Here is a 65799-nt window from a genome sequence, read left to right as displayed (position 1 = left end):
TGTTTTCCAAATGAACTTCGAGTTCTAAATCCCGTTAAGGTTACTGAGAACGCCTGCACTTGGACCAATGTCTGGTGGCAAGAGCAACAACAATAATACAAATTACATAGCGCTTTTCATCAAGCATCTCAAAGCAATGCACACAACACGGACGTATCCCATGTACAAAGCAGAAGGTTACCACACGGGTCAAGTTAATTATGAACCCGATTCTAAACGTAATTAGAAATCGCACGTGTTGCTCTTTAAAAAAAAAACTCAAAAAGTGTGTGTTGATGTTGGACGGACATCCGTTACGTCACGGGGGCAGCTCGTCGCAGTCGTCGGCTGCGCGCCTCGTGGCGGACCAGCACCGCCCTGTGCCACCATTCACGCAACGGACGTTCCCCTTCGTTTGTTTGCTGTGGCCCATTGTACCACACCGCTGTTGAAGTCGCCTCTTGAGTTCAGTCCAAGGTGGAGATTCTACACGCGCCTGTCGATCTGGCGGCTTTTATGCCTTAAATTCGACAGGATTGGTCGGACAGTTTCTGGATCAACCTCCCTATACCAAGAATTACCGCCGCTTAACCAACACCTGCTATGAACACAATGCGCAGTCCAGAGGGCATTGACTGCAGACGGACGAGGCACACGACAGCGCACAGCATCGCCGATGAGTGCTCTCGAACCGCGTTCGCATGAGAGGGGCAGTCAAACCTCTGCCATGTCCACGCCACGAGTGTCAAAGTTACTCGATACAACCCACACAACAAAATACCACAGGCAAATAAATGATCCGCGTGGGAACAAACTGAGGTCTCGAGTTTTAACTTTAGACAATGGAAGCAGCAGCAGTCTCAACCTCACGAAGTTCAAGGAGGAAGCGATTTCCAGACAGCAGAAGCCGAGAAGGAGCGACCTCCTCCACTGACGATGATGATGACGATGATGATGAGGTACCTGCAGCAACGGGCTGCTACTGCTGTTGCACAGCGGACGCGGCTGTGGTTTTCCGCAGGAATGAGCACTGAGGCGTTGCTGCTCATTTCCTGTTCACAGCCCTGAGCCGGCGGGTGGATATTCCACATTTCTATGGCGGGAGCGAGTCCCATCCATAGGACAACCACCAGTCAGTTGACTTCCTCGCAAAGTGGGAGTTGTTTTTATCGACCGCACAGGGATGATGGGCCGGGTGAACCCCCGAACCAGGAATTGAACTGAGGGGATTAGAAAGGAGGCTGGTTGCAGCGGTGCACGCCTGCGCGACCGGTGAGGTGGCCGAGTCCCTCTCGACACCGCGCGACTGAAACCGCCCGCGCGCGCCAGCGTCTTCGGTTGCAGCGAAACGCGCGACCCTGCAGTTGCACGCGGCTGAGTTGCGCAACTGATCGCGCAGATGTGGACCCCGCCTATCTAGACAGAGCTCAGGTGGAGGGGGGCAGAGGGAGTGGGGTTCGAGTTACACGAGGGGAGGGGGAGGATGTGCAGGCCGCCGTCACCGCCGCTGCGATAGACACGAGGAGCGTGGTGAGTGAGAGGAGGAGTGTGGTGAGTGAGAGGAGGAGTGTGGTGAGTGAGAAGAGGAGTGTGGTGAGTGAGAGGAGTGTGGTGAGTGAGAGGAGGAGTGTGGTGAGTGAGAGGAGGAGTGTGGCGAGTGAGAGGAGTGTGGTGAGTGAGAAGAGGAGTGTGGTGAGTGAGAGGAGTGTGGTGAGTGAGAGGGGGAGTGTCGTGAGTGAGAGGAGGAGTGTGGTGAGTGAGAGGAGTGTGGTGAGTGAGAGGAGGAGTGTGGTGAGTGAGAAGAGGAGTGTGGTGAGTGAGAGCAGTGTGGTGAGTGAGAGGAGGAGTGTGGTGAGAGACAGGGAGAGGAGTGTGGTGAGAGACACGAGGAGTGTGGTGAGAGACACGGGGATTGTGGTTAGAGACACGGGGAGTGTGGTGAGAGACACGAGGAGTGTGGTGAGTGAGAGGAGGAGTGTGGTGAGAGACACGAGGAGTGTGGTGAGAGACACGAGGAGTGTGGTGAGGGAGAGGAGTGTGGTGAGTGAGAGGAGGAGTGTGGTGAGAGACAGGAAGAGGAGTGTGGTGAGAGACACGAGGAGTGTGGTGAGAGACACGGGGAGTGTGGTTAGAGACACGGGGAGTGTGGTGAGAGACACGGGGAGTGTGGTGAGAGACAGGGAGATGAGTGTGGTGAGATACACGGGGAGTGTGGTGAGAGACACGAGGAGTGTGGTGAGAGACGCGAGGAGGGTGGTGAGAGACACGAGGAGTGTGGTGAGTGAGAGGAGGAGTGTGGTGAGAGACACGAGGAGTGTGGTGAGAGACACGGGGAGTGTGGTGAGAGACACGAGGAGTGTGGTGAGATACACAGGGAGTGTGGTGAGTGAGAGGAGGAGTCTGGTCAGAGACACGAGGAGTGTGGTGAGAGACACGGGGAGTGTGGTGAGAGACAGGGAGAGGAGTGTGGTGAGAGACACGAGGAGTGTGGTGAGAGACACGAGGAGTGTGGTGGGAGAGAGGAGGAGTGTGGTGAGAGACACGAGGATTGTGGTGAGTGAGAGGAGGAGTGTGGTGAGAGCAGCAGGAGTGGTGCTGCTGCTGCTTCTGCTGCTGGTGGTGGTGCAGGTGGTGGTGGTACAGGTGGTGGTGGTGCTGGTGGTGCAGGTAGTAGTGCTGGTTGTGGTGGTGTAGGTGGTGGTGGCGGTGCAGGTGGTGCAGGTGGAGTGGGTGGGGATGCCGCTGTGGAGGCGGAGGCCCACGTGGTGGTGGCTGCTGCTGCTTCTCGCCCCGACCGCGCTGCTGCTGGGCTCGCGGCTCCGCGCCGGGACGCGCCGCGCCGAGGCGGAGACGCGCGCCCTGCGCCTGCAGCACGACGCGCTCAGCGCGCAGCTACAAGGCGAGCGGGGGGGGGCACGCGATGGGGGGGGGGGGCACGTGAGGGGGAAGGCAGGTGAGGGGGGGGGAAGGCAGGTGAGGAGGAGAGGGCAGGTGAGGGGGGAGGGCACGCGAGGGGGGGGGGGCACAGTCGGATCTTGCAGAGCAAATCGGTCGTTGAGCCTCTGGGGCACACGCGGGGGGCACGTGGGGGGCACAGCAGCGGCGCCTCGCTACCCAACAACAACAACCGCCGCCGTTCACCGATAAGCGACGTTGACGTCACCAGCGCGCTTGTGCCAGGCTAGGTGCACCCTGAGGCCGTCACGTTGGGGGTGTGGACGGCACTCTGCTGGATGTTAGAGGACAGACCCGGGATGCTCTGAGTTGGCTGGCTGAGGTCACCGGAAGATGCTCACTCCTGCTCCCCACGCGACACCCCGAGCTGTAACAGAGCTGCGGGGGAGTCTACTCCGAGCAAACTCCCCCAAGTCCCTGGGGCGTGTGGAGTCGCGACCTCTCAGCCTGGTCACAGCAGTCGGCCGTGGCGCCGCCTCGCGCGCGGTGCTGGTGTGGGCCCAGAGAGCGGGGGACGTCCTGGGCCTCACACCCCACAGGGCGCCCCGCGTTGGAGATGTCCGAGGATGTGAGGGATTGTGAGCCTCTGTGAGTGTCTGTGAGTCTCTGAGCTATGTATGTAAGTCTGTGAGTGTTTGTGAATATATGTGAGTGTCTGTGAGTCTCTGAGCTCTGTATCTGTGGATTTTCTGTATCTGTGAGATTAATTGAGCAGACAACTCCTGGTATCCATTCAAATCCCACAGCAAGAACAGCACCTGGGCTCTAACTTGGCTTTACCTGCGGTTGGTGCCGGCAGCGGTGGTGTCGCTGTTGGTGTTGCCCCCCGAGTGCGCTGCTGTGTTCGTGGTTTGTTTGGTGCGGGCGCGGCGCGGTGGCGGTGCTGCGTGTGAGGAGGTGCAGCGGACACGGGCTCGCTGTGAACTTGACTTTTCCGACCGAACGGAAACTGACCTAAGTCACACTTAAACTCACAATCAGCGTCTTGACTTAGACTGGAGGAAGAATCAGATGAGCTGCGAAGCTCTTGTTTCACAGATGTCCAGTAGGGGCGGGTCAGAAGATGACTAACAACAGGGCGCCACGGTGGCTGGGAGATGTTAACTACCTCGCCTGGTGTACAGGAGGTCGTGGGTTCGATCCCGACCCTGAACTCTGCCGCTGTATATTTGGAGTTTGTGTGTCTCTTTCCTCGTGACCGTGTGAATTTATTTCCGGTCCTTCAGTGTTTCCCTCCACATTTAGAATCAACACCCGGCGTTTCGAGGATTCTGGCTGCAATACATTTCCACGTGATAAGCCACTGCGTTGAGCTACCATTTGTGGCCAGGTCGCTTCTGAAAAAGAGCCACATAGCTCAGTGGGCCTTACCTGGTAAAATAAACAAAATAAGGTTAGTGAAACGTTTGAAGTCACGAAGTATAAATATAAAATGAATAAAGCATGTAACTACCCACGGAATAAGTTCATCAACTCCTGACGGTTTCTCCTGACATCAACCAGATAGCTCAGTGGGATTCACTCGGCTAATGAAAGTAGAAATATTTAACAAGCGACGTTTCGGGCAACGGCCCTTTTTCATAGCACATACATCTACGTGCTGTAAAACGTCGCCTATCTTTGCTGTAGATGCTGTATATGTTGTAGATGCTGTCTATGTTTTATATGCTGTATGTGCTATCTATTTTGCATATGTTGAATATGATGGATATGCTGTCTATGTTGTAGATGCTTTTTCTGCTGTATATTCTGTAGATGTGTAAGGTGCCATTGTTTTTTGGTATCTGTGTTCGTGCACCTCTGCCGATGGAGCAGCAGAAGCAGCATCGCCAAATAATTTGTTTGATCAACTCAACTTTTTTCTGCGATTTCACTCCGCTTTATTTACGTTAAAGTCTCATCCGTATTTGAGTGTTAGGCCACGGAAATGATGTAAATGTGTTGTCACCCTCCACCACCCGACATGGCCACATAATTGCGTGACTTAACCCGAATACAGGTGATGGATGAATTGGTTATGGATTAAGCGAAACTAAACTTTTACTTTAAACATGTTTTTCATTTGATCAGATATGGCCCACTGAGCTGTGTAGTTATTCTTCAGAATCGGCCTGGCTATCACAAATGATAGCTCAACGGAGTTGTGGCTTATCATCATCGTGAGGATTTTTTTTATGGCAGCCAAATTACTCTAAATGGGCGTTTCTACGATGGATGATATTGACTGTGAACCCTGACCACGCGTGTACACCTCTCATGTTCACCCCGCGTGTTCACCCCGCGTGTTCACCTCTCCCCTTCTCTCCCCCCCTCTCCCTCCCGCCACTGCAGTGGTGTACGAGCATCGGTCTCGGCTGGAGAAGTCCCTCCAGAAGGAACGCCAGAGTCACAGGCGCACCAAGGACGGTGAGGCTTGCGGCATGATACAACAGAGACAAAGATCCTCCGTGTAGCCTCACACAGACGGTTGGGGCAAGTGCTGTTAGCGAGTAGTATCTTCTAAGACCTCCACCAATACAGGTGCAATGTGTGTTGCTTTGGGACAGTAGGCAAAGTGTTAACTTCACTGGCAAATTATCTGAGTGTTCAGCCCAGCGTGTGGTGTTCCGTGTAATTAATGAGTTGGTGAGTGTGTCTGTGAGTCTGTGAGTGTGTCTGTGTGTCTGTGTGTGTCTGTGAGTGTGTCTGTGAGTGAGTTGGTGAGTGAGTCTGTGAGTGAGTCTGTGAGTGTGTGAGTGAGTCTGTGTGTGTCTGTGAGTGTGTCTGTGAGTGAGTGTGTGAGTGTGTCTGTGTGTGTGTCTGTGAGTGTGTCTGTGAGTGAGTCTGTGAGTGAGTCTGTGAGTGAGTCCGTGAGTGAGTCTGTGTGAGTGAGTCTGTGAGTGAGTCTGAGTGAGTCTGTGAGTATGTGAGTCTGTGTGTCTGTGAGTGAGTCTGTGTGTCTGTGAGTGAGTTGGTGTGTCTGTGAGTGAGTTGGTGAGTGCGTTTGTGAGTGAGTTTGTGAGTGAGCGGTAGTGTTGTGGTTCGTACGCTGCGCTACGACCCTGGCGGTCCGAGTTCGATTCCTGCTCACGGCCAACACCAGTGATGATCATCTGAACCCGTGCTGAGCCTCCCTTAGGTCGACTTAAATGAGTACCTGAAGGTGCAATGTGTAAACATCGCCACTGGGGAGACAAAGGCGACCGGGCATAGCGTTGGCCACCCTTCCCCTTGTGTGCTGTGCCGGCTTTGCGTAGGTGCTCGCTCACAGCACTTGCCCCAATAGTCTGTTCAGGCTATACAGGGGATCTTTGTCTTTGAGTGTGTGAGAGTGTGTGTGAGTGTGTGTGAGTATAATTACGGGGATTTATTAAGGAACGGCTTAGATCCACAGTTTGATATTTAATCTGGCTCCGTGTTGTAATCTCCAGTGGGGAGGGTGGGAGGCACCGCTTTTAGGAGAGGGATCTGCGTGGCCGTGACCTTTGCGTGCCAGCAGCCTCGAGCTTCGTTTAATCCTCCCCTGGCGAGAGATGAAACGAGCCCCCCCCCCCGCTGTGTGGCGGAAGCAGAGACCGTGGCCACGTTACAGTTAGACGCGGGTGAGAAACGTCGCTGCTGCTGCTGAATGAATCCAGCGACGACCACAACAAGAACCACTCTCTCAACACGTTCGGTAGTAACACTGCGGATTAAAAAAAAAAGTATAATAGACAACGTTTCAGGCAATGGCCCTTCTTCACAATGTTTTGTTTTTTGTAATTTTGCACCACTTCCAATGGCAATATAGCAAACAGTTGTGTAAATGTGAATGTGGAATGTCAGCTGGGAAGCAGCTCTTCGTCCTGCTGTAGCCCCACGGTCTCTGGCGCATCCCCTCTGCGGGCGACATCGTGCTGTGTAGGAATGGGAAAGCGTTCTGAGAAGTGTCGGTTCAAGTGTCAAGTTCCCTTTTGTTTAACCCGGCGGCGAGAACTCGAGAGCCCCCGGGATGGAAGGGTTTCATTTGCACGAGTGACCTGGGTGACACGTCTGTTGAACTTCTCTTGCACCGTATACGTAGCCAGCCGTGGTCATCGGAGATGCGGGGGATCGACCGAAAACTAAACGCAAAAATTAATTCTAAGGAAATTAGTTTTTAATCTAGATCATTTAAAAGCGCAAGGCTCCAGTGGTTTCCTAATATCGGAAGGCGGAGCGTTCCAGACGGCAGCAGAAGCGCATCCAAAAGTGCCGCGCGATGCGGTGACCGCCGTCTTTGTTTGATTGTTCGGCAAACGCCGCTGCTGCGAGGATGTCCGGAGTTCGCGTGATGGTTCATGCTGCTTGACGAGATCAGCGAGGTGTTGGTTCATCTGTGGCAAGCACTCTGTGTGTGTGTAATGAGTGCGACCTCACAATGTGTTTGTTCGGCAACCCGAAGCCAATGCAGCTCGGCGAGCACCGGACGGACATTGTGAGGTTTGCTCATTTTTAATCTGTAAAGTTGGGATCCATTTTCTCTCCCATGCAATTCCCTCAATACTTATTATCGGACACCAATGCGGATTGCTTTTAAACGTTGCTTTAACGACGACGAGCAATAAGGACAATAACTAGATCCGGAATAGTGACTCTTAACAAGTTTTGGAATGTATTAACTCTGCCTTGATTTGTTACGCATAGTGTGTCAGACATGGCCGCATCTTGCAGTACCCGTCAGAACAGGTGCCACAGAATGTTGTACACGCTGCAGCTTGCTAAGTACAGCGTTCAAGCAAATGGAATTCAGGAATAAAACCAAACAACCAACGAGAAGTCAGAACAAAATACAGGCGATTAGAAATTTGAGCTAAGGCAAACTGCATTACAGAATAAATAAATAAAGAATATGGCACAAACATAACTCAATATCAAACCGAAGACACATCCAGTGGAAAAAGTCGGTGGGCGGGCCCCATCCCGACGGCTGAGGGTGCCACGTGGTGGCTGGCATTGCCCCGTGACAGAGGGAGGCGATGCGCGGCCTCTCCCAGGGCAGGCCGACCGCCGGGAAGCCACTCGGCGACGTGGAAGCTGCCATTCAGTTGTGCGGTCGCGGTGCCCAGCACGCAGCTGCGCTCACAAGTCGTGAACGAGCGCTGGGAAGGTTGCGCGTCAAGTCGCGTGATGACCAAATGGCGGTAACACGCGATGACGTCACGGGGGGGGAGGCGACGATATGTACGCATGGCGTGTGACGTCACACCATGTGTTCTGTGCGAACCTCGATCCAGGCTGTGTTCCTGGGGTGAGCGGGCGACTTGCTGGGCCCACTCCTTGGTTGTGGAATTCCCGACCATTGGGAATTCGTTTATCTGATAGTGCGGATACTTTAAGTCTCGTCTTGAAACCACATCCTCGTAAGTCCGTTCATTCTATGTAGCTTCTCTGTCTCTTATGGCCTTCTTACAAGGCGCCTTGAGGCATTCGTGGAAGTCACCTTTTAATTTATATTGCTAGCTCCGTTGCATTTGATCGTATCCGTGACTGGGACAAGAGATCGCACCCAGGCATTTGTAAACAGAACTGGGGGCCAAAATTCGGACTATGGTCAATTAATGATTTATTTAAACTGGGTTTTATGGTCAAATGTTTTAATTATCATAGATTTTAAAAAAAAATGTAAAAAAATGGTGTTGTGCATCATTTTGCCATGCGATCTTCATTGTCCCGTTTGGGGCTAGGTCAAAAAAAAATGGGGGGGGGGGGGGGGCGACGAGGAAGAAGAATCTTTGGGGTTGACGAATCTCTGGGGATTTAATGCGAACGGAGAGCGAAAATCAGCAATGAAGCGTACACGTGAGCGGTGGAGTGACATTGATGAGTCACTGCAGCGCGTGCCGCTGGGAGATTGGTAGACAATAGAATTATGAGTAACAGCCCGTTCTACCAGCTGCACTTGTGGGCAAGGCACGGAGACACCTGGGGGATCCAGAGGGGGGCGTGGCCGAGGGCGGAGCCTGGCCACGCTGTTCAGGATATAAGGCGAGCTCCGACTCACAGTCAGGGCGGCTGCTATCTGGAGTGGAGCTCGTCGTTCCGTCGTCGTCCCGGTGATCTTAGCCCCCCCTTCAAGCTGTGGATCTGGCAGCATGTTGGCTGTCCCGAACCGGTGTGTGGTTATCCCCTAAGGCTGTGTAGGCCGGAATGAAAGAGAGAATTGGTACACTACAGAGGTAATAAAATATTGCATTTTTTTACACTGATCACATTTAGCAATTTCCCCACAGGGCGGCAGCCCACCAGGGCGTTTGCCCTGTGGCCTGTCTGGGCCTTCCGTGAGACTGTCGTGGGCCTCTGTTACACGAAGGCAGAGCAAATGTTGTGAGTGGAACCGTCACAGCTAGCTTCGGCTGGAACATTCCGCTGCAGTAGGCGTTGAGTTGTAATATATATATATTTTTCAGATGGTCATGGATTATTACGCAACTCTTTCCTGCATTTACAAATTACGTCTGCACGCGTGTCAGATGTTCGTGTGTGTTTTTTTTTTGCATGGCTTTTTAGGTTATGTAATTTCGCGATTTGCAGTAACCAAGGGACACGGTTAACATTGAAACTTAAGTCCTCTCCACAATGTTGATTTCCTCCACGGGACTGGATGGTGCCGTGGTCATTTGGTCTCGTCTGGCAATGTGGTCCCGCATCTATTCGACGCCTCCTGCGTGGGTTCCTCTGAATATTTATTTTATTGTGCAGGAGGAATCCGATGAGCAATGAAGCTATTTTTCACAGATGTTCCTGTAGGCCTCTGGCGTGCCCCCCGCGAGTCTTCTACACCCCCATCCTCCTCCGCCCCCTGCTATGCACTATAGTTGCTCTACTGCCAATTAGATCGTTCTTTTAATTGGTGACCTTTGTTGTTATAACGCTAGGACGGGAATGATATGGAGAGACCCGCGCCCCACCGCCACGTCTCGCCACACCACCACGTCTCACCACACCAGACACGCGCACCACCACCACATCTCACCACCACGTCTCACCACACCAGACACGTGCCCCACCACCACCTCTCACCACACCAGACATGCGCACCACCACACCAGACACGCGCCCCACCACCACCTCTCACCACACTAGACACGCGCCCCACCAGCACCTCTCACCACACCAGACACCCACCACCTCTCACCACACCAGACACGCGCCCCACAACCACCACGTCTCACCACCCCAGACACGCGCCCCACAACCACCACGTCTCACCACACCAGGCACGCGCCCCACCACCTATCACCACACTAGACACGCGCCCCACCACCACCTCTCACCACACTAGACACGCGCTCCACCACCACCTCTCACCACACCAGACACCCACCACCACCTCTCGCCACACTAGACACGCGCACCACCACCACCTCTCACCACACCAGACACCCACCACCTCTCACCACACCAGACACGCGCCCCACCACCACCACGTCTCACCACACCAGACACGCGCCCCACCACCACCTCTCACCACACCAGACACGCGCCCCACCACCACGTCTCACCACACCAGACACCCACCACCTCTCACCACACCAGACACGCGCCCCACCACCACCTCTCACCACACTAGACACGCGCCCCACCACCACCTCTCACCACACCAGACACCCACCACCTCTCCCCACACCAGACACGCGCCCCACCACCACCTCTCACCACACTAGACACGCGCACCACCACCACATCTCACCACACCACCACGTCTCACCACACCAGACACCCACCACCACCACCTCTCACCACACCAGACACGCGCCCCACCACCACCTCTCACCACACCAGACACGCGTGGCGCGCATGGCAGCAGAGCGTGCGCCTCAGTTTCTGTTCGCGCTAATCGCGCTTCTTACACTCGAGGGATATTTGCCACTGGAACAGTGGGAGCGAGGTGTGTTCGCGGTCCGACGTGAAGAGTGGATGTTCTCAGTGAGGCAGCTCGCGATGATGTCTCCATAGTCACAGCCTCTCACATCAACATGTCCATCATTCCTGTGTAGCCCCCCCCCCCCCCGGCTATGCACGCAATATCAGGATCTTTCAGAGTCTGAGGACATTTTTTAAAATGCGTCTTAAAACCTGGTTATATACGCTTTCACCCATTAAACTTTTAGTTAATTAAAAAAATAGATGAAAAATGTATTATATAATTAATTATATGCCGAGCGTCTGCTGCTGCTGTGTCCTGTAGAGCGCTTTGAGATCCTTAATGAAAATTGCTCTATACATGGAATTATTCAAAGTTTTTATCTTCTCCTGCGGTGCGGAATTTCAAGCGGAAAGATATTTTTTGTTTTGAATTGTTATTATTGTTGCGCGTTAAAACCAGTTTTTGTATTGCGGCAAACATTTTTCGATCTTTTCAACCAATTAGAATATTGAGCAAACGACTTGATGCTGATGCAGTTGCGGCTGCGCTGGCAGCGGTGCACGGACAACAGCATCAACACTGTGGCCTTAAACAGATCAAAATATATTAATATATAACCGGCGACGTTTCGGGCAATGGCCCTTATTCATAGCACATGTTGTTGACGAACGTGTTCATGAAATATTGACCTTCATGGTCTTGCCCCACCATATCTCGCTATTCTGTATCTGTCTATGCCGCCTTCTCGCCCTTCTCAATCTTTACTCTCTCTCTGTTCCTCTTCCTCCTTGTACTCAATCCACGCTATCGCTCTCCCTCTTCTCGCCCACCACCTTTACTGGAACAAACTTTCCCCCTCCACATTAAGCGGTCACCTTTGCTAAGTTCCCACTCCTTACTCAAAGCTCACTTATTGTTACCCCTAGCTCACCCCACGACCCCCCTTAATCTCTTCCTCATAATCACCGCCACCATGACTGTTCCCTCTTCATATTCTCATTACACGGCTGCCACTCATTCACCCCGTTCATTTAATCCATTCCTCATCATTCACTATCAACAATTTCGCTTTCACCGAATTCACGCATCACAGATTCGCCCCCATTGCTTCCTCTCGTCTATTTCATTCACCTCATATCCACCATTACATCTAAAAATAAAATAATACATTAAAATAACATATTACGACGTTTCGATTGCAACACAAGCAATCATCATCAGGCACAAAAGAAATAGCAACAAAAATCTAACCAGAAAACTATAGACAGACATACAAGCAGACAGACATCACAACGGCACACAGAGAGAGGACACAAATCGGCACAAAGAGAGGGGTCGTTTCTGTGACGGTCCCTTAAATATAGAGAGGGGGGGCGGGGACGGAGATAGGGAGGGGGCAGAGAGAATTAGCATATCAATGAGTGTACGGCAACGTACTGCTGTTGCAAGTAAGATGACAATGTGGAACGGGCACGCAAGCTTATTTGATTTTTAGACGTGACTTAACCGAAAAGAACCAAAGAATAATTCCTGCAGTCACGAAAGCTCCTAAATTAAGATTGAACCACTTCTACGGGGAAGTTTTAAGCTTATCCTTTTTCTTTCTGGCTATTTGTTCTCTCTGCCTGTGTCCTCTCTTTGGAATTTTCACACTTAAAATTCTAACTTAGCAAATTTTGAAACACGTAATCAACCAGGCTATGCGTTAATTGTGTGTTAACCGACTCTCTGTGTTGTATTACATCACATTTCGATATTTTGCTAGGTTATTTAATTTTCGTGTGCCTGTCTCCTAATTTTCAAGCTTGCGTGCCCGTTCCACATTGTCATCTTACTTGCAACAGCAGTACGTTGCCGTACACTCATTGATATGCTAATTCTCTCTGCCCCCTCCCTCTCTCCGTCCCCGCCCCCCCTCTCTATATTTAAGTGACCGTCACAGAAACGACCCCTCTCTTTGTGCCGATTTGTGTCCTCTCTCTGTGTGCCGTTGTGATGTCTGTCTGCTTGTATGTCTGTCTATAGTTTTCTGGTTAGATTTTTGTTGCTATTTCTTTTGTGCCTGATGATGATTGCTTGTGTTGCAATCGAAACGTCGTAATATGTTATTTTAATTTATTATTTTATTTTTAGACGTGACTTAACCGAAAAGAACCAAATAATAATTCCTGCAGTCACGAAAGCTCCTAAATTAAGATTCCACCATTACATTTACACACGCGTCGTTGTTGTTGTTGAACCGTTGTTGATTCCTTGTAAAACGCCGTGGTCAAGATAAGATTATGTTCACGAACTTGGGGCTACCTCTCATGATCTTGCCGGGTATCAGCATAGAGAGCTTCTTGCACGGCCGAGTAAGCGCCCTTCACTAGCCAGGTGGCCTGGGCTTGGCCTGGGCTTGGCCTGGGGGTGACTTTCCAAAGCACCCCGACCCCATTGGAACCTTCTTTGCCAGTAGCAAAATATGATAATTGTTTTTTACCCTTTTATCTGGCAACAAAACTGACACCTTTTTTTACAAGGAGTCATGTTTGCATTGACCACAATACCTGCGGTTGGAATGCAAAAAAAAACACAACTCTGATAAAGTATGCACTGTCCTTGAAATTGGCGTCATCTGGTCCAACACCATGTGAGACTAGGCTCGAATAAAAGCTGTCTCGGGTGTGGACCAATCAATTTCAAGGACAGTGCATACTTTATCAGAGTTGTGTTTTTTGTTGGCATTCCGACCGCAGGTATTATGGTCAATGCAAACATGACTCCTTGTAAAAAAGGTGTCAGTTTTGTTGCCAGATGAAAGGGTAAAAAACAATTATCGCACCCCGACCCGTTCCCATCCACACCTTGAGCTCATCACTCCCAACACCAGGAGCTGTGCTAGGCATGCGGCACTCCGCAGCGTGTCCCACTATCGTTGTGTCCCCTCTCTGACGGGCGGTTTCAACTCGTCCGGCCAACTTGCTGCACGGTGACCTTTGTACTGCTTCATATTTATCTTGAGCAACTTTGCAGTCTTTCTCTCTCTCTTTGACCAACTTCTACGATTATCATTGGGGCTGATTCCCATTGTGGCTGATTCCCGTTGGGATTTAAAATAACTCTGGGAGAAGGCAATTGTCCTGCACACTACCTTTTTGCGATGGTTATAGCAACAACAACGCACACAGCAATAACAACAACAATACACAAATCAACAACCATGCACACAACAATAACAACAACACACAAAGCAACAACCACGCACAAAGCAATAACAACAACACACACAGCAACAACAAACACACTTGAGAGCGTGATCGCGACTCGAATTAACTTCTTACCCATTATTAATGTCGGCATCTTTACATCCACTTCTGAATAACGAGCCGTGCATTTGGGCAAGTTTGTTTCTTACGCTGGTTTCGGCGTGACCCCTGAACGCGGCGTGGGCTGTGCGGAATTCGGTGCTCAAGGTGTGCGCTGTCCGTTCGTGTGCCGACAGACTACAGCGCGTTCAAGGTGGCTTCCCGAGAGCAGATGGAGGCTCAGAAGGTACCGAGCCGCGTCGAGAGTGGCCACTGGCGGCGCGGGTTCCCCGTTTGTCAAACTTCACAATCGGGGTCTGGCTGTTTTTTCCCTCTCTCCTGCTTCTGCGAACTCGCCTGTGATTGTTCACTCGAGAGACTGCTGCTCCACCACCGTAGCCATGCGGAAGGTTGGCTGAAACTGCACGGGCTCACTGGAGGGCACGGGCTCACTGGAGGGCACGGGCACACTGGAGGGCACGGGCTCACTGGAGGCACGGGCTCACTGGAGGGCACGGGCACACTGGAGGGCACGGGCTCACTGGAGGCACGGGCACACTGGAGGGCACGGGCACACTGGAGGCACGGGCACACTGGAGGGCACGGGCACACTGAAGGCACGGGCACACTGGAGGCACGGGCTCACTGGAGGGCACGGGCACACTGTAGGCACGGGCACACAGGAGGCACGGGCTCACTGGAGGGCACGGGCACAGTGGAGGCACGGGCACACTGGAGGCACGGGCACACTGGAGGGCACGGGCTCACTGGAGGCACGGGCACACTGGAGGGCACGGGCTCACTGGAGGGCACGGGCTCACTGGAGGCACGGGCTCACTGGAGGCACGGGCTCACTGGAGGCACGGGCTCACTGGAGGCACGGGCACATTGGAGGCACGGGCACATTGGAGGCACGGGCTCACTGGAGGCACGGGCTCACTGGAGGGCACGGGCTCACTGGAGGCACGGGCTCACTGGAGGCACGGGCACACTGGAGGCACGGGCTCACTGGAGGCACGGGCTCACTGGAGGGCACGGGCACACTGGAGGCACGGGCACATCGTGGCGGCTTGTGAGGGCTACGCGGGGTGTTTGTGAGCTCCAGTCAACAAGCTGCATTCCAACACAAATTGGTACAGTGGATGCCGCAGGCGTGATTGTCCCAGAGACGAGTCTGTGACAGCAGCAAGCGGCTTTTAGGCGTTGCTCAGCGATTCCGGATGCTGATGTTGCTCGGACAGGGGCTGGCGACCTTGAAAAGAAGAATGAGAGGCATTTTTTTTTGTCTTTTACCAAAATAGTTGGAGAGCCGCATCACGCGCAGAGCCACTTGTACACAAACACGGACACAGCAGCGGGCAAGGCCGTAGCCATGAAGTCAACATTGGGGGGGACCAAATCTTCCAGGGTGTCTGGGGGTCCCAACCCAGAAAAGGATCTACATTTGAATACTAATGTCCTGCCTAAAATATAAAAAAATGCACTAACACATGGGTTGGACTTTTTTTACAATAATGTCTAATAGTGTATTGTATTACATTGCTTTGTTTTTCAAGTACTTTTTTACCATTTCTTGTTTTATTGTATGTAATGGCAGAGAAGACAAGTCCAGATATTGTGGCCAAGGTTTAGCAAATTGTTTTTTTTATTTACATAGCATAGCAATAATATTTTTATAGCAATATATTATAATTACGGCCTTGGCAGCGGGGATATAGCAGATGACAACAACACACATTCTGACTTAATCAACAAAATAGATGATGGAATAAACTGCGTCTATTAAAAGTTCCACTGTTCCCCCTTAGTTATTCCTTAACAATATAGTTTGACTGTTGTACATATTGTTGCCACCAAGACATTCCCTAGTGACCCCATTCCCTGACGTGAATTAACCTGGAAGGGGGCAGCCAAAGAATCGCAATGGACAGTCGGAGAGCCGTATTCCGGCTCCAGAACTGCAGGTTGTGCTAAGCGGTGGGTCACGGGCCGAAGCAGCTGTTGCGTTACCCATGCATGCTGTTAATGCTCACAACGCCAGCCACGTGCACTTACGCTACTACTATTTACTCTTCTATGTATATTTTTCACAGCACAACATGTACGTAACGCTTCTATGTCGTGCTTACAGAAACAGGCGTCGGCGTTATTCCAAGTGGTGAAAACTGAAGTTGAGTTTTTGAAGGTGCGTCGTTGGGTGCCAAGCGTGCGTCGAGTCCAGTATCCCCCCCGCCCCTTCGGTATTTCGGAATTTGAAGAGACCGCATCGTAGTCTGCATGACGCTTCATGACTCGCGCTGATGTCTCCTTGCTCCAGGTGAGTAAGCCTGGATCTACGAATACAATTCACGCGACTCACAAAGGTTAATTTCGCGGGATCTGCAGTGATCCATCTAAACCAGTGGCTCTTAACCTGATGGTGCGAGATGCCCTTTCTGGGAGTGAGAGACATGACCAAATGTTTTAGAAAGTAAATAATTGAAAATACAAATTAAGCACGGGTACGTAAGTACAACTACTTTGTTTTATCAAACTTATGTATTTATTAACATTGCAAAAATGTATTTACGAATGAGAACCAAATGGGTGCAAGGCTACAGTAAAGGTTAAGAACCTCTAATCTAAACTAAACAATTTTTTTCTTTGCCAGGTGAGGCCCACTTTTTTCCTTCGAAGCGACCTGACCACAAATGATAGCATAACAAAGTGGCCTATGACGTGGAAATATATAGTTGGCAAATATTCTAAACGCGTGATGTAGATTCTAAATGGGGAGGGAAAACTCGGAAAACCCAGAGAAAAATCCATGGGACCACGAGGAGACGGAGAGATGCAAATTCCAAATATACAGGCGGCATCAGGGTCGGGATCGAACCCACGACCTCCTGCATACCAGGCGAGGGAGTTAACATCTCCTAGTCGCCCATCTGCGCTTACGCGTCTCATCTTGGGAAGCAAATCAGAACTGAGCCCTGGATCGCTGCTTGGATGAGCGACCACCACACATCATAAAAACCGCTGCGAGAGGCCGCGGCTGCTTGCGAAGCTTCGTGGTGGGCACCAGGGGGCAGTGCAGCTTAATACGTTTCACTGCGCTGCGTTCTGCATTACAGAGGCGCAACCATGGGGTGGGGTTCTTGTAATTGGCAGCGTTACGCGACGCATAGGGTCCCAGTCGGCCGCAAGGGGGCCCCGAATCAACATAAACACAAGTAACATGTTAACAGTTGGTTTTATTTGTTTGTTAATAAAAAATTAGCTGCGGTCTACCATGGACCAAGCCCCGACTAAGGCATCTGGCTATTGTATCAATAAAGTTGCGCGATCAGTGATCACCCCCCTTTGTGGGAATCCTAGAGCAATGGGGCCGGCATGAAAGCAAGATGCACGATTGCTCAATTGTGAGTGTTGTACCTTTAGATCTTTATATTATTAAATCACTATCACCATGAGACTGTCTTCCTTTAATCCCAATACACGCTGTAACTAAAACGACATACAGCATAATTATAGCCTACATATTATTGTATACGGTGTTAAAATCATCCGCAGCTATTTCAGTAAAAGTGAGTCGGGTGACAGGAGAGCGGGCACAGTTGCAGGGCCGGATGAAGGTTCTTGTCGGCCCTAGGCACTTCCGTTTCGTAGGCCTTCAGTGATAACTCCATTTGGTACTGCTGCTGCCCGTGTTACTACTACCCCAGTCCCTGGTGTCCACGAGGTGCCTTCTCTCGCTCCCTATCCCCCCTCCGTTTCCCCACCTCTTTGACTTATATAGACTCCTGGCATCTCTCCCACTTTAGTATAAAATTTCTTGCTGTGGTGTTCACACCTGATGATGATTGCTTGTGTTGCAATCGAAACGTCGTGATTTAATTTTATTTATTTTGATCTTTTATTTTATTTTTATTTATTATTTTCTTTACCTACGTGACTTTACCGAAAGAACCAAGAGCATGGATCCTTGCAGTCATGAAAACTTCAAATCTAGAATTAATCTCCGGTGTTAATCTCTTCTACCTCATGAGAAAAAAACCGACTGACACGACTTTTTGTATCTACACTGTGCTTATCTTTGCTATTTGAATATATCTATTCAAGAATATATCTTTGTAAACATGTTTTTATCCATGTAAAATAACATGGTCAACATTTATTTCCGTAGGCCGTTAAGCTTTCGTAGGCACTAGGCACAGTGCCTACTGTGGCCTATTGGATAATAGGGCCCTGCTCTGCTGTACTATGGTCCACTGTCTATGCTCCCCGTCATCACCAACAACATGCGAGCGTGATGGTGAGGATATTTTGGTGAATTAACTCCCATGGCCTCACACGGCATGGGGAAAGCCTTTGTCCAGCAATAGATTTTCACGTTGACCAAACATCCCGATATTGGACCACATAGCTCGAGCAAATGTTGGTAGTGCCGGTTCTGTGGTGGCCGTTCTGCTCTGAATCTCTCTCTCCCGAAAGGGGTTAAAGGAAAACGGAACAATTCTCAAGTTGCTATAATCTCTCATCTAATAATTTATGTGGGGCCCAAGTGCCTGAGCAACTCAAAAAGCCTCACCATCTCAAACATTCGAACGGCACCCCCAGGTGGCAGCTGTCCCTGTGTGGCACGCGGTGACTCGGCACTCAGCCTTTGAGCGGCCATCGGTCTGCCATCAGGGGGTGATGATTGCCGCTGCTGTTGTGCTTAATCCCAATTGAGTAATTTGATGGTATTTTTTTCCGAATTTGGCAAATTTGGACCCGAATGACACCAGGGGATCATTAGCGGCCATTGTAAAAGCAGATGGTGTGTGTAGTATGTTATGGTTAACATACCCGCGGTATTGACCAGGGTGGTCTACCGGAATTAGAACCGCGAACCCCTGCAACAACCGGCAGACGCGCTGATGCTTCTGGGCCATGTGTAGTGGGATGAACGGGGGTTGCAGTGGTTACGGTGTGTTTGGAGTGCTGTGGTCGTGGTGGCGTCCCCGGGAGAGTGCAGCGGCGGTGGTGTGCCCGTGGGGTGCAGTCGCAGGGTGGGGAGATGGAGCGGGAGATGGCGGAGCGGAGCGGCCGCTGGGAGCGTGACGGAGCGGAGAGATCGCGCGAGTTGCGTTTGCTGCGACAGCAGCTGGAGGAAGCGGAGAGGGAACGCGACACGGAGGTGACGAGCCTGCAGGGTGAGCCCTCCACCACCCCACCGCCCCATGCATCACCACGGCCGTACGCTGCTGCACTGGCTGCTCGTAGGGACGTTCATTCTGAGCTCTTTGCTGTGATGGGCCGGACAGCTCGCACTTTCGAGGTTGTCAGTTCAAATCCTGGCCGTTGTTGACTCGGCAAATCATTCCTCCCTCTGGGGTGGAAACAATGAGTACCCTTTCGTAGGGAAGTTAACAGTGGTTACCCTACGGAGAGATCTGCTCCCGCCTATAGGAATGTGGAATTTCCACCACCAGCTCAGGATGGCTGTAAGCGGATGAGCGTCGATGCCACGTTGGCTCATTTGAGCAGCAGGAATTCGCCCTGACTTTAGTTTTAAGAGAGGTAGGAAAGTGTGTGGAGGAGGTGAGAGGGGAGAGGTAGGAGAGTGCATGGAGGTGAGAGGGGAGAGGTATAGTTTATGGGCCCAAACCAAAAAAAAAACACTTATTGGTACCATCTGAGGTGGCAAAGTCTAGTCATGATTTGTGTAATCATCCATGTGTGTGGGACATATTCTGATATGATAACTTTTGCGGAGTGGCAGCTTAGTTGTAGTTACCATGACTTTTATACCCATAACCTTTGACAGGTGTCCGGAATGATGAAATGAGCATTACTGAAAAACTACATAGACCAAAGCCAGTTAGGTCACAAACTGGTCTTTATTGGTTTAAATGCACAATGAAAACACACGATAATAAGGAATAGCATAGTGAACTTTAGAACTACTTGAATATTATAAACATTGACATTCGCACATACTTAGTCAATGATATATGTGTAATCCCATATATATCGTTAGTGATGGGTATATGTGAAGAAGGTTACATTATTGTTATCAAGCTCTGTGTGTACTTGGATGGTGTTAACAATGGTAACCAAGTCCGGATTCACCACACTGTGCATCGATGTATATACTGCGACTACCACAGTAATACCATCAGAATCGCCACCCTGTGTCACCCATCAAACTGCTCGTCTATCTCGTCATCTGACTTCCCGAGTTCAAAGTCAGGTTCTGGATCGCCCTGCAGTTTTTGGTTACTGCAGGTCTGTAACCTGCACATGTCTGTGCATGTCAGTCCATTTGACAGGCACGTGCAGCTTGGCATTTTACATGAATGCACACACTTGCATGCTAGCAGTTCCAAGACCACATCTGGAGTGGGTGGGGAGCACATCCAGTAAATAACTAGCTTGCCATCATTGCCTGTCCATCCATACTCAGTAGGGCTTGGCACCACATGGTTCGCCTGCAATTTTCTAGAACAGCTCATCACTCACATTCCATGACTGCCCCAGTCGACTAAAAGTATCTTGGCAGGAACTGTCCTTTCTCACCATCTTCAGGACATTCAGCTTCCCTCGACTGGCGAATGCACTGACAGTGTCGCATCCTGTGAAGGCGTGTAAGCCAATTAGGCTGTCCCAGATGCTGTCTCCAAATGACCTTGCCAGTTTGCTGATAATGACAAACCGTGTGCGGTTCTGTATCCCACACTTCTGGTAGATGGGACAGGTGATGTCCTTCTGGAAGCCAAGACAAAGCACCATGAAATCAGTGTCCTTAGCTGTGATAATAACTGCCTTTGAGCCCACATTTGCTGCATGCAATGCATGCAGAAGCAGACGGGTGTCAGCTTCTTCATGCGTGGAGTGCAGCTCTGCTACTTCCTCACACATCTTCTGTCAACTTGTAGCAGGTTTCCTCACAGGTCATGTACATAACCTTGCCATGCAGCATCTCTCTGTATCGTGGGAGTTTTCACTGTTCCACCAGAAACTTGACTCTTGATGTCCTCTCTCAATTTGATGGCTGCTTTGGCTATAACATCTTGAGCACCGACACTTGTCAGGGTCTGCAGCTCCACTTTGAGGGACTGATTTTCTTTGGCAAGTTCCCTCATGGACAGGTTATCTGGATAGAGAAGGAGTTTTCCTTTCCCATCAGGGAAGATGTGCAAGGCTCCAGCAACGGCACTCCAGCTTTCGCCTTATGTGCTTCTTGGTTGATTCTTTGACTTGGACAATGCCTAGGGAGTTCATTGAAGGGACCAGTCGAGACATGAGATCAGTCATTGTCATCACTTTAGGATTGCCAAAAAGCTCCATCCTGATGTTGTGTCTTGTAAAATCACTCAGTCGCACACGTTGTTACAGGTCACCTGCTTATACTTTGTTACTCTATTCTTGCACCAGTTGTAGGCACTCCTTTCTCTGTCTATACGGTCACTTTTGTTAACTAACTTCCCCTATCTACTTTACACCTTGCTAACCTGCATGCGGAAGCTCTTCATCTCAGCAGTTCTGCACTCACAGCTCCGCACACAGACAGCAGCTCCGCACTCGAGGCTCCGTACATGGCAGCTCCCGCTCTCGGTAGCTCCGCACTCGAGGCTCCGCAATCAGCAGTGCTCACACAGAGCTCGCACATAGCTTCGCTCACTCTGCGCTGCTGCCCTCGCCTACGTTCCCTCAGACCCACTCACTCGTCCGATCCGGGCGGGGGGATCATCCCTGGCTTGAACGGCAGTGGCGAGATGTCGTCACCTTGGTCCCAGCAACCAGACTTCTCGCTCCGCTCTCACGTGCCTCCTTATATCCTCCTCCCAATTATCCAGCTCCTCCCTTGTGTCTCTTTAGGGCCAGACAGGTTGGCGCCTGTCAGCCCATCAATCACCCCTCATTGCACGTCTCCCTGGCAACACCTTCGGTGTCAGCGTGCAACCCCGGGCCGACCCCGTCTGCAGCCGTTTCTCCCCTTAATGAGGGGGAGGTTTGCTCGTGCAACCTCAAGTTGCACACGCGCACCTGCTTGCCCTCGGTTGCCCTCAGCCAACAGTGTGCACCGCGTATTTTACCACACTACACTGATGAAGAGGAACAGGTCATTTTATGACTGATTCACAGCAGCTTCGTACTGGGCTGCAGCATCATTATCCTCATTACTGGCAACCTCTTCTTTGGAAACCTCTTCGGTGTACAGTCTACAGCATGACCTGTGGTAGTGCCCTTCAGCTGCTATAAGGTCTCGACTCACAATGGCAAGGATTCTGCTGTCCGTCTTATTTGTGGCTGCACTCCTGATCTTTACATCAGCTCGCAGTTCTTGACACTGTACCAGTACTTCTCTCGTATTCTTTTCCTTGGCATATTTGTTGGTTTTCTGACAAATATGCACTCTGCGTCATAAGTCCTAGACATACTTGGGGCATGTCGAGCTGTTAGATTATTTCTCTTCAGCAGAGCCACTGGCACGTTTCTTTTCTTTTGCAAGGATGCCATAAAGAACTTTCTCCATAGTGAAGATACTGCGATACTTTCTGTGGTAGTAGATTTCTGGAATCTGTCCCTCAGGAATGTCTTTTGCCATTTCCAAAACTGGTGCATGATTTTGTATCTGAGCTGCCCTGAGCAGAGTTCTCCAGGAGTAACCACTTTGTGGTGACACCAGCTTATCTGTCGCATCAAAACAGTGGCTGATGCACTCCAACCATGGTCGCTTTGGTAGTGGGTTGTTGCTTGCTTGTTCACCAGTGGCCATATTCAGTCGGTTTTCACCTGCATCATACAGTACAATCAGAAATCATTATTACTTTGATGCAAAACCTGAATTAATCTCTCAGTACTTTGGTTACACATTGACGGCAGCAGAGAGTTACAACCCAAAAGCAAAACTAACATTGCTTAAGGGTTAAATTAATCTTAACTAATCTTAACTAAATTAAGGAGAGTTACTACAGGTGAATAGGCAAAACAAATTCCTGTCCTTTTATCAGAATGAAAAATTACCAGATGAATAGACACAAAAATATACTTCTTTTTTTTGTGACTTTCCCCCATTCATTTATGCATATTACGTGTTATCTCATTAAATATGCACACTTGCATATTATGTAAAACACATTATTGACTTAGTAGATGAAGTCAGAACTTTTTGGTTTGTTTTAATATGATCAATAACTAATTGGTTTGTAATCTACAGAGGCTTTTGTCAAAATATAGTTTTTTCAGTTAATTATGTTAAAATACACTTGACACATGTTAAAAAACAAGATTTTTGCCTATTTTTTTTAGATATAATACCACGTAAAATGGAAATGACAAAAGATATCAAAAATTCCTCCGAACATTTCTAGCTATTCCAAGTAGGAAGCAGTATGTATAATTATGTGGCTTTACCTAGTATGAAACATGAGTTGTCAAACTCGGCATGAAAAATGTCATTTTGATAAAATCGCAATTCCTGTTCTGGCATTGTGCTGCAAGTAGCAATGAGATTTGAGCGTTATACTTGCGTTCCCCCTCTTATTGCCATAAGAGCAAAGTAAATAGCCATATATGACTAAGCTAGACATCTATTCCAGAGAATAAGCTTTTCAGTGATATGCAATACAACTAGGTTATTTGTTTAAATGTGGAGACAAATTGCGATGAAAGATGCTAAAAAACGCTAATTTAAGGCTTTGTTTACTTGGCGAAGTTTGTATAAAATCGTAAAAACTAACTATTTATAAAATATAAATAGTTAGTTTTTATGATTTTAATCGTCAATTATTACCAATAACAAAGTTATTGGTATTAATTGTGTGCATGTTATGAAAGTTGACAATTTATAGAAGCAAAATATCAACAGATATCAAAATTGACTAACTGAACAAAATTAGTTATTTTTGCCTTAACTAATAATCTTAACAGGTACATACAAAATACATTGAGAGTAAAGTTAGCACTTGAGATATCTTTACTGAACATAAATAATACAGAACCACCAGTACTTGCCTCACCTGCCAGTAAATGATCATGAACAAACAAGCTGCTAGAAACAGAAGGAAAACAGATAGCGCCAATCTATTCCAGACTTCACTAAGTCACTGAAATTGAAGAACAAGCGTGAATACATGCAATAATATGTATGAAATACATGCCTTGGGGACAAACATCCATTTTGTCAATTATTTATTGTCTTAATTAACAGCAGATGTTTTGGAATGTTTTATTTGTAACGTCCGGGCAAATAGGCATGATTGCGATAGGTGCAAAAACAGGTTTCCTGCGAGACAAATTTAAACAGCTACTCATTTGTAAAGGTTATCACGTTGTATTTTACTTCTGTTGGTGTAACAAATAAAATGGCAACATTGAAGTGTTGCCACCTTGAGTGGTATCGATATCTGGTCTGGCACAAGTGTAGTGAGTTCTCAGAGAGACAGACGACGTAGTTGAGGCACATTCTTTTATTTAACCAAAAGGCGGTAACAATACTTGAAGGGGTAACGGCCCCTTCACCCGTGCTCAATGGGAAACACCCCTAGCACTATTCCCTGACTGTCCTATTCCCAGTCCTCCGCTATGAGTGCTAGGGGAGGCTATCTGATCCGGCCCTGGTCAAGCACGGATCCCGGCACCCAGCTAACCAGGCCGTGCTCTTACAAGAGCAGCGGTCCTGGAGCTCTTAGGGCCGCGCCACTGGCTTGCTCTGCTCGGCCCTGACAAGGACAGCGAGCCAGGGGAGTTCCAGGGCCTATTCTGCCGGTCTTCAGTCTTCACTGGTAAGCTTCTAACAAACTAGCCCCGAGCCCTTTGGCTCCCCGCCTTTTATAGGAATCCTCTCCGAGGGGTGGGGCTATGGGGGATCACAGCGCCCCCATGGCCCCCCAGAGTTAACCGATGCGGACGTGGATGTAGACACCCGTGTGTGGGTGCAGACACCCTTGTGTTTCTGTCCGCCTTTCTCCCCGTAACAACCCCTACATCACCCCCCCCTGTAGAGCCCACAGCTGTCCCGGCTGCGAAACCCCCCTCCCCAAAAGCCAACAACAATAAAGACGTAACACAGTCAACATGTGTGTGCCTCGTAACAATAACAAGGGTAACAAAAACAACCGACGGTCCCCTATAAATACCCCAACCCCAACATGCAAAGACATATGTACAGAGTGTGGTTTCCCACCCCCTCCCAAAAGGTGAGCGAGCCCCACGGCAGCGGAACATGCGCGGAAAGCAACTCACAACAACCGGCGCATCTTGGCGCGTGTCCGTGCAGCGGGCCCGTCACAAGGGCCCGACCCGGTCGGGCCGGTGGTGGGTGTTGACAGTTCAGGTGCACGGCCCTCCGGCTTCTCGGACGAGCCTGCGCTGACCCCCTCGGGGGAGGCTGGCGGCAGAGAGGGCGTCAGTCTCTGGACCCCTGAAGGCGGAACAGTTAGCAGCGGAGCAGAGGCTGATGGTGAACCCGCCCTCCAGGAGTCGGTGGACCCCCCACTTGTTCGGCCATAGTTGTGAGGAGAGGAAGCATGTGGCGCAAAGAACGGCTTCAACCGTGAAGGGTGGACGAACCACTGGCGCTTCCCCCACTTAATGCGAATACATTGGGGCCGCACAACCTGCACAATTTTCACGGGGCCCCTCCATGGTCACAACAGCTTAGACGAGGTAGCCAATGGCACCTGAGGACAGTGTAGCCATGCTCTGTCGCCCGGGTGCCATTCGTGCGTGTGCGACCGGCGCAATCTCAACCTTTCACTCGCCTTCTGGCGAGAGTCAGAGTTTTGAATAGCCGCCTCCCGTGCATCAGCCAACTTGAGGATATTAAGTTTAACATGGTCAGCCAATTTGAACTTATCATGCGGTGTGGAAACGCGCAGCTGGGTCGCGACAGGCGGGTCAACTTCACGGCCATACATAAAAAAAAATGGCGAGAATTCGGTTGCCGCGTGAGGAGCCATCCTGTAGGCTTCCAGAACCTCCGGGATCTGAAGGTCCCAATTGGTTTGGGACTCAGATACCTGGTGGGACAGCATGGACGTAATAGTCCTATGCAGGCGTTCTACCATCCCATCCGTTTGTGGGTGGTATGGGGAGGTACGAATTTTCTTCGTACCGAGAAGCTTGCACACCTCGTGTAAAAGGGAACTAGTGAAGTTCTTTCCCTGATCGGTCAACAACCGTTCCGGAGCGCCCTTGTCGAGGACATAGCCCTGGACAAAAGCCTCCACAATGGCTGCTCCCAACTGGTTGGCGAGGGGCCAAGCCATAGGCCATTGCGTGAAATATTCCACGCCAACCAGTAGGTACTTATTACCCCTAGGTGTGGAAGGAAACGGCCCCAAAATATCAAGAGCGATGAGCTCATTAACCCGGGTGACCGAAATAGACTGGAGCGGTGGGCTGGCTCCCCTTGCTGGTGGCTTCCATTGAGCACACTGGGTACAGGACTGCAAGAGATCGTCCACATCTCTTGCCATGCCCGGCCAAAAGAAATTAAGCTGGAGCATGGCAAGGGTTTTGTGGGTGCCCAGGTGCAGGAGCCGCTCATGAGCAGCCCATACAGCCTTACCCCTCAATGTGGAAGGCACCACCAGCCTCTGGCGGCGGATCGTCTCGTCTCAATGCATGAGGAGGCCCTGGCACAACCCCCATGAGTCAATGCCCGAACTCCCCTGACCGGATTCCCCTGCGCGACGCCGTAGCGCCAAGAGGGAAGTATCCTCCATTTGGAGGCGCCCCCACTCCACACCTGACAACCCCAGTAGGGAATCTTTCCCTCCCATTTCAATAGGGCCAATGCTCGAAGGTACCTCAGCGGCGGCAGCAAGGACCCGATCATGGCCGTCGCTCGTAGATTTGCAGCGCCCCGAGCCCAGGAGACAAGTGCAATCCGAAGTGGCCGGCAGGCGTGACAGGGCATCGGCATTAGTGTGGCGAATCCCCTTGTGATATGTTGTTTCAAAATAGAAATCCTGAATGATCTCCAGCCATCGGGATAATTGCCCTATGGCTGGTCAACACGCAAGGCATACTGCAATGCCGCATGATCTGTACGGACGGTGAAATGCCGACCGTACAGATATGGCTGGTACTGTTGAATAAAGAACACAATAGCCAACAGTTCACGGCGGGTGACGCAGTATCTTTGCTCGGCAGGAGACAATACTCTACTACCATAAGCCACTACGCGCTCCACGCCTCCAACAACTTGGGAAAGCACGCCCCCAATCCCCGTATTGCTCGCGTCCGTGTCGAGCAAGAAAGGTTTAGAAAAATCGGGGTAACTCAACAGTGGGGCCCCCACCAAGGCGTCCCGAAGAGAGTTAAAGGCGGCCTCCTCTTCTGGCCCCCAATGAAACTTCACCCCCTTTGCCGTTAGGGCATGTAACGGCTTAGCGATGGAAGCGAACTCTGCGACAAACCGCCAGTAATATGAAGCAAAACCGATGAAACTCCTAACCTACCCCACTGAGGTGGGAGTCGGCCAGGAGCTGACACAACGCGTTTTGGCGGGATCGGTTGAGATACCTGACCTTGGTCTCGGAAAAGACAATTTCATGAGAGCCCACAGCGTTGTAGCAATGATCGGCAACGGCGGAAAAATCAGTTTTGCTGATTCAACCAGTCTACACAACAAAGACTCATTCCTGGCAGCGGTTTCAGCCGCACCACCTCTACATAACAAAAGGCTCAGTCCCATTAATACGCACCTTTACATCAGCCGCACATTAACAACTCTTGGAACCTCCGATTTAAACCAGTCTACACAACAAAGGCTCATTCCTAACAGCGTGCTTCAGCCGCACCGAACCTCACAATAAAAATATCCAGGGCCTACCTTGGCTCCTCCCACCGTCAACCAGTATATATACAAGGACTGTTTTCTTGGAATTTCTCTTACTTGATACAGCTATCGTGCTGTGACGGTTCCACCTGAAGATGGAGGCTTGTGTTGCCTCCGAAACGTCGTGATTTTTATTTTATTTTTATTTTACTTTTATTAATTTTAATTTTTTACCGATGTAGGGGTGTTAGAGAGAGAGCCCGTTATGCATGGCAGCTTATGGCAAACAAACACAGTGGGGGCGGGGCTACGTGAGTGCACGGGGAGGTGCTCTCTACGACGTCCGCGCCAGGCACCCCGGGGGGGCCCCACCCCTCAGCGGGGGGTTGGGTATAAAAGGGGATGTATCGGAGGGCTCGGGGTTCTTGTTAAGCTAACCAGTGAAGACTGAAGACGTCTTAGCTAGAGCCCTGGACTCCCCTGGTTCGCCGTCCTTATCAGGGCCGAACAGGACCGAGCCAGCGGCGTGGTCCCGAGATCCAGAGCCGGTGCTCTTGTCAGCGCTGGTCTGGGACTCAGGGTACCGGGCCCGACTTACCAGTGTCGGGCCAGATAGCCTCCCCTAGCCCGTTAGAGGAGGACTAGGAGGCAGGCTAGGAAGTAGCTAGCGCGTGTATCCCCAGCTAGCCGGGTGAGGGGGCCGACACCCCCTCTAGTGTTGTATGCCAGAACCGTGCTGTGTGAATAAAACCCGTGTGCCTCCAACTCCGGCGTCCAAGAGTCGTGAACTCTATTACATCTGGTGTCAGAAGTAAAGATCTACGAACATGGACACGCGCCGGACAGCTCGAGTCGGGGTACTGGAGGGGGAGGACACCGTTGCAGTCGGGGAGCCCGGGACGGCTGAAGAAAACACGGAGCAGTCGGGGTCGGATGCGTCCACACCGCAGCAACAGGAGAATGGAGAGCCGTCGACAGAGGGGCTGAGGCAGGCGCACGCTAAGCTGGCGGAGCTGCTGTACGCCGCTGCCGCCATGCTGGACCAGATCACACAGCTGGGGGCTGCTGGACCGCCACGGCGGAAGAGATTTGCGCCATCGACCATCAACGGCAGCAGGGAGCGGGAGTACGGGCGGACCGGGGCGGTTCGGGCCATCTCGACCATCCATCGTCTTCGCCAGCGCTCCCGCGCTGTTACAACTGCGGCATCCGGGGCCATGTCGCCTCGGGGTGCCTCTCTCCTCGGCAGCAGGGGACGACACCTCGACGGGACGCCGGCCCTCTTCCCAAGCTCCGTCATCATAACCCGGCGAGTCGCGGCACCCCTCATGTTTGGCCCACGCACACGCCCGTCACACACTCAAACACCGCAGCGAATGGGGGATCGATATCGCGCACCATCGCACCAACACGCACCACTCTGGGTACTCATATCGAACCCAGCCAGTGGTCCATGTTGGCCCATCGTGTTGTAGCCGCATCATCGGGGTCGTCTGCCGTTGTGGGGCACATCGACGGGGTTGAGGTGCGCATCCTGGTCGATACGGGAGCATCGGCGACCATTATTTCGGAATTGATTTACAATATTCTCCCTGTCCAGAGCCGTCCTTTTATGCCCGTTAACGTGCCATTCTATGCTGCTAATGGGGGCTCACTTGGCATCATTGGACAAATTCGAGCCAAAATTTGTATCGGGGATATTAAATTGTCTGGGCCGATTTTTGTTTCCTCCTCGCTGGCGGTTCCGTGCCTGCTGCGGATGGACTTCCTGGCCAAAATGCCGATTAGGATATTAATCGACCAGGGATGCATTGAGCTCCCATCGGGCCGACGCATGGCGTTTCTGCCATCTCCCGTTACGAGTCGGATGGCGTTCGCGACGGTGCCGGCGTTCGTAGATAGAACGGTGCGCGTTCCTCCGGGGGCACAAATGTTGATTCCTTTGAAACTTCGGCGGCCCTTCGCTAAGGGCATTGGGGCCCAGGGGGTTCTGCTGGGGCCGTCTAGGGCCGGGGTTAGTGGACCTCATTTACTTCCGGCCCAGACCATAGTAAGAGGGGACGGAGACCCCTTCATCGCGGTCCTCAATGTGGGCTCGCAGACGGTGGTGGTCCCACAGGGGACCGTGCTTGCTCACGCAACGCCGGTGCCCTGTGAGGAACCCGTCGCGAATCACGTGAGCGCTGTCCCAGCGCCGCGACCACATTCGGACAGCGATGAAGGATGGCTCGAGGCGCTTTGTGCGGGATCGACGGACCTGTCAAATTCAGAGCGTCAACAGCTTAAAACACTACTGCGGGAATTTTCCGACGTTTTCAGTCGGGACAAATACGATTTTGGCTGCACTCATCTGCTGCGTCACCATATTGATACGGGTGACAGCGCGCCAATACGCCAGAATCCTTTTCGGTTAAGTCCCGCCGAAAAGGACCATGTCAAATCGGCTGTTGATAACATGTTAGCCGCCGACATCATTTCTCCTTCCACCAGCCCTTGGGGAGCGCCGATCGTCCTAGTTAAGAAACAGGACGGCTCGTTGCGGTTTTGCGTTGATTTTCGGCGCCTTAACAAAATTTCGGTGGCCGACGCATACCCGCTCCCACGGATTGACAAATCGCTTGACGCCTTGGCGGGAGCGCGATTCTTCTCCACATTGGATTTACTTTCGGGATTCTGGCAGCTTCCTCTGGACGATGATTCAAAGCCTAAAACTGCTTTCCGTACACCGCACGGCCTGTTCCAATTAAACCGGTTGCCGATGGGACTCCACTCAGCGCCAGCAACTTTCCAGCGTTTGATGGAATTAGTTTTGGCTGGATTGCAATGGGACTCGTGCTTGATTTATTTGGATGACGTTATCGTCTTTAGTAAAACATTTGACGAACATCTCCAGAGGTTGCGGGCGGTTTTCAAAAAGATGCGGGCTGCTAATTTGAAATTCAAACCCCAAAAATGTCATCTGTTACACGAATCGGTGCGTTATTTGGGACACATCGTGGGACGCTCAGGTATTGCTACCGATCCCGCCAAAACGCAGTGCGTCAGCTCCTGGCCGACTCCCACCTCGGTCGGAGAGGTCAGGAGTTTCATTGGCTTCGCGTCCTATTACCGACGGTTTGTCGCAGATTTTGCGACGATTGCGAAACCCCTACACGCTTTAACATCAAAAGGGGTTCGGTTCCACTGGGGACAGGAGGAGGAGGCTGCTTTCCGCTCCCTTCGGGACGCTCTGGTGAAAGCTCCTCCCTTGGTTTACCCCGATTTTTCTAAGCCCTTTTTGCTTGACACCGATGCGAGCAACACGGGTATTGGGGGCGTGCTTTCCCAGGTGGTTGACGGCGTGGAACGGGTGGTCGCGTACGGTAGTCGGGTGTTGTCTCCTGCGGAGCAAAGATATTGTGTCACCCGTCGGGAACTGTTGGCAATTGTCTATTTCATCCAACTGTATCGCCCATATCTGTACGGTCGGCATTTCACCGTCCGCACAGATCATGCGGCACTACAGTACGCCCTGCGAGTTCAACAACCATCGGGACAATTGTCTCGATGGTTGGAGATTCTCCAGGACTTTGATTTTGAAACCACCTACCGTAAGGGCGTTCGCCACACCAATGCGGACGCTCTGTCGCGCATGCCAACCACCTCCGAGTGTGCATGCCTCCTGGGGTCTGGACGTTGCAGGCCTCCGGGGGACATATCGGTTCCGGTCTTGGCGGCCGCCGACGACGACGAAAACATTGATTACTAATTCGATCGCACAACAGGGAAAAGATTCCCTGTTGGGGTTGCCCGTCACTGAATGGGGGCGCCTCCAGATGGAGGATACCTCCCTCCTCGGGTGGCGTCGTCGCGTCGGGGGTGCTGCGCGGGGGAGGGGTTATGCCGACGCATGGGAGATGGTGCAAGGTCTGCTGATGCATTGGGACGGGAAATCTCATCGACACCGGCTGGTGGTCCCTTCTGGGTTGCGGGGCAAGGTGGTGTGGGCCGCTCACGAGCGCCTCCTACACCTGGGGACCCAAAAGACCCTCGCCTTGCTCCAACTTGATTTTTTTTGGCCAGGCATGACGAGGGATGTCGGGAATTTATTGGGGTCATGCCCTCGGTGCGCGCAACGAAAACCGCCGGCACGGGAGTCTAACCCACCCTTGCAATCAATCAAAGTGTCCAGAATAAATGAGCTTGTCGCGCTGGATATTTTGGGCCCATTCCCCGCCACCCCCAGGGGCAATAGATATTTGTTGACTGGTGTGGAGTATTTTACGCGCTGGCCTATGGCCTGGCCCCTTGCCAATCAGTCGGCAGCAGCCATCGTGGAGGCCTTTGTTCAGGGATATGTCCTGGACAAAGGTGCTCCAGAGCGGCTGCTGACCGACCAGGGCAGAAATTTTTCCGGCAAACTACTCCAACAAGTCTGTGAGCTCCTGGGCACAAAGAAAATTCGTACCTCCCCGTATCACCCGCAAACTGACGGGATGGTCGAGCGTCTGCATCGCACCATCACGTCAATGTTGTCACAGCAGGTTTCGGACTCACAGACCAATTGGGACCTGCAAATTCAAGGGGTCTTGGCGGCATACCGAATGGCCCCCCATGCAGCTACGAGATTTTCCCCCTTCTACCTCATGTACGGCCGCGAACCTGACCCGCCTGTTCGTGCCCAGCTGCAGATCCCCGCGCCGCAGAGTAAAACTAAATTGGCTGACCATGTAAAATTTAATCTGGCCAAATTAACTGAGGCACGGGATGCTGCCATGCAAAACTCTGACCGCCGTCAGAAAGCGAATGAGCGGCTCAGACTGGGTCGGGCGCACATGCTGCAGTGGAAGCCGGGGGACAAGGCATGGCTGCACTGTCCCCAGGTGCCACTTGCTACCTCCTCTAAGCTGGTGCGGCCGTGGCGGGGCCCTGTGGAGGTGGTCGAGGTTTTGCGACCGCAGTGCGTGCGCATCAAATGGGGGAAGCGGCGTTGGTTCGTGCACCCCTCTAGATTAAAACCCTTCGTTGCGGTACACATCCCCACTTCACACACGCGTGGCCAAACATGTGGGGGGTCGACCGACTCACTGGGTCCGTCTCCGTCGCTCTCACCTAACGCCTTGCCGGCTGTGCCACCTCCAGGTGCATCAGGAGTGACGGGCTCACGCCCGATCACCCCTCCTGGGGATGCCAAGGGTCACGCGGCGTCGGATGAGGACTCACTCCGAGACGGACAGTTGCCACCTGACGGTCCGCCACCCGGGGTTACCCCATGTGAGGGGCCCGCTGCAAGGACGCGCGCTAAAATGCGCAGACTGTTGTGAGGCCGGAAGATGTGTACATAGGTTGTGTTCATTGTGTGTTGTGTGGGTGGTGTGTTCCCGGCTCATTGGATGTACATATGTTGGGTTCGCCATGTGTTGTGTGTGTGGTGGGTTCCCTGCAAATTGTATATAGGCTGTTTTTACGGAATTCGTATTTATTCGGGGGGGGGTGCGTCGGGTTGTTTTCTCTTCTCGCTGTTGCGTTCTTGTTGTGTTCTTGTTGTTGTTCTTGTTATTGTTAAAAAATAGTGAGGCACACGCGCGGTCAGGGGGTAAATGCGCTTTTATTGTCATTTTTTTTGTATGTTGGCAGCCGGGACGGCTGCAAGCTATGCGGGGGGGGGGGGGGGTGATGTAGGGGTGTTAGAGAGAGAGCCCGTTATGCATGAGTGCACGGGGAGGTGCTCTCTACGACGTCCGCGCCAGGCACCCCGGGGGGGCCCCACCCCCGGGGGGGCCCCACCCCTCAGCGGGGGGTTGGGTATAAAAGGGGATGTATCGGAGGGCTCGGGGTTCTTGTTAAGCTAACCAGTGAAGACTGAAGACGTCTTAGCTAGAGCCCTGGACTCCCCTGGTTCGCCGTCCTTATCAGGGCCGAACACGACCGAGCCAGCGGCGTGGTCCCGAGATCCAGAGCCGGTGCTCTTGTCAGCGCTGGTCTGGGACTCAGGGTACCGGGCCCGACTTACCAGTGTCGGGCCAGATAGCCTCCCCTAGCCCGTTAGAGGAGGACTAGGTGGCAGGCTAGGAAGTAGCTAGCGCGTGTATCCCCAGCTAGCCGGGTGAGGGGGCCGACACCCCCTCTAGTGTTGTATGCCAGAACCGTGCTGTGTGAATAAAACCCGTGTGCCTCCAAGTCCGGCGTCCAAGAGTCGTGAACTCTATTACACCTACGTGACTTTACCGAAAAAACCTAAGAATATAAAACCATGTGTTGTGTCAAATTGTTGGGAGACAAAGGCGGTTAGGAGTCTCTGGTCCTATGGAATACCTATTATCTCGGTTGTGTGTGATTGACCTATTTTGCCTTGTATCTCTTTTGACTTACCCTAGGTCTAATACTTCATGATTATTATTTGGTTTATGTTTAACCAAGATTCGTGATCTACCATAGTTTTTACCACATGTATTCCGAGGGTTTTATTAACCTTTGTTCCCTGTCTGTATCCATTGATCCGTGCTTTAATTCTCGAGTTCTATTTTGATATCCTGAGGTTGGAGATGTAACTAAGTTTTCACTTAAGCTTTCTTGACTGCCGGAATTCATATTCCTTGGTTCTTTTGGTAAAGTCACATAGATAGAAAGATACAATAAGAAACAATATATGAGGTGAATAAGGGTGAAATAAAATAAGTAATAATACAAGCCACTAATGTAGACTGCAGTCGATAATGTCGATTGATTTTTGTCGCTAAGTTTCGAACTTTTACCGTTAAAGAAAACGCCATTTGTAATGTCCGTTTGCCCTGTGAACTGTCCAAAACGTCCGTGGAGGTCGTATCATATGGTCCTTTGGCAATCTGGAGATTTCCCAGATCGTCATTAACCCCCCTTTGCCCCAGAGTGTATTATTTAATGGCGCTTTATGACCTCCTCCCTCCAGTTGCTTTAATATGGCAAGGCAGCTGGGTGTGAGGGGTGGGGTGTACCTCACCCTTTCATGCCCCATGCTGACCCTATATATACAACAAGGTTTCGCGACACATTCATATTTACGCGATCTAACCAAAAAAATAACTCAATTATGGACATAAATATAAGCAGACAATTCGACTCTCTTCTGTGCATCGAAACTGGTCCAGAGTTTTTGCTTCATGTTGAACACCGCTAAAACGATGCACTTCAAGAAGGAGGCCGGGTGACTGATGGGGATGTGTAAAAACGAGTGCACATTGTGCGTGGCAGGCACAGATGCATGATGGAGACGTAGCGCCCATTTAATTAATCTTGCGCGTCAACAGCATTACCGCAGCAGGGCGTTGGCTCACCTGATGAGCTCTCATGAAGTCAAACAACAACAACAACAACAACCGCCATTCGCCACTAAGTGGCGGTGACGTCACCACGACGCTTGTGCCAGGCCATGTGCACCCTGAGGCCACGTGAAGTGTCGAACGCCCGCTGGCAGGAGGTCACGGGGCAGACCCAGGTGCCACGGGTCGACTGACCGAGATGACCGAGATGACTGGCTGATGCACCACCTGTGCCCCCTACTGTGCCGACTTGCTGTGCTTTAGCCACCCGGCGCTCCGCTCGTTGTTGTGAGCGTCGCTCCTCCGCCCTCCGTTGTTGTTGGAGGGCGACTGCCTCCAACTGCCCAGTAGCGTCCTTCACGAGCCTCCTCCACTGAGGCCGATCTTGACACCGCTGGTACCAGTCATAGGCAAGTCCACTCAGCTCCACGTCCTCCTGTACCACATCACTCCATCTCTTCTCTAGCCCGTGCCGCGCCCGTTTAGCCCCCTGGATCCGGCCGAACAAAAGCTGTTTAGGCATGCGGTGGCTGGGCATGCGGGCTACATGACCCAGCCAACGCAGCCTTGCCTGCCGGAGGAGCTCACTGATGGGACTTTGCCCAGATCTTTCAAGGACTTGTGAGCTCCTCACACAATCCAGCCTGGTTAAACCCAGGATGGATCGTAGGCAGGCCAGCCTAAATGTTTCCAACCGGCGAAGATGCTCCACTAGGGGGGTCCACGTTTCGCAAGCGTAGAGAAGGGAGGGAATGACCGTGGCCGAGAAGACCTGAAGCTTCGTGCGGAGCGACAGACCAGGTAGCTTCCACACAGCGTTACGCAACCGATGAAAAGATATTGCCGCTCGACTGATTCGGAGTGAGACCTCTGCTGATAAACTGGAGCCGGTCATGAGCACACTGCCCAGGTATGGGAAACTCTCCACTCTCTCCACTACTGCCCCATCACCGATTGGGAGTTGTGGGGGTGGAGTGCCCGATGGTACAAAATACCCAGGCAGGTGCTTAGTTTTGGTGGGGCTGATGGTAAGGCCCCACCTCTTAGTGGCACACTCCAGTCTCAGCAGCAGCGTCTCCAACTCCTCTTCTGAATGAGCAGCTATTACCAAATCATCGGCATACATTACGTGGTTGACCAATAGGGAGCCATCCCTTGATCGCACCCGGGCGTCGATCAGCCTCCCATTATATCTGTACCAAATGGTAATTCCCCCGGTACAGCTATTGAAGGCTTCACGAACTACGCAGTCGAAATAGATGTTAAATAATGTGGGAGCCAGAGGACATCCCTGTCGCACCCCAAGGTGTACAGGGAAAGGCTCCGACTCCCGGCCACGTAGTTTTACCCGGGCCCGCTCACCATCATGAAGGTCCTTAATGATCGTGAGCAGAGGGTCAGGGACTCCGAAAGCACGAAGAACAACCCAGAGCCCAGTCCTACTGATGGTATCATAGGCCTTGACCAGGTCAATAAAGCAGAGATGTAGGTCTTTTTGGAATTCCCTACACCTCTGCTGTAGCAAACGGACAGAAAATATGGCATCTGTGCAGGACCGCCCTTTCCTGAAACCGCATTGGGGCTCCGCAAGCCTCTCCTCAGCATGCCTAGCAAGGCGATGTTGAATAATCCTTGCCAGGACCTTACCCGGCACACTGAGGAGTGAGATGCCCCTGTAGTTGTTACAGTCGGTACGGTCCCCCTTCTTAAAGAGGGGGACCACCAGGGCATCCTTCCAGTCCTGCGGAACCCGTCCAGTGGTCCAGACTGTTGTTATGATGTCATATAGGGCAGTCTGTGCACAAACGCCACCCTCCCTCAGCATTTCGCTTGGGAGATCATCTCTGCCCGGTGCCTTCCCTGGTCTCAGACTCCGGATCGCCCTCAGTACTTCCTCAACAGCTGGTACCTCAGCCAGCCACTCACAGGGGGTGACCTCTTCCAATATTTGAGGCACCGCAGCCTCAGCAGGGTTATCCCCACTTTGTGCCATGATGTTTTCCTGGCTGAGAGATTTTCCCTCCCCCAGGACCTCACAGAAATGCTCAGCAAATCTGCAAACCTGTTCCTGGGGGTCGGAGATTGGATCACCGTTTTTTCCTCTAATGATGGTAATAGGTGTGGCGCTACAGGTTACTTTTTTGATGGAGTTAAATAGTGATTTGTGATCGCGGGCTACTGAGGCAGACTCCATCTCCTCAGCAACCCGCGACCACCACCCATCCTTGCAGCGCCTCACGGCTCTCCGAACCTCCGAGCGAAGACTGCGGTAAACCTCCTCATTCTCTGACGTGGGATGCTGTAGGCGATGAGAGTGGGCCTGTCGCTTTTTCTCAATTAACCTGAACACCTCCTCCGTCAGCCAGGGTTCCCGGGGAGGTCTGGACCGCGTACCCAAAGCAGCCATTGCAGCTGCATGAGTCACAGTCTTAAACCTCGCCCATTTACCCTCGACATCAGGTGGAGTGGGGGACGATGCCAACCCCAGCTGCAAGCGATGATGAAATTCTCGCTTGCAACTTTCATCAGCTAACTTAGACCAGGCCACTTTTGGTTGGAATGGGATCCTGGGTGTACACCCACCACCGGAGTGGAAGAATGGCAGGCGCATCTTACAGATGACTAGTCGATGGTCAGAGGGCAGATCAGCTCCACGGTAGGTCCTGGTGTCAAGGACATGGGCTCGCATCCGCTGGTCCATCACTATGTAGTCCAGCAGATGTTCTTGCTTGGACCCGGCATGCATCCATGATGTTGTGTGGATGCGCCGATGCCGGAAGAGCGTGTTGGTAATTACAAGCCCATGGGCTGCACAAAAATCTAGCAGCCTCCTACCGTTATTATTGAGCTGATCTGGCCCATGCCTTTCAATCACTCCAGACCAGGTGCCAGCATCATGACCAACTCGGGCATTGAAGTCACCCAACAAGATGACTCTGTCCCGAGTGGCCACTTTAGCCAGCACCTGTGACAGGAGGTCATAGAAAGCGTCCGACTCATCGGCTTTACCTGCATCCCTCCACGGATGTTCGTCTTCGGTGGGGGCATAAGTAACCACGACCACCACTCCTCGCCTCTGGTTGATGGGAAGGCGAGCCCAAAGTATCCTGGGGCTTACAGCTTCCCACACCTCACCGCCACGCTCCCACGCCCCCTTCATTCTTTTGTTCAGAAGAAGAGCCACACCCTGTTGTTTGGCAGTCTCCTGCCCCGAGTAGAGGACTGTCCACCCCTCATGGTGGCAGGAGCCAGAACCGGTCCACCGGACCTCCTGAATGCCACAGAGATCCAGGCGGTACCGGTCCAGCTCCCGACAGAGGAGTGGCAGCCTCTCCTCCGCAGTGAGCGTTCGAACATTCCACGTGGCCATCCGCAATGGTTTTTCGTTGTTTCTGGAGGAGCCCCGAGGGTGAAAATTCAATCTCCTGGCTCCGCCAAATGGGGTTTGGCCAGGAGACGTCATAAAAGCCTGACCCCCCGGGGCCTCCGGCACAAGCTTATTAATTACAGGTTTATGTTTAATTCGTAGTTTAGTGGTGGTTAATTGAAGGTGGAGGGGTTACCAGCCCCTCGCACCCGTCCAGAGCCCCCGTTTAGCCACTGTGGTGGTCACAGACACCATGAGGGGAGAGGCCAATAGGCATTGGCCCTCCCCCCACAGCACTGCCCACGACAGTGTTGCCCGTCCGGCACCGCGAGGAGGTAGGAGGTTGTTTTGAAGTCAAACGCACGCACACACACACACGTCTTGCATGCCGGAGGCCTGTCGAGCGTGCACACTCACAGATATGACGGAATTTTCCAGCATGCGCAGTGCAGCTCGGGTGCCTGCGTGACCACGGTATTGGGTGCTGCGTGACCACGGTATTGGGTGCCTGCGTGACCACGGTATCGGATGTGCGACGCCATTGATGGCTTGCGTCGAGCGCCGCGCACCGCGTTGTAGTCCCTGTGCTAAACCCTCGTGCCCGTCCCTCCGATAGAAACGATAACCCGAGAGAAGGAGGAGAGTCAGCAGCTGCGCAGGGAGAGGCAGGAGTGCCACGTGTCTCTGCAAGATGCACAGGTACGGCTCGCGGCACGCACGCATGCATCCCACCATCCTCAAGCACTCTAAAACTCCCGGCTCATCACCACAACCACTGCGTGCGTCCGCGCACACTGACCGCTGCCTCATTCTTGTGTACAGGTGGTACAGGTGTATGTAGCACGTTACCTGACCATGGTGCTGCGTTGGCAGTGGTGCACAAAGCAGAGTTAACAACGACAACTCAACGCGTTTTGGGCAATAACTCCGTAGCCTTGCACAACAATACATGAACATGAGGGGTGACATTTCGGGCCATGGTCCTTCTTCAACGCATGTGCTTAGAGAGGCAAGAGGACAGTGGATGATACGAATTGGAGACTGCATGAGGTCACACCATGGGGGCATGATTAGAATGATGTAATGCCGTGTTTTCTGAACATGTTAAGAATAGGCGTGTTTAGTGCAACTTTACATGCCTGCCGTACTTGGACGTGAACAAAAGGCCGACAGAGATAAGATATTGGCACTCCAAATGTATCGCTACAGAAGTATTACCGCTGCATCTAAGCTGGAGCCAAAGAGTGGCCAACCTAGAAGTAAGAAAAAGGTCGCACACAGAAGCAGACGGCCTGCTGATGAGACAGGCAGTGATGAGAAGGAAACTGGCACTATTTGGACAGATATGTAGGATGGACAATGGCAGGAAAAATTGGAAGGAACCGGACAGAGAGAAAGACCTAATGGAGAAAGGCTTTACGACGACATCAGAGATTGGTGCCTGAGAGATATTGCCACTACTGTGGAGACACTGAGAGAGTGGGAGGACAGACGTCTCACTCGAGGGAACAGCCGTGCAATTCATCTTCTTGGTTCTTTAGGTAAAGTCACGTAGAATTGAAATAATAAAATAATAAAAATAAAACATAATAAAATAATTCTCACGACGTTTCGGCCACAACGCAAGTAGCCGTCCTCAGGTGGAGAACAGGTCTGTCGAGGAGACAGAATATTATTTCAATTCACGTGACTTTACCAAAAGAACCAAGAAGATGAATCCCTGCAGTCACGAAAGCTTTAAATCGAAATTTAGCCGTGCAATTGTTTTCCGGTAAGGAATGAAGTGATTTTTTAAAGTGTAGTGTTCAGCATTTCGATTTATTTGGCAACTGCTGCTTACGGCCAACACCAGTAACGATTATCTGAACCGGTCCTGGGCCTCCCCTAGGCCGACTCAGCCTTAAATTAGTAGCTGGTGTGGTGTGTAAACATCACTACTAGGGAGACAAAGGCGGCGTGGTTCTGGCCACCCACCCCCTTCGTGTGCCGTGCCGTCCTTCGTAAGTACGACTTGCTAACAGGACTTGCCCCAAGAGTCTGTCAAGGCTACACGGGGGGAGATATTTGTCTTTGTGTGTTCGTGGCGTTGTAGTGATGCAGAAGCGCGCGTGTTTCCGCAGGTACGTCTGGAGGCGTGCGAGCTGTCGCGAGGCAAGCGAGCGGCACGCGACGGCACCGCCGAGTTAGAACAGAATGAGACGAACGCAGTGCGACACGCACAGCGGCACGTGCAGGTGCCCGCCGTGAGCCCCCGCCACTCGCGCGCACCCAGCCACATGGGGCTTGCTTACGTGGGAGTCTCTGCACGCTTGCTACCTCATACCAAATTGTGAAAACTGAAGTTGAGTTTTTTTAAGGCGTGTCATTAAGTGCCACACGTCTTGTCTAGTCCAGTACCCCCTCCTTCGGTATTTGAAGAGACTGCATCGTAGTCTGCGTGATGCTTCATAACTCACGCCGATGTCACCTTGCTCCAGGTGAGTAAGCCTGGATCTGCGAATACAATTCACGTGACCCACAAAGGCTAGTTTCTTGAGATCTGTGGTGATCCATCTAAACTTAACTATTTTTATTTTACCAGGGAAGGCCCACTGAGCTATATAGCTCCTTTTCAGAAGTAACCAAGCCACAAATGATCGCCCAACGAAGTGGCTTATCATCGTGTGAAAATTTACAGCAGCCAAATACTCTAAACGCGTGACGTTGATTCTAAATGTGGAATGAAAAAACGGAGTACCCAGAGAAAAATCCACGCGACTACAGGGAGACATGCAAACTCCAAAGATACACCTGGCGTCAGGGTTGGGATCGAACCCACGCCCTCCTGTATACTAGGCGAGGTAGTTAACATTTTTTACTGTACCGGCTTCTCCTGCCGAGAGAGGGCACGGATCCTCCTCGACACACCATCTGTGCATGATCCACCAACCCTCACTGCTGCTTCCACAGTGTTGGATGACAGACTGCCACGTTCATCATCACCACCCATTGCCTGATCAAATCTGTTATCTGCTAACGCTGCGGTGTATCGGTGCTCCTCCGGCGTTATAATTTCACACGGATTGTTCGAGCGTAAGACAGATGCGACCCTGCGCGTATCCCAATTGCAGGTATTGATCGCAATCGATGGGTCGATTCATCATCCCACCCGATGTACAGGCCAGAGCGAGTTAGACCGCAATACCGAAGTTATCGGGTTTGTCCCCCAGATGGAGACGTTCGGTTTTGAGAAGGGAGCTGGTGCGTCTACCGGTCATCTCAGTCAGCCAACCCATGGCACCTGGGTCTGTCCAGAGACTTCCTGCCAGCGAACCTTCGATTTTTTACGTGGCCTCAAAGTGCACCTGGCCTGGCACATGGCGCGTATTGGTTTTGGTGTCATTACGCAGGTGTGGGCGTGTGCATGCATGTGCGCGTATCACACACCGCCACTTGGTGGCAAACGGCGGCTGTTGTTGTTGTAGTTGTTGCGTGACCCAGTGCTGGTGCCAGTTGTTATCGTGACTTCTCATACTAGCACATGCTCACGAGTGTGTGTGTCTGTGTGTAACGCAGGGGAAGCGTTAGCCACGCTACCGTTCGAAACCGGTGACGCGAGTTTGATTCCCGCTCACGGCCAACACCAGTGACAATTATTTGAACCGGTCCTGGCCCTCCCCTAGGTCGACTCAGCTTTAAATTAGTACCCCGTGCAGTATGTAAACATCAGCATTGGGGAGACAAAGGCGGCCGGGCATGGTGTTGCCCACCCACCCCCTCATGTCCCGGCCTTCGTAGCTGCTCGCTAACAGCACTTGCCCCAGCAGTCTGTTAAGGTTATGCGGGGGATCTTTGTATTTGTTGTGCCACACAGCAAGCCCACGACATGCTGTCCATCCAGCATGATCAGATCAAGGAAGTCCTCAAGGATCATCAGAATCAACTGAAATCTGCAAAGGTTCGTTACCGCCCCTTGTCATGTGTGTGACATCATCGGGCGTCGCTGCTGCTGACAATAATTGTTGTCAAACTTTGATGTACGTCACATCATGGGAAATCTGATGATCCCCACAGCATCAAGAATACAACATTGCACGTGGTCAGACCGGCACATTGTCCGTAGGCCTGCGTGCATCCACACGACGGCATTCCCTCGTTATTTGCGGCGAGGGAGACGCTCCAGAGATGCTCGTGAATAGCACATTTGGCGCATGATTTTGGCTTACAAAACTCTATCCTATATCTCATAACTTTGTCATCACTTTCTCGTATCACATTCTCTCTCATCACTTTATCTCATCACTCTTTTTTTCTCTCTCTCTCGACGCAGCAGTCGTGTTGAGTTCCAGATGCGATTCATGGACAGCCAAAATCTTAGAGAGCAAGTTTGTGAATAGCGAGAGAATACTGTACCCATGTTCATAGTATTATCTGTGTGAAAAATTATTGTATGCCAGCCTTTGCTGCTCTGCAACTGTCATTGGGAGGCAGGTAAAACTCGTGCCTCACAGTAAGAAGGAGTCTGGATTCAATCCCCAAATCAGGCGCTTTTCTGCATGGAGTTTGTATGTCTCGTCTTTTATGTTCTGCATGCGTCTTCAGGTTTTCCAGCTTTCTCCCAGAGCTTAAAACGAAATACACTTCAGACATCCAAATGTTAAAGTATTGCCTGCTAACGACTCAACTGGGATGAGGCATCGTAACATAACCCCCCGACTGTGAACTACTTTGACGGGACCCTAAAATGAGTCTTGGGACTCGGTGAGACTTTGTTTTGGTAAACAAGCACGAATAAATAAATAATATACAATTATGCACCAACTGTTGCAGTTAAACATGAACAGTACACAGCTGGACAACGCTGCGAAGAAGACGCATGTTCACACGGGGGTTGCGTTAACTGGGAACATTTAGCGGAGGGTCGTTTGGAGCTTAACAGGCCATCGGGCAAGTGTTGTTAGCGAGCACCTATGAAGGCCGGCACAGCACACGAGGGGGTGGGTGAACAGCACCACGCCCGGCCGCCTTTGTCTCCCCAGTGCTGATGTTTACACACTGCACCGGGTGCTAATTAAAGGCTGAGTCGACCTAAGGGGAGGCCCATGACGGGGTTCATATAATCGTCAATGGTGTTGCTGGCCCTGAATTGGAATCTAACTCGGGTGGGCGGGGTTTGTAGTGCAGTGCAACCACTCCTCATACATTAACGCACGACGACCAAATACACTCACTCACACATTCACTTAATATTCACCCATTCATAACAACAATAATCGCCATTCGCCACTAAGTGGCGGTGACGTCACCTCGGTGCTTGTGCCAGGCTAAGTGCACTTTAAGGCCATGTGAAATGTCGAACACCCGCTGGCAGGTCACGGGACAGACCCAGGTGCCATAGGTTGACAGACTGTGTGGATATGAATGGCACCAATTTATATCCACACGTGTACACACGTGCACTGGGTTTCTTTCCAAGTGGTCAAGCTTGCCCCGTGCGGTCACGTGGCGACGCCTCGCTGCCTCGTTACATGCGGTACAGGAGCAGATGGACTCACGTGTTGCGTCCCAGCTTGTGTTTGGTGCCAGGCATAAACCCTGTGGGTGCAGATGCAAGTCTCTGGCTGTGAGGTGTCGGCGTCACGGGCTCCTTGCTATCGCACCGTGCGTGAGCATCGGGTTTTTAGCTCCACGCCCGTAATGCGATCCATCACCTGAAACAACTAAATGACGACAATTACTGACAGCAGACTTCACACGGGTAGGTGGGGTTACAAAAGTCTCTGGTCAAAAGCCACGGCCGTAAGATGTTCGCCCGCTGCATTAAATTTTGCGGTAAAGGACACTGGTTTTGTTCGCTTTTGGGATTGTTGAATGATTTGTGGTGTGTAAGCAACGTGAGCATTACAACATCATCTTGACACGTGATTGATGTTCGGGCCAGATCCGCGCAAGCCAACATGTTGTGCCATGAAACCCTCCCCTGTCTGACACGGCCAGCAAATGGGTATTTTTTTTTCGTCACATGAAGTTGTATTCGATTTGAAAAAATCAATCGAATACAAACATATGCTTATGGTGCTGAAGCAGCACAAGCATATCTTTGTATTCGATTGTTGAAGCAGCACCACATTGGCACGATTGTTCACATGCCAAATTTATGAACTGGCTGTGTCAGGTAGGTGGAGAGTGTACGACACATTCTACTGATAAAAACAACAAGAGATTTTTATCTTTTCTGGCAATAAAACAGGAGCAGTGATAAGATGTTCCAACACCAAATAGATACAATTTTCATAGGTATCAAGTCTGTATTAACTACACGTACTTGTCGCAAACCATGCATCGATATTGATCGAAAGGGTATCCGATAGACACAATTACTCGACCCGAGCTACGTGTTTTGATACTTGCATTGTCTTTGTACTGTTCGCCTTTTGCAATTTTCTGTTCTGACACTGGTGAGACAAGGCCATAAAGAAGGCTGCTGTCTCTGGTGTGTAGGCCAATCCGTTTAAAAGGCAATGTATATCTTATCAGAGCAGGTTTGTTTGCATGTTTTGTCACAAGTATGTGTGCTTAATGCAAACTTGATGCCTTGATTAAGTTTTTTATTTGGTGTTTGAGCATCTCCATACCTCTTCTTGGTTCTTTCGGTAAAGTCACGTTGAAGGGAAGTAATAAAATAATAAAAATAAAACATAATAAAATAAAATAATAAAATAATAAAAATAAAACATAATAAAATAAAATAAATTTTTATTTTATTATGTTTTATTTTTATTATTTTATTTCTTCCCTTCTACGTGACTTTACCGAAAGAACCAAGAAGATGAATCCCTGCAGTCACGAAAGCTTTAAATCGAAATCTCCATACCTGTTTTATTGCCAGAAATGGTAAAACCTATTCTTATTTTTAATCATTTTGGATACTGGCAAAAGGTCCCATAGAGGCATATTCTACTTACGTGATTTGACCCAAAAATCAATCACCTGGAGCCTGCGTGTTGTATGTACGTTGAACTTATAGCCAGGCGTGCTAATCGGAGGTGCGAGGTGTTAAATAGTGGAACTTGGTTTTTATATTTTCTTAGCCATACTGTTGGTAGCAGTGCATCCTCGAGGAGGTCATGGGCCTCCTCGAGGCCGACTCAGCCTCAAACGAGTAACTGGCACGGTGTGTAAACATCACCACTGGGGAGACAAAGGGGGCCGGACGTGGTGTTGGCTACCCACCACCTCGTGTACCGTGCCGGCCCTCATATATTTTCGCTAACAGCACTTGCCCCAACAGTCTGTTCAGCTTCTTGGTTCTTTCAGTAAAGTCACGTAGAAGGGAAGTAATAAAATAATAAAAATAAAACATAATAAAATTCTCACGACGTTTCGGCCACAACGCAAGCTGTCGTCCTCAGGTGAAGAACAGGTCTGTCGGAAAGACAGACCTGTTCATTCAGACGCTGTCTTTTCGACAGACCTGTTCTTCACCTGAGGACGGCTGCTTGCGTTGTGGCCGAAACGTCGTGAGAATTGTATTTTATTATGTTTTATTTTTATTATTTTATTACTTCCCTTCTACATGACGTTACCAAACGAACCAAGAAGATGAGGTCAAGGTGTTTATTTTGTTCTTGTTTTGTCTGTTCAGGTTACACGGGGGGGGGGGGGTGTCTTTGTGTTTGCGTGTGTGTATGCATTTGGGAAGTGGTGATACAGTAGCTGGAACTCGGCCTTAATCCGAGAATATACCTGGTGCAGTTCTTATTTATCGTGCTGGTGCAGCACTATATATAGTAGAAGCCCTTTTAACGACGGTAATTGGTGAAGTGATTTGGTCGTTAAGCCAGTGTAGTGAGTTCAACTGAGTCACAGACGTACTCTTTGGAGGCAACACATTTATTAATACCAACACAAAGGGGTAACTGCCTCTTAACCAGATAACAAGCTATGGTGCTGGACCACCAGGCTAACTAGACTAATTACACCATGACTAGCTACAACAGACCGGACCACAGCTCGGGTCCAGGTCCACGTGTTGGAGAGTTTGTAGGATGTAGAACGGAGAACGTAGGTTTCTTCAGGATGAACAACAGCAGCCGGTCCCTCTTGGGGACCCGGCTTATATCCTCTGTGGCGTGGCTGGCTCCGCTCTTAGCCACGACCACCTTCTAGAATCCTCGAGCAGGATCTCAACCCTGACATGTGACTACCCCTAGCCCCCACCTTGGGGGCCCTGTGTAGTCTATACCGGTCACGTGTCCTTCGGGGTCAATCAGAGTACCATGGCCCTTAGTAACCCCATGTCCGACACTCTCACACCCTATCCTGCAGGGGTCGGCACTGCACGCAGAGCGTGGTGCCATCCAGCACTGCCAGTCAGTGCTCTCCGAGCCCCTCTAGGGCCAGTACTGCACCCACATATATGTGGTGCCCGCGACGTCAATGCATCGCACGCCGTGCCTCTCTTGGGCCGGCATTACACAGTGACATCCGCGATGTCACTACACCAGAATAGGCAATACACGTTAAAGGCTTAATTCGTTCTGATACCATTGAAAGTTACTCATTTTCACCCAAAATACGTACTTTATAATATTTAAACAACGGATATTAATGCATAAAGATACTAACATTATGAAGACACAATATTAGAAGAAACATAGTTAATCAATGCATTTGTAGTGGTTTCCACGGAGGCACACACTTGAACTTCAAGGCAACACGTTTATTACTACACCCCAACAGGGTACTACTTAACACATACTGGATAACGACATAGGTGGTAACTACCACGGTTAATGCAAACCCCAACGGAATAACTAATCATCTGAGTCAGGTCAGTAACGTACTGCATGACTCACGATGCCGAACGTGACGACCGAAGAGCGAGGAGACGTAACACCGCGGGTTGCTTCCTGAAGACAGCCCGGATTGGCACTCAGGAATTCCCTTTTATGCCCTGAGCGCGGCCTGGCTCCACCCTCGGCTACGCCCCCTTCTAGATCCTACGAGAAGGTTCTGGGCCTTGTGTCATGTGTCCCTCTCACCACCCCTTGCCCCCCCTTGCTACCCTCTCCTGGTCACGTGCCCTCTTGGGTTCACCCAGACTGTCATGTCCTGAAGTGCCCTCTCTCTGGCCGTCACCAGAAGCATGCCCCCTAGGGCCCCTTCTATGCCATACACACTGGTGCCAGAGAGAGACGCTAACATGCACCAGTACCACTCTTACTCTTTGGTACTTTCGGTAAAGTCACGTAGATAGAAAATAAATTAAATAATAGAATACGACGTTTCGATTGCAACACAAGCAATTGTCATGTAATAATGAATGAGAAAACAAACCTAGTAATCTTGGAAATATAATGCAATACAACACAGAGTCTGCTAACACAACAGTCAACACCCTACATGGTTGAGTACGTTCTTCCAAAGATTGCTAAATCTGAGAGAGAGACAAAACACAGACACGGAGACACATAGACAGACACACAAGTAGAGAGACGCACAGACACACAGAGAGAGACACACATAGACACATAGAAACAACGCCTTTGTATCGAGGCCTTAAATAGAGAGGGGGGGGGGGCAGAGAGGCCCGTCGTTAAGCGATTAGTCGTGAACAGGGGTGGTCGTTAAGAGAGGTTATACTCTACACTAATATACCCGACACTATATACTACACTATACACGACACTACTATATTCTAAACTATACACAACACATTGGGATCTATGGAGGCCCGTTGTTAAGTGATCAGTCTTAACAGGGGTGGTCGTTAAGAAGGGTTCTACTCTACCTAGTGCAGCACTTATCTACAGTGCTGGTGCAGCACTTTTTTTAAATGCAGACAAGTATGTGGGGCCGTAATAGGCACTCTCTAACAACACTCGCCCTCACGGTCTATGAAGCTACAATGCGTGCGATATGTGTGTTGGTGTGCATGCGTAGGTCTTGATTGAAGAGTACAAGCGACTCAAACAAGGGCTCAGGTTCATGCCTCCGTCACACACCGTGCAGGCACAGGTGACGGATCCTGCACGCACGGTACAGTATGGGCACCACATTCTGTCTCCACATTGTCACCGCATTCTGTCGTCATCATCCGGTTCGCAATTGAAACGTTGAGAGTTCACATCCTGGTTGGGGGTGGGGGGGAGTTGATTCAGTCCATCATCCTTCCGCGGTCGAAAAATCGACTGGCACCTCCGATTAGCACTTAGTTACGTAGACTCATCCCCACCATACAAATGTGGAATTTCCACCACTGGCTCTATAGGGCTGTAAATGGGAGATTACAATTGGATGCTTCAATGCTGCTCGTTTGAGAGCAGCAGGGAATGTCTTTGACTCTTTGTTTTGTTCCATTCTAAATCTGAGTCTCCGCTTCTTGCACAGAGCAATGGATTTACCCTCGCATAAAGTTCTGCTCTCAATATCTGTCACATGAAGCCACGATTGTTGTTGTAACGTGCGGCTGCTCTGCCATCCCATTCCACAGCTCAAGGACAGCCTGCCCGCTCGCTTTGCAGTTGTCAAACAGTCCGAGGTGCGAACAAGCTGGGGAGGGGGGGGATGTTGCGTATCACGATTCCACGCTTGAGGCATTTTCTTTCTGTGCACACATTGAGGAAAATGATTTGCCAACTTGTGGCCAGATAGCTGCTTGCAAGAGAAAGACACGGAGACGTGGGCAGTCGCACGACACTCCGCGTTATGACTGAGGGAATGGACGCTGAGCTGAGCCAGTCGTAGTGTTTACAGTGGTACCAAGGTGGCTACCTCGCCTGGTACACAGGAGGTCGTGGGGTTCCCGACCCTGACGCCATGTTTGGCGTAAAAATAAATCCGAAACCGTGATGACTATCCAAAGAGCCTGATTCGCACACATACCCACAAACGCAGACTACACCCACTGTACAGGCCTTTATTTTCACGTTAACTCTCCTACTGCCCTATTGCAGTAGGTGTCATTACACAGTCACATTCGTCCTGCTGCTCGACCTGTGGTGAGATGTTAACTCCCTCGCCTGGTATGCAGGAGGTCGTGGGTTCGATCCCGAGCCTGACGATGCCTGTTGTATATTTGCAGTTTGCATGTACTCCCCGTCGTCTTGTGGAGTTTTCTCCAGGTCCTGCGGTTTTCCCCACCACATTTAGAAACAATATCACGCGTTTAGAGTATTTGGCTGCTATACATTTATACGTGGTGATGATGATAAGCCACTTCGTTGAGCAATAATTGTGATAGCCAGGTCGCTTCTGAAAACGAGCTTAGTGGGGATTTACCTGGTAATATAAAAAAAAAATTGTTTAGGTTATCTTGGAGAGAGGGAGAGAGCGGAGGTCCTTTAGCCCAGGATGCTAAATTTCTCAGTGTTTTCAACTCCTCGTATCACTGAGTGGCGGCTCTCACCCCAACACAGTTACTCCTGGAGCCTGGCTTGAGAATCAATCAGCCGTGGTGACGAACACCCGCCCACCATACCCTGTTTGCCGGTGAGATAGACGCGTCCCCCCACCTGCGTTTGTTTGGCTAGCGGCAGTTTCTCATGGTGACGGCGGCGATTGTGTTTCAGATGGATCGCGATCGCGAGGGCGAGAGCAACAACGCCCAACCAGAGGACGGTGTGAGTGCACACTTCACACGTGAAGGCTGTCAACTCTACACTGCTTAATTTCAACTCTCCTCTCCCGTCTCGACCCCACGTATGTCGTTAGCGTGATTACGAGTGCTTGCATTAATCGGTCGTTTCATCCCATTCCGCCTTCACAGGGAAACAATGACAACGATGATGATGACGACGATGATGGCAACGACGACCTGGAGGCAAGGCCATACGTGGTCCGCACGTGATGTGCACGCCACCACCGTGGACAAGGAGACGTCACCTGACCCGATGTCATCCCCCACCCCCGTCCCATCTGTGGATCCCATGGGCGGTGGAAGAGGCATCGGCTTGGCGCGTCAGGCGTGCGACGGGTAGTTACACGCGGGGGTGCGGCTCGGTAATCGGGCCTAAGAGTAAACAGTGGTCGGCTAGACGCGGGACCAGGTGCATGCCAGATCGGACGATTGCAGGAGGGCAGGTCTATGTGTTTGTCTTGCCTCACGGCAGATGTGGAGCGTACATTCACAGGAAGTTCCTGTTTTTTTATGCTAATTTTGGTCACGTGACCAGGAAGTGACGATGTTAGATTTTCAGTGAACCACGCGGGCTTCTGCCATCTTACTGATAATTCAAGATGGCGGCACGCATCGCATCTCGGTGAGACCACAGCCGCACTTGTCCATTGTGGGAGCTTAAGAAGCATTGTCTGTAAGTTGTTTATATTCCTATAATATTGGCAATGCTGTTGTAATGTTGGAATGACCGTTATAGTGATGTAAATGCCTTTATGGTGCCGTTAAGTTGTTGTAGTAAATACGAGGCCTAGTTAGTAACGAAGCCTGCGACTTTCCTTATTGTAGATGTTACTTGTGATTTAGTAGGTCGAGTCAGACTTGTGCCTATGTTGCGATCCTGAGAGTAAAGATGACGAAGTATCTCATCCACAGTTTAGTGTTATGTGTAATGCTGTACATTTGGGGTGCAGTGGAATGAATACACGATGTGCCTGTATGCAACGCACCGGCTTGTGCTCTTGTCTAGCTGTTCAGTGGTAATGTAGGGGCCTGGTCCGTCCAGGATCCATTGTTATCTAAGACAATGTTCTGATGCTGTGGTGTTCATTGTGTTGGTGTTTCCGGATTATAACAGATGCTGTATCTGTATTTTCTCACCAGTTTTACCTTGTTACAATCAATAAATGACGATTGGAGTTGGACGTTCATCCTGGCTCCGAGGGTTTATTGAACGCAAGGTTATCTACTCGACTAGCGGTGCAACGCAGCGCACAGCGAGGCCGAGATAGTGTTGCTTTAGATGACGTTGGCTAAACTCACAGCTGCATCGTCTCTCGTTTTATGGCAAGGGGGAAGATATGTTAAGGTCAAGGGCCGATCCGAAATTCGAGAGTTTTGGATTGTGTGTGGGGCCATGTCGAGTTACCACCCTGTGCGTAAAATAAATCAAGTCCGTGACGTCATGTTTTGAGCCGACTATCCCTGTTTTAGAGAGTTTCTTCGTCTTAGAAAGTAGACAATGGGGTTGGGTTACCAGTGTCAGACGGTGGACTTAGCGGAGGTCGGTGATGGAAATTGTATCGAAAGTCGACCATTTGCCACGTACGTTGGAGAACGGTGACATCCATTGGGAATTCCCAAGCATGAGATAACTGAGTTGGGCCTGTGGATGGCAGGCAGGGTTATTGATTAACTGGACTTGTACACCAGTCACGTGGTTAATGGCGACTCGGTTGAGGATTGCTGTGTGACACACGTGCTGTTGAATTTTACAGGTAAAGGACCCAAATGTTGTTTTTGATCGTTATAAAAATGTTCTAGACTTGTTCTAGACTTCAAGCTTGTCTTTGAATTGTTAGTTTGTGATATATTCAATAGGAGGGTTTTTAGCACTGTGCACTGTAAAGGATGACGTACTGTAGTTAATACTTGTAATTATCTAACCCTAATACTGTTTATTCTATAACCATGCCCATGCACCAGAGGATGACTACTTGCAATGCTATTGAGAATATAACATGTGTAGTGACATCGCGGATGTCACTGTGTGGTGCCAGCCCTAGAGGGGCACGGCGTGCGATGTACTCACATCGCGGAGATCATGTATGTAGCCACATTGTGAATGTCATTGTGTAATGCTGGCTCTCGCGGGGCACGGCGTGCTATCGCACGATACATTGTCATCGCGGACACCCCGTAGGTGGGTGCAGTACCAGCCCTAGAGGGGGCTCGGTGAGTGCTGGGATAGCGCAGTGGCACCACGCGTGGCACGTAGTGCTGACTCCTACAGGAGGGAGTGTGAGAGTGTCAGCCATGGGATGAGGTTACCCTAGGCCAGGGGTCGGCAACCTACGGCTCCGGAGCCGCATGCGGCTCTTTACGGGCTGCTTCTTGACGATATGTACGTATGTACAGTATGTACATAGATGCATTGCGGCTCTTGAAATACTGAATTTTGTACCGAATTGGAAAGAAATGGCTCTTCTTGTTATTTTGGTTGCCGACCCCTGCCCTAGGCCATGGCACTCTGGTTGATCCTGGAAGGCACGTGACCAGTAAGATCTACACAAGGGCCCCAGGTGGGGGCTTGGGGATGGTCACGTGTCAGGGTGAGATCCTATGGGAAGGGTCGAGAAACGACGAGGTTTCACGAAGGTGGTCGTGGCCAAGGGCGGGGCCAGCCACGACCCAGCAGCATATAAACCGGGTCCGCACAGGGACCGAGGTTCAGCGTTGCTGTCGTCATCTGAACATCTACGATCTACGATTCTACGTCCAAGAAGAAGTCACCAACACGTGGACGAGGACCCCAGCTAGGGTCCTGTCCATCGTAGCTACTCCTAGTAACTAGCGTAGTTAGCCTGGTGGTCCACCACCATAGGTTATCTGGTAAAGCGGCAGTAACTCCTTTGTGTTATGTGTAGTGTTCAACACGGAGGCAGACACTCTGGACTCGGAGGCAACACTTTTATTTAACAACTTCCCTAGCAGGTAACACTGAACGTAACTCGGGTTTTATATTAGGTGATGTGGCTAACTATGCGAGTAGCGAGTTAACTCTAGACGAAGACCCAGAGACGACGAGATGCGGGACCCAGGCTTAATTCCACCGACGTGCCAAGAACACTCTCGCGACTGCCATTTTATGCTCCTGAGGGTGGCCTCGCTCCGCCTTTGGTCACGTCCCCTTCAAGACCTTTCTCGAAGGATCCCGACCGAGCATCACGTGCCCCACTCAGGCGACCACGTCCTCCCTTGCCCTATCTTAGGCCATCACCAGGACTATGCCCCCTAGGGCTGGCTGACATGCCGTACTTACTCTGGTGCTAGAGGCACCAGATGCACAGTTGCACTACTGTAACAGAAGCTGGCGTGAACACCATAGTGACACAATTTACGTCACTACATATGTGTTGGTGTTAATAAATATGTGTTGCCTCCAAGAAGTGCATCTGCGACTCAGTTGAATCCACTACACATGTAAAGTAGTAAGTTGTACAATGGTGACAAGTACAGTACCTATACTGTACACATACAGTACAGATAATGGGTGTAAGATACCGATATAAGTGGATGGTATAGATCAGGGGTCGGCAACCTACGGCTCCGGAGCCGCATGCGGCTCTTTACGGGCTGCTTCTTGACGATATGTACGTATGTACATAGATGCATTGCGGCTCTTGAAATACTAAATTTTGTACCGAATTGGAAAGAAATGGCTCTTCTTGTTATTTTGGTTGCCGACCCCTGGTATAGATAGACATACAGCTTAGAATTAAAGTAATATTTAAATAGTGAAGTGCAAAGGTTGCTGTCAAAGACAAAGATGGTTTATCAGTAGTAGCACTGGGTTTAAGCGAAACTGTTATTGATTAACGAGACTTGTACACCAGTCATGTGGTTAATGGCGACTCGGTAAAAACCAGTCTCATCAAGTTTCTGGTGGAAGAGTGGAAACTCCCACGATACAGAGAGATGCTGCATGGCAAGGTGTTGTACATGACCTGTGAGGAAACCTGCTACAAGTTGACAGAAGATGTGTGAGGAAGTAGCAGAGCTGCATTCCACGTATGAAGAAGCTGACACCCGTCTGCTCCTGCATGCATTGCATGTAGCAAATGTGGGCTCAAAGGCAGTTATCATCACAGCTGAGGACACTGATGTCATGGTGATTTGTCTTGGCTTCCAGAAGGACATCACCTGTCCCATCTACCAGAAGTGTGGGATACAGAACCGCACATGGTTTGTCGATATCAGCAAACTGGCAAGGTCATTTGGAGACAGCATCTGTGACAGCCTAATTGGCTTACACGCCTTTACAGGCTGCGACACTGTCAGTGCATTCGCCGGTCGAGGGAAGCTGAATGCCCTGAAGATGGTGAGAAAGGACACTTCCTGCCAAGAGACTTTTAGTCGACTGGTGCAGTCATGGAATGTGAGTGATGAGCTGTTACAGAAAATTGAGCAGTTCACCTGTCGCATGTATGTTGCTGATAGCAGCACCAGTGAGGTGAACGAACTGTGCTACCAGCTCTTCTGCACCACAAGGGGAGAAGTCGAGTCCAGCCAGCTGCCACCATGTAGACACTGTCTCTTCACGCATGTGCAACGAGCCAACTATCGGGCAGCAATCTGGAAGTGCTGTCTGCAGGCTAACCCTGTGGTGCCAAGCCCTACTGAGTATGGATGGACAGACGATGATGGCAAGCTGGCCATTTACTGGATGTGCTCCCCACCCGCACCAGATGTGGTCTTGGAACTGCTAGCATGCAAGTGTGTGTGTTCATGCAAAATGCCAAGCTGCACGTGCCTGTCAAAGGGACTGACATGCACACACATGTGCAGGTTACAGACCTGCAGTAACCAAAAACTGCAGGATGATCCAGAACCTGACTTTGAACTCGGGAAGTCAGATGACGAGATAGACGAGCAGTTTGATGAGACACAGGGTGGTGATTCTGATGGTATTACTGTGGTAGTAGTAGTAGTATACATTGATGCACAGTGTGGTGATTCTGGACTTGGTTAGCCTTGTTATCACCATCTAAGTACACACAGAGCTTGATCACAATAATGGAACCTTATTCACATATACCCATCACTAACGATATATATGGGATTACATGTATCATTGACTAAGTATATGCGAATGTCAATGTTTATAATATTCAAGTAGTTCCTTACCTCACGATACTATTCCTTATTATCCTGTGTTTTCATTGTGTATTTAAACCAATAAAGACCAGTTTGTGACCCAACTGGCTTTGGTCTAGGTAATTTTCAGTAATGCCCATTTCATCATTCTGGATGCCTGTCATAGGGTATGGGTATAAAAGTCATGGTAACTACAACTAAGCTGCCACTCCGCAGAGGTTATCATATCAGAATATGTCCCGCACACGTGGAGGATTACAAAAATCATTACTAGACTTTGCCACCTCAGGTGGTACCAATAAGTGGTTGTTTGGGTCTGGGCCCAATGGACTCCGCACCCTGGAGCCGACTTGGGGACGCGGCGCTGTCGAGGCTCACGGGGAAGGGGTAGCGGTAGGGGGGGCTAATAAATTGCAGACGTTGAGGACAGGCAATGCAAAGACTGAGATTCTTCACGTGTGGTGTTACATTTGATGTTTACTCTGTTTAAAAATGATAATTTCTCACTTGCATTTTTTTTTTAAGTGGAACATTTTGGGGCTGAAACGTAACTTGGCGTTTAACGTGGGAGGGAGTCAATGGGATAACAACGCTGGTTTTACCAACTTTCGCTTCACGAGCAATTTTTAGAGGAATGCATTTTGCTCGTTAAGCGAGACACAGCCCTTTAGCGTCATCTAGGCGATGTGATAAGTATAGTGACATTCTTTAAGAAAAGTCCCTCTTGATCAAAGACCAGAAACCCATTGGACGATGTCTTCGAGTGTCCCAACCCAACCATGAAGGATTCTCTAGACCTAAATGTCAACATATCGCCAAACGCAATAATATAACATAATCTATGTAATGCTGCTAAGTCATTTTACCACGGTGGCGAGATGTTAACTACCCGGCCTGGTATACACGAGGTCGTGGGTTCGATCCCGACGCCTGCTGTATATTTGTAGTTTGGGTGTTTCTCTCACTGTGGTCAAAAGGAAATTTTCCCCGGGCCCTCTGGCTTTTCCCTCCACGTTTAGAATGAACGTCGCGCGTTTACAGCATTTGGCTGCTGTACATTTCTACATGATGATGATCATAGGCCACTTCTTTGAGCGATCATTTGTGATACTGTTGCTGCTACTGACATGTGTGTTACTGCAACTGCTGCTGTTACTAACGTGTGTGTTATTGTTGCTGCTGTTACTGACTTGTGTTGACGTGTGTGTTACTGCTGCTGTTACTGACGTGTGTTACTGCTGCTGTTGTTATTGCTGCTGCTGTTCGAAAGCTGCGTATGAGAGTGTTTTGATATTCACAAGGAAGGTCGCGACCTCACCACGGGGTGAGGGGCAGGAGGGAGGATGGGGCCTCTGCGGAATTGGTGTGGGTCTCCTGGCCTGCGCTGTGGCGAGCGTAGTGTATGAGTGTGTGGTGAGTGTGTGGTGAGTGTGGTGAGAGTGTGGTGGGTGAGTGTGTGGTGGATGAGTGTGGTTGGTGGGTGAGTGTGTGGTGGTTGAGTGTGTGGTGAGTGTGGTGGGTGTGTGAGTGGTGGGTGAGTGTGTGTTGTGTGTGTGGTGGGTAAGTGTGGGGTGAGTGTGTGGTGGGTGTGTGGTGAGTGTGGTGGGTGGATGAATGGTGGGTGAGTGTGTGCTGGGTGAGTGGTGGGTGTGTGGTTGGTGAGTGAGTGGTGGTTGAGTGTGTGGTGGGTGAGTGTGGGGTGAGTGTGTGGTGGGTGTGTGGTGTGTGGTGAGTGTGGTGGGTGGGTGAATGGTGGGTGAGTGTGTGCTGGGTGAGTGGTGGGTGTGTGGTTGGTGAGTGAGTGGTGGTTGAGTGTGTGGTGGGTGTGTGTTGGGTGAGTGGTGAGTGTGTGTTGGGTGAGTGGTGGGTGAGTGTGTGGTGTGTGGTGGGTGAATGTGTGTTGGGTGAGAGGTGGGTGAGTGTGTGTTGGGTGAGTGGTGGGTGAGTGAGAGGTGGGTGAGTGTGTGGTGAATGAGTGTTGGGTGAGTGGTGGGCAGGGGCGGTTTCTTCATTAGGGCGATTGGGTGACGCACCACCAATGTGTGAAAGGGACTTTTTCAATCACATTAACAATCTCATTCAACCACAGAGCTATGCTAGCCGTTACTGTGCCTCTGGATATAGTCCAATCAGCGTCATGTCACGTTCTGTGGAGTACCGCCTCTTTTTGGGCGATTTCACTCCGGCTGAGAATCGCCCCGTGTGGTCCCATATGTAATAAAGGACTCGATCCTGGTTCTGTCTCCGTCGTCCTTTATTCGGGTTCTTACACCTTTCCCGCACGGCCCTCGCTCAGAGCTCTCCCCTTGGCAGCTCCATAGCTGCTCTCGCTCCCGTAGCCTCCACACCTCTGCAGCTCCGCTGCAGATCCCCGGTGCAGTCCTCCGGCTGCCCTCACTGCAGCTCCACCGCTGCCCTCACTGCAGCTCCACCGCTGCCCGTTCCTCCGTGCTCGGTCACCGCTGGCTGGCGGTGCCGAGTCTTACCGTGTGTGGCGATCTCGCCACTCTCCAACGTTCGCCCTGCGTGGCCTCTGTGGCGATCTCGCCACTCTCCAACCTCAGCCCTGCGTGGCCTCTGTGGCGATCTCGCCACTCTCTGTCTCTATCCCCAACTCTCTCTTCCACCCCGCTGGCTGGCACCGTCATGAGCCCCTCAGCCACCAGGCTGAGGCACGGCGACCACCCAACGTGTTCTCCACTCTTCACTCCCCCGACTGACCCAGATGTCTTCCTGTCTCCCCGCTATACCATCTCCCCCCACGTGACCCTGACTCCTCCCTCTCGGATCGTCACATCCGGCCCGCCCATTTACGCCCGCATTACACCACCCTTCCCCGTAGAGAAAATTCCAGCCGTCCTCGGCTGAAACAGAACAAAATAATGCGGGCGAAGGCATCACAATCAGGAGTCCCCCAGATACAACGGAGATTATAACAACAACACAAGTAACGAAAGGGGAGGGATCAGGAACCGGAACAGAACAACAAGAATAATAATAGCACAAAGCACAACAACGGCAACCGACACGCAAGAATGGCACACGCGCACAACCCAGAAATGTGGTGTCTTAGAGCGTGTCCATGTTGTTGTTCCATCCGCTCGGCTCAAGTCCAACATCAAAGAGCAAGTGGTAGAGCAGAATGACGAACGGGCGCTCAATTGCTCCTTTAAGTCCTCATCCAGTTAGCACACAAGGTAACACCCAGTGTGTGGCAGGCGCCGAAGATCTGTGACGAGAAGGAGAATCCAATCCCCTGAGGCACAGCAAAACAACGCCCATCCGCATGTCGTACACGACAGCCACCCGGCCCCAGGGTAGTGGAGATGATGTAATTCCGGCCCGTTTAAGAAAACCCCAATAATTACCCAAAATAAACGCGATGGATGCCCCAGTATTTACATTTTAACAACAATATTATTTACACGTGCCAACAACAACAAAAAAAGATTTTCTGCTCTTACCCACCAGCAGTCCTCCCCTGAGGACCAGCACAGACATCACACGTACACAGCATGTACCCATGGTCAGTCTCAACAAAACCCCCAGTCGCACACCCTTGCGTGGAGAGAGCCACGCTCCCCAGCGGTAACGTTTAACTCGCCCTAACCCTCACCGTGGTCGTCAAACCACAGCAACATCCACTGATCATACTCTCGGCTAGTGCAATTTCGGGGATGAGCAGCAACTCGGCCATGCTCCTCCCTTACTATCCCATCAGCGATGGACACACACCAGCCTCTTATAGTCTAACGCTTTATAGCCAAGGGAAGATCAATCCCTCGACAAGGCCAGACACCAACGACCCCCCCCACGGGGTAATGTTCTCTTATAGAGACAATAACGCCCTAACCCAAATCCTGTGAGCCCCCGGCACACCAGGTTCAGTCTGCCACCGCACAACTGAACCATGACTCCCCGAGCCATATGAGCACACGGCCCATTAGTTTGAGACATACCACGGAGGTTTCGCCTCCGGGCTGTCAGGTCAGCCATCAGCCATAGGCCGATGTGACCACAACTCGTGCATCACCCAATCAACAATGGCAGGCATAACAGATGGAATATTTGCCCCACCGAGGTTTTTCCCGCGCGCTCAAAATGGCGGCCCCCTTCGCCAAGCGCGTTCTCGCAATATCTCGCGCGCACTCAAAATGGCGGCCCTTTGCGCAAAGCGCATCGTCGCCATACCCCGCGTGCGCGCAAAATGGCGGCCCAACGTGCGAACACGTGGCCAGTTTTCTCCGTGCGTGCACCCCAGCTTCCCTTTGCTGGGGGTCACCAAATGCATCCCCCGTCACGTTGTAACAACCCCACCAATGATAGACGCACAGCCCCAGCTTGCTGCGCACAGCAGTCATATCGGGGAATTTTTAACCAATATTTTACCAAAACACATTGGTTACACACACCAACTCGCAAAGCAACCCCTGGCTGCATGCAATCAACCGAATGAGCGACGCCACTTGGCGCCAATTTATGGCCCCATCACCATTAACATCCGAGCCACCCACAACGGCGTCATTGCGCACCCTCATCGCGCACTCTCTCTCTCAAAAAGCGCAATTACCTATAATATACACGCAATATCGTGTGCATAAACATCCATACAACCAAATTTTTGGGTCCCCCTCGAATTTGTTACCAATTTCCAAACAGGTACGCACAATAACACTCCCAAACCCAATAGTCAACCAATGCATCGCACCCCGTAACCGTACAGAACGGTGTCAAGAGCACATGCAGTCAGCATATCGCGATCACACGCGTACATTTAAGCACAATAGCAAGCAGATCTGCAGGCAACCAACACACCATTAATCCAGTCGTAACATTGCAGCAACAACACAAATATTCTCTCTCTTGCAACCAACCACATCGCACGCAGCATCTCGCAGCACCATACACCAAAACAAATATTTTTCAATCAAGCCCGTCGCACACGGTAACCCACGAGATGGAACAGCGCAGGATACCCGACACTCCCGAGTTAATAATTAACTTTGCCATCAAGATAACAACTCCACACCACAGCGCACACACACAATTTGACACTCAGCAAGCACAGCAGACTCTCCGTCCATCCTCAACACACACACACACACACTAATTGACACCGAGCAACAAGCAGATAGCGCGTTCATCGTCAACACGCACACATACACACAGCCCGAACCGCGCTCCGCACACTCGAGACATGAGAAAAATCGCCCCCCGGCCCTCGAAAGATGGGTGAGGTGTGTGTTAAGGCCTGGTGCGTATCGTTATGACTCGCCCGGGGCTGCAGCAAGCGGGGGACAGCAGGGTGGTAACTTGAGACGCCTCGCAGAACTCGAACGATGACTTGACTGCTCCGTTGTCTCGCACCCGAGCCAGGACGGGAGAGGTCCCGCCCCAGCAGCTGCAGCATCGTCGTCCTCTCCTCGCAGCTCCTCGTCGCAAAACAGCAGCTCACAGCAGGCTGCTCTCCCCGCGGCACCTCCAGATGGCAGCGCAAGGCTGCCTCTCCGCCGCGATGTTGAAGATGGCGGCGTCTCCCCGCCGCGGTGAAGACAAGATGGCGGCTTCCCGCCGTTCTCCCCTGCCACGCACAAGATGGCGTCTTCGTGCCGCGTGGCAGATGGCGCTGGCAGCGCAGGCAAGGCGGCGGCCTGCAGACCACCATCGGCTCTCCCCGACGCCGTCCTCGGCGTGGTGAGCTCACACAGTTGCGCCAGCACGATTTTCAAGGTCTCCAGCTGCGCCGCCATCTGTCCCCGTTGTAAGTCGGATGATGTAGCAGATGATGGCGCAGGAATATTCTTTCTTCTGAGCTGTCTTGACATGCCGTTTCACTTCTGACACCAGTGTAATAAAGGACTCGATCCTGGTTCTGTCTCCGTCGTCCTTTATTCGGGTTCTTACACCTTTCCCGCACGGCCCTCGCTCAGAGCTCTCCCCTTGGCAGCTCCATAGCTGCTCTCGCTCCCGTAGCCTCCACACCTCTGCAGCTCCGCTGCAGATCCCCGGTGCAGTCCTCCGGCTGCCCTCACTGCAGCTCCACCGCTGCCCTCACTGCAGCTCCACCGCTGCCCGTTCCTCCGTGCTCAGTCACCGCTGGCTGGCGGTGCCGAGTCTTACCGTGTGTGGCGATCTCGCCACTCTCCAACGTTCGCCCTGCGTGGCCTCTGTGGCGATCTCGCCACTCTCTGTCTCTATCCCCAACTCTCTCTTCCACCCCGCTGGCTGGCGCCGTCATGAGCCCCTCAGCCACCAGGCTGAGGCACGGCGACCACCCAACGTGTTCTCCACTCTTCACTCCCCCGACTGACCCAGATGTCTTCCTGTCTCCCCGCTATACCATCTCCCCCCACGTGACCCTGACTCCTCCCTCTCGGATCGTCACATCCGGCCCGCCCATTTACGCCTGCATTACACATAGACTATCATTCAAAGATGTTTTTTTTCGAAAGGCGGGCGCTGCAATGCATTTACTATGGCTTCCGGGAGGGCTCGCACTAACGTGCTTACGTCATCATACGTAAGCACGTTTCAGTCAACAAAATTATTTGTCGCCACCTAGTGGAATCTTTAATAAAAGAAACTGAGTGGATTGTAATAATAGTGAGTATAGAAACAAACGATGTATTGTAAGAGTCACTTTATTTTTCATTAATATTAAAGAAGTGAAGTTGCCTTTACATGCTTAAGCTGTTAATTTATCCATTGCATGGGTGGACCTTATCCTTATCAATCATCCAGACATTTGCCCCCCCTGAGAGATTTTGCAGGAGCCGCCACTGGTGGTGGGTGAGTGTGTGGTCTCCCCCCTGAGTGTGTGGTGAGTGTGGCGAGTGATCGCTGTGATAACCGAGGTGGTGCTATGTGTCGAATTCCAGTCGATAGCATGCTCTGCAACTTTACGATTGTTAAACTTTTTTCGCACCGTACGCAGCCAACCGTATTAACCGGGGGTCTTTTATTTCTTTTGTATGGCATGTGGGCAACAGTTTGTGTCGACGATGTAATAATTTAAGATATCGGAACTTCGAACGCGATGCCACATCTGGTGGTACGGACGAGTGAGAAGCTATCGTATCTAGCCTGGCCTCATGGCCCATCCTGCACGGCTGTCAATGTGGAAACCCTCGAGAGAATTGAACTCAGGCGATACTGGGTTCAGAGTGTAGTGCGCGCCAACCCCAGTGCGCCACCACTCCCCACAACGGGTCGACTGCAAGGCGGTGATGAAGACAAGTCCTTCCATGGTGTCGCAGCTCCCAGCTGCAGGGCCGCAGTAGACGCTGTACGTATTGTATAGATGATCCATAATAGAAGTTTTTTGGGTTAAATCGCGTAAATATGTGTCATTAAAACCTGCCACCACCCGACACAGCCAACTAGTAAGGGTTCATCTTCTTGGTTCTTTCGGTAAAGTCACGTAGAAGGGAAGTAATAAAATAATAAAAATAAAACATAATAAAACAATTCTCACGACGTTTCGGCCACAACGCAAGCAGCCGTCCTCAGGCGAAGAATGAGAACATTATCAAGCTAGGAGCTTATATAGGTGTAGCGAGGAGGAGCGCCTTAACAAAAGAATGTGCATATGAAGAGGAATTTAGCATACCAATGGACAATGCGTAGGAGGTGGGCGGAGGGGTTTCAAAGTCCCATTATGCCCATGCATTATGCAGGATCAACAGCACCACGGGGGGGCGCAAGGAACAGCGTTAATAAAGGAAAGGAATGTTAGTGATATGTAGCTGCATTTACCAAACAACCACGTAGAAAACCAAAGTAAAAACTACATAAAAAACTAAAATATAAACTGAAACTTACTATACTCTACAATAAGCTGAGTTACTAACAACAAATAATAAATTACAATTCTACGTCGTAAGAAGTATATACTATACTTCCATCTAAACTTTATTCTCTTAGCATATACAGTACTATATACTGCCATAGATAAACCCAACATTAAATTATATACTGTATTGCTGTAAACCACCCTATACTTTATACATTTTAATATAACACTATGTATTATTCAACTCACCCTAATGTGTATCGAAATGGTTTATTACGTCCTTCCACGAAAGCTTTAAATCGAAATAGTAAGGGTTGTCACGTAAACAGAATGTGCCAATTCGTCACTAGTACAGCACTAACCGGTGTGTTGGAGAGCCAAGCCACAACATTTACAATCTGAGCACGATGTTTGTTTCGCCAATGATTGCAACTAGCTTCATCAGGCGACAGCCATATTTGTGGAGAAGTCTAACTGTTTCGTTCCTTATGTAATAAAGGTCGCGGAGGCAACTTCTGGAATCAGGTTTGTTTATTATTTTTCTTCCACAGCTCTCATCGTACGGACTCCTCTGCTATCTAACTCCTTCACGCTGTTGACAGACAGCGTGAGAGGGAGGGATAGAGAGAGATGACTGTCGCTGCCACGTGGCATGTTTTGGACCCCGCGCTCCTGCGTGGCTTCTCCCTTCGTTCGTTCCAGTTCTGACCACGTGTTGCTCGTCTCCACCCATTTTAATCCCTGGGTCACGTGGTGCCTTTCAGCCAGTCCTGGGTAACCTCCCTGGAATCTTCCAGATCACATCCTACGGTCCCAGGACCACGCCCCTAACTCGTCCCCCCATTGGCTGTGGCTAAAGCCAACAGGGCCAATCATCTCCTTTCAGGTGTCACCTTCACATTATGTCAGGGCCATGCCCCTACTCCTCTCCCCATTGGTTATGGGCCTGGACCGGTAGAGTCAATCATTATCAACGAGGTGTGACCATTCAATCACCCAGGTATACCCTCACATTACACTTATATAGAGGCATAGATGTGGTGACCACGCTTCTGCGCTCTTGCGCCACGTGGGGGGGGGGGGGGGGTTATTGAGGCAACGTTCATTATGCATTATGCGAGCCCTTTTAACTTGTCCTTCCTGTCTATTGTGTGTATTAAAATAGCCGTACCAACGTTAATCCCTATTGAAGTATGCTTCCCTTTGTGTTAAACTGTACAGATGATGGCATAGCTAAATGTTAATGCTCTTCAACCAATCCAAGACGGCAAGAGGCGCTCCTAGCATTACTGCCAGGGCGTGTGGCGTGCATGATGCACACTCGGCGGCGTTGCGTCTGATGGGAGGTGGCGGGGGGGAACAAGAAACTGAACACGCTAAGCAGCTCAAAAGAATATAGTTTTCAACTTTGCAGAACTTTCTATCTGGAGTTGATAAGCACGTGGGCAACATATTTCTGTGCGCGTAGTCGTCGTTTGCAATCCAGCAACGCACTGGGAATGTCGCGGGCGCTGATACCGCGTGCTACCTATGCTGAGCCCCTGTACGGAACTGAACGAACCTTTCGTGAGTTTGTCGCTTGGGGGTGCCGCTGCCAAGTTGGGCCGATCACGGTTCGGAGGCCATCCCCTGGAAGCACCGGCGTTGAAGTCTCTTTGGCCAGCCTGGCAGGAGAGTTTCCGAGAGTTCACTGACGGGGATCAACTCTTCCAATGAGACGGACCAAGCAATTGTAAAGGCAGCATATATAAAGATATTCGTGCAAGGATCTGAACGGTCTTCACATCATAGCACTGGAACAGCTGCAGGACAAGGCCAGTACTGCTTTGAATAAGCTACAGAAAGCCCAGCTCATGGAAACATGCAAATATTTTAAGTGTTTCCATGATGATGAGACTGCTGAAGATAAAAGCAGACGGGCTTTGATTCGTATGGCAGAAAGAGTACTTCATGAAGTTGAAGACCAAGAAGAAGATGATGAGGCATGTGCATATGTTCAAAACCTGCTGTCTTTCATTGAAACAATACAGCAGACAGACAAAGACAGCAATGGAACAGGTCAAACACTGCCACCATCAAAACTTTCTTGAAGATATGGATGGTGAAATTTGTGGTCAGTAAAATGTGAAGCATGCTTTAGTAATACCAGATTGTCTGGTAATTCCAAAAGCATAATACAATGCTTGGGCTCCTACAGTGAAGGAAAAAAGTATTTGATTCCCTGCTGATTTTGTACGTTTGCCCACTGACAAAGAAATGATCAGTCTATAATTTTAATGGTAGGGTTATTTGAACAGTGAGAGACAGAATAGCAACAAAAACATCCAGAAAAACGCATGTCAAAAATGTTATAAATTGATTTGCATCATATTTGACAGGCACTATTCTTCGGTTACCGTATAGTTTCTTCTTCTTTTTTCACACACTGGTTTTCCTACTTTAAATTTTACCACACATATTTGGCAAATCTAGAATTAATCCCAGCAACGTAGCAAGTGCTGTTTCATCTACATAACAAAGGCTTAGTCCCATTCACAGCAGCCGCACCTTTACATCAGCCGCACCTTAACAACTCTTAGAAGCTCCCAGTTCAACCAGTCTACACAACAAAGACTCATTCCTGGCAGCGGTTTCAGCCGCACCACCTCTACATAACAAAAGGCTCAGTCCCATTTACACGCACCTTTACATCAGCCGCACCTTAACAACTCTTGGAACCTCCGATTTCAACCAGTCTACACAACAAAGGCTCATTCCTAACAGCGT

At 50.7% G+C, this 65799-nt stretch overlaps 1 protein-coding gene across 1 annotated transcript; it reads left to right on the top strand.

Annotated features, from left to right (window-relative positions):
* Positions 1–5263: 5263 nt before the first annotated feature.
* LOC144727202 (uncharacterized) lies at positions 5264–51295 on the top strand. The gene is made up of 9 exons (XM_078605859.1): positions 5264–5340; positions 14286–14335; positions 16220–19265; positions 39105–39187; positions 42342–42425; positions 48413–48508; positions 48963–49010; positions 50041–50091; positions 50238–51295. The coding sequence occupies exons 3-9, from the start codon at positions 19130–19132 to the stop codon at positions 50316–50318; spliced, it is 579 nt and encodes a 192-aa protein (XP_078461985.1). The 5' UTR covers positions 5264–5340; positions 14286–14335; positions 16220–19129; the 3' UTR covers positions 50319–51295.
* Positions 51296–65799: the final 14504 nt, after the last annotated feature.

This window comes from Lampetra planeri, chromosome 25, assembly GCF_965212315.1.
Source record: "Lampetra planeri chromosome 25, kcLamPlan1.2.h2, whole genome shotgun sequence".
Taxonomy (NCBI): Eukaryota; Metazoa; Chordata; class Hyperoartia; order Petromyzontiformes; family Petromyzontidae; genus Lampetra; species Lampetra planeri.
Note: the sequence above shows the minus strand (reverse complement) of the source record. Positions and strands in the feature narration are given on the sequence as shown.

Excerpts from the sequence above, each read along its gene's own strand:
- LOC144727202 (XM_078605859.1), top strand. The coding sequence starts at position 19,130 with ATGGAGCGGGAGATGGCGGAGCGGAGCGGCCGCTGGGAGCGTGACGGA. Across the intron at positions 19,266-39,104 it reads GGAGGTGACGAGCCTGCAGG|AAACGATAACCCGAGAGAAG; the intron begins GTGAGCCCTCCA and ends TCCCTCCGATAG. Across the intron at positions 39,188-42,341 it reads TGTCTCTGCAAGATGCACAG|CAAGCCCACGACATGCTGTC; the intron begins GTACGGCTCGCG and ends TGTGCCACACAG.